This window comes from Rhipicephalus microplus, chromosome 3 (genome assembly GCF_043290135.1).
Source record: "Rhipicephalus microplus isolate Deutch F79 chromosome 3, USDA_Rmic, whole genome shotgun sequence".
NCBI lineage: Eukaryota > Metazoa > Arthropoda > Arachnida > Ixodida > Ixodidae > Rhipicephalus > Rhipicephalus microplus.
In genome coordinates this window covers 148,665,369-148,737,457 of record NC_134702.1, presented here as the reverse complement: position 1 = coordinate 148,737,457, position 72,089 = coordinate 148,665,369, and the positions used below count along the sequence as shown (strand labels likewise).

The 72,089-nt window shown below is 44.2% G+C and overlaps 1 protein-coding gene across 1 annotated transcript; it reads left to right on the top strand.

Annotated features, from left to right (window-relative positions):
- Nucleotides 1-32,498: 32,498 nt before the first annotated feature.
- On the top strand, nt 32,499-71,808 carry LOC119170606 (uncharacterized). Its single transcript, XM_037421825.2, has 2 exons — nt 32,499-33,080; nt 65,077-71,808. Exons 1-2 carry the CDS (start codon nt 33,063-33,065, stop codon nt 66,214-66,216), a joined length of 1,158 nt encoding a protein of 385 aa, XP_037277722.2. The 5' UTR covers nt 32,499-33,062; the 3' UTR covers nt 66,217-71,808.
- Nucleotides 71,809-72,089: the final 281 nt, after the last annotated feature.

Below are 72,089 nucleotides of genomic sequence, written 5' to 3'. Positions count from 1 at the left end.
AGGGTGCTAGCTCGTATGACATGACGATTTTGTAGCACGAGATCAGAACAACGAAAAAGCGACAAGACGAAGAAAAGCATTATCTTCTTCTGGTCCCTTTGTCTTCGTTTTTACCTCACGCTATAATAATCAGCACTATAGCGCTCAGGTTTCAGAGAACACGAGACATGACAAAACTCTGCACATTCTGGCTGTTTGGCATAGCTGAAATGTATTCGGATTTCCGACCTGCTTTAAAGAGCGATCACAACATGTACTGAGCAGTTTGACAAATAGCTGGGACATGATAGATTTATTTATTTATTTATTTATTTATTTATTTATTGAGATCTGGTGCTCTGCAAACTTTTCAAGCCGACTTTACATAGGTCCCGCTCTACGACTCAAGCGAAATCGCTGTGTACAATTCAATAGGAATATAACCACTCTTCACTTGCTCCTGCCACACCTGTTAATTCAGCTTCAGTGTGAAAATGTACGGGCTTCAGGCTACATTTGTATAGCTTTCAATCAAATATTTTGGTGTAGAATTCGTTAGTTTGTATGGGTGAGATAGCGGCTGTGTAACAAAGTACAATTTAAGAAAATGAGAGGATCCTTTGAGTGAGTTTGGTTTCATGAATTGCCACATATGCAACTGTTCTCCTAGAGACTGCTGAAGTCCTTGGTGAATAGCTATGATCATTTCGCACGTCTTTACAAAAAGGAGCTTGCGAGAGCTTCTGTCTGGCTGAACTGCGCAATGCCACAATATTATTGAGCCAACTAGTCCAACTACCATGTCTTGAGACCTCCCTGTCCATCCGTTTATTTCTTTTCTCCTTGAGAGGTTTATATATCTGGCACATGTAGACAAAAAAAAAACTGTCAAATAGAATGTTTGTTTTCATGCTGTAGTTTATCTATTTTGTTTTGTTTTCAATAGACAATCTTTTCGTTTTTTTTTCACAGTTGCCTTTTCACAGTTATGGGTGCCTGTTTTAAAAACAACTACCCGGCGATTTTGCCATCACAACAACCTTTTACTTACGATATTATGTAATTCGAACATGAACAAACGTGGCAGAAGTATCAAGGAATTTCTAGAGTACACTAATGTAGAGGCATGCACAATGTGTGAGGCGCCTAGCGTTACCTGCTAAGTTTCCGTCAAGCGACCATCTGTGCTTGCAGTAACCCCACTAGCAAGCAAATAATTTGCAGTTATTGCTTCCCATAATACAAACATCTACCGCGGTCCCAGCTACTAGTAATTGTCGAGGCTGCAAGGCGTATATTTCAACGACAAGGTGCACTGACAATGTAGAGCCGATGGTTGAGCTTACAGTTCCAAATAAATGTCGATGACCTCGCTTGTGCCTTACACGAATGCAGGAATGTGTACGTACTCGTATCAACACTACGCACGATCTCTGTATAGCCCCAGGCTGTCGAAAAAGCGGCCGCCGCGGTTAACCCGCGAAATCGGTATCATCGCTTGGCGACACGCTTTTTCGAACTCATTATAATGGCAGCTTAGCGTCCCTCGGAACGGCACACATGGCTTGTTCCGCACAAGCAGGAACGCCACGCCGCTAATTATGGGAGAGATGTCTTCTTCTTCGTCGCCCTATTACGCCTCTAGTCTACTTAAAGAAGGAGGGGTCCCAGTCTATGTGGGTTTGAGCGCTGCCACGCTTCCCTGTCATCAAGAGTGACTTAAATGGCCGAATAATTAAGACGCAACGAGGATTTGTTGGCTGCAGGCTATTGTTTTTTCGCATTTTCACTCAGCGTGGAACTAATGGCACGTACCACTCAAGAGTTCGTAGCGTACCCGTAGGTAGGGAGCCCAGGTGCCGTGCGAGAGCCAATTGGGGCCACACCGTTTCATCGTAGCCGCCTTTCTCTCTCAGACCACTGTTCTTAGTTTTTACGAAAGCCCTCAAGCGGCACAACGAACCTGCAGATTTCTGGAGTTGGCGAAGAGTTTCGGGAAGGATCGGCGACTTGGCAGCGCTCTGCGCTTTGTACGGAGGCTGCTCCTTTGTACGTGTCTGCAAGGCGTGTACACTGCGTTGTACGGCTGAAAGCACGAGGGGCGCATGTGTACGTGTGTGTGTGTAGTTTTGGCGCAGCCTCGTGACACGTGGTGGTGCCTTGTTAGCAGGGACCGTCCAGCCCAGCCTGCTTCCTCTCACATAATCGTGCCTTACCCAGAACAAAGGAAACGCCACGCTGTCGCCGTTTAACCGGACGACCTTCGTGGCTCCTGTTTCGACTTAGTTTTTTTCTTACTGTTCCGCTTCGCCTCGTTTTTGTTGTTTCCGAAGCAGCACCGTTGCTGGAGGGTTTTCTTTTTCCTGCTTTCCACTTAAACAGACCACGGAGCCAGGCACAGAGTGTGTGGTGTCGATGGTAGCTGGGCGGTTACACGTTATACGCCACGTTGCCATGAAAACAATGTAGTTGTGACACAAATGGCTTGCTCCCTGCTTTGATTCATTGGCATGATATTGACACAATTTCTAAGTGTAAACGAGTGCGTCATATTTGTCAAGATTTTCGTGCATGGTGCAAAGAAGTCTGTACATCTGGGTAAGCGTAATGCGTATTGTGTCCCTGCTAAACCTTGGAACTATCACTTGAGCAGAGGTTCATTATCGTGAAGCTCGTTGAATATTCTCTTCCATAAGAATTATCCGATAGGTTAGCACAAATATAATCCCCGGTTTCCTACTACACACACAAGGATGGGTAACAAATTGCGTAATGCAATCGCTGTTGCCCGTCACCATCACAAAAAGTAAAAAAAGATGGTGATAGATTACGCAAATGCATTCCTAAAACAATATCGCAGTGATCTCTCGTCTCTCTAACCTAATATTTTGTGCATTGCGCTAAACGTACTGAAACTCATCAAAATAGTGCTCCTGGCTTCCCTCAACGGGACAGTTTTCACAGAAAACTTGACGCATATTTGTTGAACTCAATCAGTTCGTAATCGCTCTTGCTCATCCACACAAGCAGTCACTACTGCTTCAACAGCGCAAAAAAAAATCAAGTTTAGACAAACGTTGCCTTTAATTATGACTACTTTCATGTCTTAATAAAGAAATTTTTATAGTCGCAGACAAATACGGATAAATATAAGGAAGAACTGGGTGGGGACGTCTTCAAAAGACCCGGAGCTTAACTACGTGCACGGTTGAAGAAGCGCTGAGAAAAAAATGGCATATAACAGGGAGCACTAGACGCCCGACTATTTTCTTTTTTTATAAATTTTATTGCGAATAGAATGAAACAAATGGCTGAATAAAACGGGTGGCTTAGATGATTCAGAAGAGCACTACCAAGGTGGTCTAGTTGTTATGGCACTGAAATGCGTATACCGGAAGGTCGCCGGATCAGATCCCGGCCTAGGCGGCTGCACTTTAGGTGCAGGAGAGTGCTTACGGCATCTGTGCTTAAATTTAGGTACACGTTCGACAACCCCAGGGCGTCTTAATTTCCAGAGCCCTACCCTAACAACGTCTTTCATATTCATATCGTTGTTTTCGGATGTTAAACCTTGGCTAACACATTCTTTATTTTGAGGTAAGAAAGAAAAAACTCTCGGCCCTCACTATAAACGGATCGCAGGTAACGCCAATTAGAAAAGAAAAAAAACAGAACAGGAGCCAAGTGAAATTACGAGGGGGAAGGATGTGCAGGAAAAGCGGACCCCCCCCCCCCCCTCCAGCTGAACCGGACTAAAAAAAAGGAAAAAAAAAGCTGTCAGTTTGGTGTACAATGTTGATCTTGCTTCGAACATGTTTGACCGAGTTAAGCTTCAGTGAAGAGTCTTGTGATGCGAAGATTAATGGGGCGTTCTTGGAGATCTTGTTTCCTGTCAGTTGATCGATTAGAAGTTCCCAGCTGATTTAAACTTCTCTTCCTACATGACTGCTCTCTAAAACTAAAAAAAAACTCTTCTTTACTGCCTCACCTCCTCCACCCCTATAGTGTTTAGTTGGTTTGCATATTGATTTCATTATATTTTTCTTGTAGAAGATACAGAGTAGGTAAGTGAGTTGGAACTATTGTTGGCCTTTTGTTTCATTTTTTATAGATATAGTGATATTTAGTGGATTTCAAATGCGACAGAATCCGCTAAACCACAGGTTATTCACAAACGATGCGCAGGTTTCCTTCTACTAATTGCTGCTGAACTTGGATGGATTTCTGTGCCGATGAGCGGAGGCCCGGCTCTCAAGATCTTTTTTATTATTATTTTCTGAATGGTCTATTGTTGAAGTTACTTCAATGCGTATTGGAAAGCCCAGCGTTCTTTGTCAGATTACTGACACTTTAGCACTGCTTACAGTCAAACTGAACAGCGCTGCTGCTGTTCCATCTAGCCTTTCCAGGATCAGGTTTTTGGTTGCATTAAACTTTTTGATGTGTTTGAACCCACCGTTAACCCTGTTGCAATTTTGCTTAAACTATGCTTCTACTAAGCCGCCATGACTGACATTAGGAACGTTCGTAGCTTACAATTCTACATGCTCAGTCTATATCTCGGCAAAGCCGGGTTGCCTGGATGCCGCGAAAGCCACACCGAAGTCTGGGTAATCATGTTGCCACCGTGCACACGGCCATATGTGATTCGCGGCGCATCGCACCGATTCGATCTGCGCTATGTCGCCGGCTGCCTTTATCGCCACAATCAAGTGAGGATTGTGCCTGGGCGTGCTGGAACGCGGAAGGATTTCTGTCGTCCTCTTCGTTTTTCTTCTTCGAAGAATCCTTGCGCAAAGACGTCTTCCTCCCCGACGCTATCGACGTGCGTCTTTTTTGAAGCCGACCACGGAGTACGTACCGGATAAAACAACGGGACGCCGCTTAGAGGCTAAAGCGAATGCGAGAAAAAAAAAGAATGTATTGCCGAAGTAAGAAGAAAGAGAGATCCACAGATTAAGTGTGTAGGCGGTGCTCGCACCACTTTCATGCTCCGCTTCTTCCCGATGCTGTCCGGGCACGAGAGCAGCCAGGTGGGGTGAGAAAAAAAAAGTGAAAATTGTAAAAGCAAGTCAGTACGTATGAATGCAGAAAGTGTGGCTACATCTACAGCTTCCCCGTCCAGAAGCTTCACGGAGGTCCGTGCCACGGCCGTCGTCGTGAGGTCCAGCTTCGTTTCTTTTCGTAGAAGTTCACTTTCTTTGGCACCCGCTTTCTTTAACGAAACCTTGGCACGCAACCACAACGCGTCCGTATTGAGGAATGCTGCTCCCAGCTATACGGAAGTAGCTACTACATAAAATGCTGACTACGTTGGCTTTAAATTTTTCGTCCATGCACTCGAGCTCGAGCGCCTCCCACGTGCTCCTAAAACAAAGTATCAACACGATGCCAAAGGCTATATGTTGCTTTGTGCCAAGCTTCCGGTCCACCTATGTGCTCCTAACTATACTTCCCAGAACAATCGATGGAGTAGGTGCACAGAACAAAAGCAGCAAAAAAGTGAAAACATCGTATATTACGGATAGATTTTCAGGTAACCAATCACGTGTTCATGTAAATGAATGCGCGTCGTCAAGCGGCTAAACTTTCTCCTTCCTCGAATCTTCGTTTAAGTAGAGAATTAGTACAAGACCTACAATTCTCCCACGCAGCTCTTGATGTATCGGTCTGCATAAAATACGTAAAGATGTGAATCCTCATGGCAAGCCCTCACGCAAGTCGACGCCGTTAATTTTTTTTCTTGGTGCCCTCATTCAATCCCGTTGTATCAGTTGCCGGCAATGTGTCATGTTTTCATATAAATTTAAAAAAACCAGTGTGCATAAAAGCTCTTTTTTTATGTTACTAACACTTGGCGACATTGCAATCCTTACGTAGCCCCTCAGGGTCACTGCCAAGCGGGTGTTGGTAAAAAATTGCAAAGCACCTGGTATTAAATAGCTTCGTTAGTTTCGTACACAATAAAACTTGTATGGAAAGGTATGAAAGTATAACTGACATTACTGTCAGTTCTTGGCATCAGTAACTTAAAACGCTTGTCAGTTACGTCGTGAGTAGCTTCCATAAAAGCACATATGGCTCCTAAACGAATTGAATTCACGAGTATGAGCTACGCGTAGCCAGAAAGAAAGAAATAGAATAAGAAAGAATTCGGTAAGCAAAGAAAAAAAGAACAAACAAGATAAAGTAAATACAGGAAAAAATTGTTTGTTACTGATACCCGCTTGGCATTGCAGGTGTAATTCAGAGTAATTAATGAAATGCATTAGGTGCTAGCGCAATTAGGAACAATCGAGCCAGACAAAACGGTTCTTCATGTTTTTTTTTAATGTTCAAGGGCTCAATGTGTCCTTCATTTTGGCGGGTATGAATGGCATGCTGTACTTGCCACACTAAACAAGGTGACTTAGCGCGACCACAAAAAGACTGGTTCACCGCAAACATGGATTGTGGACTACATAGTGAGCGAAAGATTACGTGAGTTGCACGGGTGTGAAAGCCCAAGGTTATGGAGAATCTGACAACAAAGCGCCACCGCCTGGTGAACATACGTTGCGTTCTTTTTTTAGCTTTCTTTATAATTATCTTCTGTCTCTTTACATGAAAAGTGTTTTTCGCTCCCACAACACTTCAGTGACGTATTTCCGTCGTAAGAATTACGTCAAAAATAAACATGAATGAAGGACAAAAAAGGTTCTGTCAACGGCAGCCAAACCCACGACCTATCGGTCGGTGACAACAGGTGCCGAGCACTCCATCCACTGCACTATAGCATCTGTTTTTTTTTTACTATTGTGCTGCGGTCACACACATTTTAGTCGCTGAATAAACTCCTTCTATACCTAAACAGTCATCTCGTTACATTCTTGGTAAAATGCAGTCATGCGTGACGATCGTTACATCAGCAGTAAATTCCTTCAACACGTCATTTTAAGCGTCCGTCCAACTCGGCGCGTTTCCTATAGTGGAAGTGCTATTTTCTCAACATTCCAAGGTGGCAACCTTAAGCCATGCGTCGGCGTTGCTCACAGCGTCCAGAGACACTAAGAGTCGCTCTGCGACACCCGCCGTTTTCACCTGCCTGTAACTTCACGTTCCTCTTTTACACTCGCCAAGCGAAAAATTGCTACCGGCCAACAAAGAATAGGAAAGGTCCTCGTCAGGAGAGGGACATCCCGTTGAGTGCTGAACAGAGAGGCATAGAGTGACCCGATACTGTGACATCACGAACTTTTATAAAACAATTTAAGTGTATTTATCCACCATCAAGCTCCAAACTCGAGCGACCCGAAGTGGTAGATTGGGAATAATTTCAAACCCATAATTTGCCCAACCCGGTTAAATTTGGTTGGATAAACCCAGACTCCTATCTAGACGATACTTGCGAATTGTGCGGCTAGAGTCAAGTGTCCCTTGGGCACATTTTCTGGGAATGTGAAAATTAGCAGAAATAAATGCAGTCTGCCCATATGAGGCTCAGGCAAGGTGGACGGTGGCACTGCGCAGCTCCAACCTCCGAGATCAACTTTGGGCTGTCCAGCGAATCCATGAGGCGGAGAGAAGACACTGCCTCCGGTCATTTTCAGGGGTGGCATAGGCCGAGGCTGCCAATTTGCCAGAATTATCAATAAAGTTGTTACCACCACTAACAGAAAAACACGATAAGCGTTGCGTTTCCCTGTGGTAGTGAAGTGGTGATAATTAACTCCAACATGCTTCAAGCACTTGGTCGCGAGTGGGCGACCATAGCCAAAGTTCGGCGTCCAATCAGTCACGCTCCTCTGGTTGTGACATCGAACTCTCTGGTTCTACTCTCATCATTAACTACTACAGCTACCACAAGAATGTATGACCACAAGCGTTTACTTAATCACTATTCTTTAATGTAGTCATCGGGATGTAGCTGTATCACTCAGCGTCAACGTGGATATATCCACGTTAAACGTTGCCAGAGCTCTCAAACATCAGGAGACATAGCGCAAGGTCTCTTATATTAGTTTACAGTAGGAATTACACTAGTTCTGTAAGTATACGTTTCATTTGTATGTTACACCGACTCCTATGACAGAATGATCAACTATGTTATTCATTTTTTCCCAATCTTTTCCGTTTCTTCTTTGTATCAACTTTATCTTTTCCTTTTTTCAATGTATTCTTTTCTGCTTTCTCTCCTTTTAAGCGTTACATCAATCCAGATGACTGTCACTTCTATTTCCCATCGTTTGATATTTCATACTTTGCAAGACCATGCACGTATGTGCATGAAAGACGTAAGATGGTTTACTATTTCACCACGTCCTATTATTCTTCCTTACTCTTAGATCATTCCTCACCCACACTTCCTTTTCGCGCACTCTTGCTATACTATACTATACGGAAGCAAATCATCGCAGAATTATTCAAGCAGTTCCGAAACACCAAAACCTAGAAATAATACAGCGACCAAACCCAGAAACCGAAGCCCAGGAGCCTTGCTGTACGGTTGGCCACCGGGAGATAAAACCAGCTGTACAATAGGCTGCACTAAACCAAGCTATTGAAACACATGAATATTTCTATTTTCAGGAAATTTGCTTCACTCGCCACTGCTTTCATTCTCACAACATGAAAACTGATTTTACCTGGCTTGTAACACTTATTGAATAGTTTATTTATTTATTTATTTATTTATTTATTTATTTATTTATTTATTTATTTATTTATTTATTTATTTATTTATTTCACAATACTGTAAGCCCTGTCGGGCTGTTACAGAGTGGGAACTACATCATACAATGACAATTCTAATTTACCAACAAAAGATTCAACTGTGTCTACATTCTCAAAGAAATCGGCGGCAAGACAGTTCCAGTCGACAATCGTTTTGACAAGAAAAGTGTTTTTAAATGTGTCGATTCTCGGTGTGTAGGGCATAATTACGTGTGGGTGATTGGTTCTTGATGAGACTCTTCCTGGGGGACGCAAATAGAGAGAAGGGTTTAAATTGAGCTTATTGTTGTAAAGCTGATATAAAAACTTTATTTGAGTGATTTTTCGGCGAATGGCAAGTTGAGGAAGTTTAACCTCAGTGAGCAGAGTTGTTATTGACTGCCTCCTCTCATAAACGGAGAATGGCGCCAACTACTGGCGTTTTGTAAGGAAAAAAGCCGCGCTCAAATCAACCTTGTAAACGCAAGGCAAGTAATCGATAGCTATTAGTTGTCTGTTTTTTCTTTAGTATATTTACTTTATTTTGCATACTTTGTCTATGTGTCGGTTCTTCACACTTCCCACAACACCATTCCATGCATTCTGGTGATCGCGCCAGATGATCTTGTTTGTTTTCACCCTTTCGTGTAATTTCCCCTTCACGCTTTTAAGGTATGTGAACCGTGTGTCACTTTCACCCCCCTTTTCTGTTTCAAGCGGTTTCACCTTCTTGTGGAGGCAATTTTATATCCACGGCATGCCCGCCTCGCTTTTACTTCTGCCTGATGAAACGTGGTTGTATTCATGCGCATCTGATATGTGAACTCGTTTTTTGGAAGCTACTGTGCATGTACCGTGCAGAAAATCATCAGCAAGTCCACGTGACTCAAGCGTGTAGCTAAGCGACCACACACGCAGCCGCCAAGCGAGGAACAATGGCCTAAAACAGCGTTGTTCGTGACAGGCATGTGGCACTCGTTTCAAGCACAACAGATTCAACTGCTCTGCATCACTCCGCAGTGCATTGGAGCGGTAGCAGTGATTTCTAGGCACACGCTAAACCTGCAGCCCGTCCTCACAGGTATTTATTATTTCGAAAGGACACGTTTCCCTCGGTTGAATGACCGAGAATTGAAATATGCATTGCAATGTGTAAGCCAAATGAAGATTTTAGCCTAAACGGTAGCTCGGGAGAGTTGGTTCTTCACGAAGAAAAAAAAAGTAGCGCAAAAGAAGACAAAACAGGAGTAAAATGCGTACATACACCTGCACCGATACATCTCTATCCACTCGTGCTGTTTTCATCATGTTTTCGGCTATTATCTGCCTTATGATTTCTGGAGTAACACACATTCATTATAGCATCATCACAATGTCCCTCCATATCTTTATATTAATTCTTTCGTCATACTTCACCACTTTTTCTATGCTAATGGATAATATCGTGGACCGTTTTTCTCTATCTGATATCGATACTTCCTATGCAACACACTCGTTGACATTCCAATGGTGTGTTCAGTTGCCCTACCGCTGGTCTGGAGAGCAATGGAATGTGGGATAAACAGGTGGGGTCACATAGCATATAGTCCGTATACCCACTCCGTTTTTCTTCGTTGCCTCTCCACCTCCCATGCTTCCATTTCCATCGGGGCTGGCTATACGCGTCGGCTTTCCAGAGACACCGACCAGACCGTCTCACCGTACACAACGAAGAAGGCGCGCGCGTGAGAAGTCGTGCTCGCGGTCTTGGAAGAGAAGTCGCGCACGCGTACCGTATACGTTTCCCGCTTCCTCGTGCAGGGCGGATGAACAAAAGGCGCGCTGGCCGCCGCAGTGGCCCTGGGAACAACAACAAGGGGACGACGACTTCGGCGACGACCGCGAACTCTCCGCTTCTCAACTTGCGCGTGCGCGTGACGCCTGAGCGTTAGACGCGCCCGCATTGGAAGCTGAGCCAATTGAAAATTGCCGCCGCCGCCACCGCCTTCAATTTGAAGGCGCGATAACGAGGCCAGCTGTCGGACGCCGGTTTTTTTCTCCGCCTAAAGACACGTTGGTTCTGTATCGATGTGCACCCGGTGTACATTATGTCTGACCGGGAACACCAGTTAAAGAGAGAAGGCTTGGACAAGTAAATTGTCCTTTTACTTTCGCCGTCATTTCCATTCGTGAACGCTTTGTCGGTGTCCCCTTTTTAGCACCATTGTACAGGAAGCAGTATTCTTTAGGAGATACCCATTTGGTGCGACAGAAAGCCTGAGGCCAGAATGTATTTAAGTGTAAAGCGATTCGCAGCTCCTTTCCTTCTTTCTTTTTTTTCTTTCTGATCAGAGCTTAATGGGAATGAGGCGCGTAAAAAAAAGATGCGCTAGATTACCTCTCTCATGCTGTCACAATATAGCATGTAGATCGAGATATCAGTTATCTGATGCAGCCGAAAATTCTGTCTTTGTGTGTCACGTCATCCAAGGCTGAACAAAATAGTCCTTGGTGGCACGGTAACAAGAAACCGAAATTGGTAGGTGGGAAATCATGCCACAGATCACAAGGTAAGAGGACTTAGTGAGTCTATATTCGGAATTTTGTCAGTAATAAGAAAAGCGGCGTCGAAGGAAGGATTTAAATACCGGAAGAGATAAGATATATAGATCATTGGTCTAGTTTTGCGTCTTGCGACTCTTTTCGATCCGTTTGCAGTTGGCTTGAGTAAATTGGTTTGATATGACGGTATTATTAGACCCCATTGGCCAGATAAATGGAGAAACTTTGCATTAAAAGCGATGAATGGACCAATATCCTTGCATCAACTTGACTTTTTCAAACTCTCTCATTCACATATTCTCAAACTGGCTTATTGAAGGGCGCAAAAATTCAGCGTAATCCAAGAAGTGTAGCCAAAAGGCTAAGAATTCCACATCGGTTCATTGCTAAATGTTTCGGAGAGGAGAAGCATCCGATGATGCTCGGTGGCTTGCATTTCGCTTGATCCCCAAAACGAATCCTGCAGGCTTCAAAAGACGCAGGACTGCAGGTGCCTCTTACAAGTCTTCGTCTTTTAAATAGTGAGGCTTCCTAATGAGAAGTGCACAGCACAGTGCTTTTGTTATTACTTCAGTTTTTTATTCTTTTTGGGAATTAATACTGAATAGTTAGACCAACTATTGCTAAAGGTCACAATGTAAAGACACGAAGCAGCGAGTTCTAACGCTTACACTGGCAGCGACGTTGACGCTGGCGCTGATCGCGTTGTTGAGCAGGTGAAAAACCAAGGGAGGCGCGAAACACGCAGTAATGGGCGGTGTTTTCTACGAGAACATGCCAATTGCTGCTAATGGCCAATGAGAGACAGAAGACTCAGTTTGGGCACAGAGACTCATAGTCCACTTTCAGTTGACATGCACGCTGCGAATATTAATTATTCAACGACGTACAGGAGATATCTCCCACTAGCGCTAACTTGAAGTTCAAGATCTAGTTCTTATACGGGGCGACCAGTGAATGGCTGTGCCGTGCAAGCAGCCACTTTTTTCAATTAGAAAACTAGCTAGCAGACACTGCCTGCGTCAGTGTTGCGTGGCGAGAGAGGGAGTTAGAAGGGAGAAAGGAGAGAGGCGCTGCGCATGCGCAATGAGCGTGGTCACGCCACACACCGGCTTGAGCTTAATCCTAAGCTTCGCATTTAATAAAGTAAAACCAAAGTACGCCCGTGCAGAGGGATTCGAAGTTAGCAGAAGCAGCATAGACTTTCTTACGGGTGAAACGTAGTTGTTTCTTCTTGAAGCACAATTTGAAGTGTAGGAATGATACAAAGTGCATTTAAACCATGTTCATTCACAGTACGTAGTTCAGAGAGGTTGTGCTTACAAAAGAAACATTTCATTGATTTATTTGGTTTTCTCTAAGATGCAGCAACATCTTGTAGGAGGCATGAAAGTAGGTTTATTCATTATTCATGAATGATATTTCAGGTGAAGCTAATCAGGCATACTTCGTCGCATGTATTGCGTTTGACGCGTATTACCGTAATATGTTTCTAACTCCCGAGGCAGAATGTCTGGGCGCAAATTTCAGCTACAACACAGCTTTAGAGAGCTGTGTCATTCATGCTCTCAAAAAGACTAGAAATAACGCTAAATTTTCATGTTACACAAGTTGTCACCCCTGTTTTGTCTTGTGCTCTATTGAATTGTCGCGCTTCGATTCTCTTTGTTTTGCGACACTGTGATGCCGTAATACAGACACAGCAACATGAAACTCGAAATAAACTGAAGTGTAGTAAATAAAACAAGAGATTCCGTAACGCTGGCTGGAATCACTTCTATCGAAACAAAACCACTTATAAAGAACGAGAACTTGGTGTGTTGGTGGATCGCTATAAGCGACAACTGTGAACTGAGGAATAAAGAAAGTGATAATTTGTCGTATACTTGTTGCACATCGAGGGACCGGTTCAGGTGATAGCGGGCTTAGCACTTTCCAAGTTATCTACATGGCTGTACTCGCCCCGTGGCGGTGGTCGGGTGGTTGAGGTACTCGGCTGCTGACCCGCAGGTCGCGGGACCGAATCCCGGCTGCGGCCGCTGCAGTTCCGATGGAAGCGGAAATGCTGTAGGGCCGTGTTCTCAGATTTGGGTGGACGTTAAAGAACCCCAGGTGGTCGAAACTTCCGGAGCCCTCCACTACGGCATCTCTCATGATCATATGGTGGTTTTTGGACGTTAAACCCTACATATCAATGAAATCATGGCTGTACTGCTACGCCGAAGCAAATTTCCTATTATACATTGGAACGACTTTTATTGCTTTGGCATTTGTGGCATGAAATCTTATTATTCTTGCAATTTCAACGGCTACTTAACTGAAGCTACTCACTAGTCAGTAGAGATATTAGGAAGTGTTACGTTTGAAAAACGAGAAGACAAGTGGTGGCCCAATTTATGCGGCTTTTTTACAGCTAGCAAGAAGGTGCCAATGTCCTAGGGGCATAGCAACATGATATGTTGAGTGTAACGTCCCAAAATCACCATATTATTATGAGAGAGGCCGTAATAGAGAGCTCCGGAAGGGTCGTAGCAGCAAGCATGCATAACAGCGCGTTCATTTTTACATCTCAGTTACTAATAGCTGATTCGTGTGCTCTATGTGTCGACAAAGTTTTGGTAACGCTGTAATGTCGATTCAATTTTGCTGCCTCATATCTTAAGTGTAGTGCTTTCAAGCTCTGTACACCTTGCCTGTAGCGGATAACACAGGTTAAATCAGAGCCCTTGTAAAGCGGATTCCCAGGTTGCATACCCAAGCTTTCACAATGCCACCGACTCTGTGTCTTGCTTCGCCTGAGTAAGTGCCGTAATACAGCTGTTTGCTTTTGCGTGATTTGGCGCTTTTATGAGTTCACTATCTGCATTTTCTGGCTCTAACGAAGTTCCGTCTCCATTAACGCGGCACTCTAACGCTTTTTACAACCCCATTTTTTTAAATATTTCTCTAGCTTGTCACGTACACTCAAGGCTTAAGCGATATGTGCCGCAAGAATGGCTTCGATAGGGGCACGCGGTGCAAATTTATTCAGCGTGGAAATTTCAAAATTAAATGGAATGAATGCTTACTCTCAACTCGATTTTTGCGAACTCAGCTAGATTATGTTTCCCTCATCCACTGACGTCGGAATGCTTCCCAATGAAAAGAACTGAAAGTCATACCGTACAGGAAGCTTGCATGCCATATTACCCGCTATGTTAACTGTATTGACGATGCCATTGCGATGGTAACAAATAATGTAGTACTTGAATATGGAATGACCCGTGCGAAACGAGGCTGCTCTCGAAAGATTTATAATGTTTTGTAGCTTTACTTATCTTTCTTTTTGCGATAGCGTGCAAATATCAACGCTCTTACATTATTTCCGTTTAGTTTCCTCAAACAACGGTGCGTGGATCGTCCCCGGCTTGTTTCTTCCAGCACCATGGCGTTCGACGCATTCTTTGATCGGTTTTTCAGTTTCCAAGCTAAAGAAACTTAGAGAGCTTCATTCTCTTCCGCGCTCAGTGAACAACCAAAGAAAAAACAAAATCCACTAGTAATTCCTATTTTGGTGCAATTCCGTGATAACATTTAACGTTACGTTTCTCCACTCACAGGTGTGTGCCTTTCATTGCCATTTCCGTTCGAAATAATTCCTCTAGGAGTTATGCAGTCAGCACCAATATTTTGAAGCGCTAGAGAGCCCCTTTAAAGCATTATGTTTCTTTACATAAATACGGTGGAATAAAGTAGATACTCTGAAAGCGTTTCTTTATTGTGTATTTTTGATAAGCGCGTTCTTAGTGACTTGCTGTAGCCCATAATACGGTGTAATGTTACATATGATAAGTAAAAAAAAAACACTCCATTCATCATTTTCTAGATTACGACGCTGTGTCTGTTCTCAAGCCTCCTTCCAATGCCAGTCAATGACCTCAATTTTGCTTTGCGCCTGTTCGGTTTTCTTTGATATTGAGATTCCAACAGAGGTGGCGAAGGTTATATAAAAAGAGAATATAAAAAAAACAAGAAACAGGACCAACTTCTATGGAGCGTTCATTGTCGCCACAACGTTCTCGCAGATACCTTTTTTCACGGGAGGTCCAATCGGTCCCGTTTGGGCGTACACGGACATTTTCAACGCTCCCATTGTTTTAAATCGAGGAACGACAGAGACAGCATATCTATTGTTTTGCGAAGGAGAGAGATAAATATAATAGTACAAGCTTTTTTGTATTTTTTGACGGTCGTCGTTTTGGACGGTGCCTCTTGTAAAGCGTGGGCCGTGCCGTTCGGCGATCTACCATTGTATCGAAATATAGGCGGCTATAGAGTGGCGTTCCGTACGCCCATCTGGGTGTGCGTGTTCGTTTTTTTTTAGATCAGACATTCCGTACGAAACTTGGAGAGGTCTCGAAATAGAAGCGCTCGATACCACGCCATCGCAGCTACCTCGACAGCAACAGCTATGGCTCAGAAACTATACTGTTATTATCATGCGCCCGTTTTGTGTTTTCATGTAACCGTACCAAACTACGGCCGTCTTCCACGCGGCGCAATAGAATGGAAAAACTTCCCACTTATTTTGTATTATCCTGAATAGCTTGATCGTGCACTTTGATAAGATTGAGCTCCAATTGTGAAGTTCAGTCGGGAACTAACCTCAACAGAAATTATAAGGCTGGAATGTTCCATTGCATGGATATATATATGTCAACGTGTTTATGCAGATTACCTAAGTGAGACCAACCTGACTCGCACTATATTGTTATGACTGATATGTGACATTTAGCATCCCAAAACCACCATATGATCATGAGAGACACCGTAGTGTAGGGCTGCAGAAATTTCGACCACCTGGGTTGTGTTTTTTTTCTAGTGTGCACCCAAATTTGAGCACACGGGCCTACAGCATTTTCGCCACCATCAAAAATACAGCCGCTGAAGTTGAGACTCAACCCCGCAACTTGCGGGTCAGTATCTGAGTACGTTACTCATTAGAGCACCGCGGCGGGGTGCGCTATTGCTATTCAGCGTGTGTTGCTTGTATTGTCAGTTTTCGTTTGCTTGGTACAAGTTATAGCACAGCAAAGAGTTTATTATTTGAAGACATCGTGATCATGAAAACTAGATGTGTTTTTAGAAATATTTTCACATATAAATATCAAAAGACTACAACATAACGTGTGTCTGAAAGAAACGTAGCCGTTTTAGCGTATTTCAGACATTCTACTACGAAAGCAGTAAGCCGTCCCCGACAATCTGTTGAACACTCGACAAAGACGATGAGATGTGTGCCTACAAGTGCTTACTCATTTGAAGTACTCTGTACTCAACTATGGAAGAGCAGTAGCCCGTCTGGATGTGCAGTGACTAAAATTGTGTTTAGAAAAGGGGGTTAATAGTTTAGAGCACTTGGCACTCTACTATGTGAGAGCTGAAAGCCGTTCCCAGGGATGAGGCTGCATCGACAAAATTTACACATGGGCTGGGCTCACAACGGTAAACGGAGCGTTTCCCTCGCACACCCAACGAGTAGAAAAAGTAAAACTGGTTGTCAAAAAAATGACAGAACTTTACACAAACTGAAAGCGTTCACACAAACGGCTGCTTCAATCACTCTTTCGTGCATGTTCTCATGTTTATGCCCTACAAATATTCCTATTGTTTTGTCACTTCCTTTATAAAAATGACAAAATTTATGGGATGAAATTCGCATTCGCTGTTGTAAGCTTGCTGATTTGCAAGCTCTATGTGGTGATTTTATGAAGGTCTTACATTTAGGAACCCGTTACAGCACAGCGCTACAAACCAAACCACAGTGAAATATACACAATGGTAGGTGATTGTTTGCTTATAACAGGAGTCTGACATTTATTGAGACGGGGGGTCTTGTTGTAGGCAGGTGACGCAGGGAAGCGGTGCACGGCAAATAACAGAGAAAAGGCAGCTTTCAAGCAAAAAGAAAAAATTGAGCGAATGGAAAATACGGATCCACAAAACTGGAATAAAAATCCTGTTTAAATTCAGCATCCATGGGTGTCGCCGGGCTGCAATATGTCATCCTATATAAGGAACCAAGATTGTTTTTTCAATGTGAGTTTTGGTGCTCAATATCGTTATTCATCTAATCGAATAGCTAATTAGGCGGGTGGGAGGCTGGAGTCTTACATTATTATGGAGGCTACATAATACGGAAATGCGAGGTGCAGGTTGCTGACTTCTGACGTTGCGAAAGAAAGGCGGAGCAAGTGACCATAAAGGGTTTTAAGTATGTGATAACCACTGGATTTCAGCGCTGTAATCAAGCGACCTTCTGGTCACTTCAATCATCAGTCTCTAGCGCCCCAGTGGAAAGCAAATGGTTATGCTGTTTCAGCGTAAGGATAGTCTGTTTTTACGTTTTCTCAAAAGAGCAGGGCGCTTAGAATTCGTGAATACCTCTGATATTGTTGGGTAGAGCTTGGGAAATTATTTGTATAAATTTTTTGTGAATAATAGGGACCAAGACGTCAAAAAGCAATGAAGTACTGAGGAAGGCCTATGTTCCCTGTTAATGTTAGAAGGCAATTTCAGTAGACGAAACCGACAGACGTGGAGAGCATATGGGTAGCAAATTTGTTAGTAGACAGCATTCTGCTCTCCCGTCGTAGAGTACTAAGTACTCCAAGCGATTAAGCACTTTTTTCTCAACACACATCATGTGTGAAGTGTGTTAGATGATTGCTGTGAAAACAGCGCACTGCAACCACAAAAACGACGTTGTCTTTCTTAGAATAGTATTTTTGGTATTATAGCCAAGCTGCCTAAAAATTGTGTCAAGCGAGCGAGTTCAGTGTACAGAGAGTACACTTCAACTGATGAGCTTTTTTCTAAAATATAAAGAAGGAAAGCGGAGTTGAAAAATATTTTCTAGTTGGTGTGCATTCCGTGAACCTATAGATTCTTCTCGACCAGCATTAAATAGCAACGTTTGTCTGAAAGACAGCAGCATTTTTGGTCGAAAAAATACATTTGTTTTTCTTTGTAACTTCACGTAAAATATTCATAATGTTTAATTCTCTTTCTTTCATCTCTTTCAAAAAAATGAAGCTCGCAAAATCTTGCCAATTCTCTTATGTGACCAGGCCGCTGTGCCTGGTCATATAAAAGGAGGGAGGGGGGTGCTAGGTCAGCCCCTATAGATTGACTAATAAGGAAGGGACAGTGCACGTATGGCATGAGGGAGGGACGCAAAGCCAGCCTGATAAATTAATTTCACCCTCCCTCCTCCCACTGAAGGGAACTCTGCACATGCATGCTTACGCTTAAGGCACAAAGCTGCAACAGCTTCGCTGAACTATTCTCTTACCGAAGTGCATGGACTGTAGATTTTCTTTCTTTTGTTCTGGGCGTGCTTTGTCACTGAGTGATCCTAAAATGACCAGAAACGACTAATGAGAACGAAGTACAGGTTGAAGTACAGGATGCTTCCGCAGGTTTTATGAATGGCTGACTTATAATCCCCTAAAAACGCAGTGTAACTGCTTTTTGCTTGCGTCAATGGGTTTGCTTTCTGTATGAGATGTCAAATTATAACATTAACAGCAAAGCGCCTGCCAGCCCATGCTTGATTATATCAACAGCCGAGGTAGTGCACTGGAGGTTCCCTATCAATCTAAGTAAATGGAAGAGCCTATAAAATAGCAATAACTGCACGCAAAAAAGCCCACAAATGAAAAACAAGGTATTCGGTCAACTGTTAGCACAAAATGAAATTCAAACAGTTGATGGGTTACTTTAGTGAGCTTTTTATCAGTATTTTTGCTCAGCTCAATATTAACAGTTTACATGGAGCTTGTGTTGTACAACAACCCACAAAACTATGATGCTGATATGTGGGGTTTAACGTCCCAAAACCAACCCACAAAACTAAGGTGTGAGAGCAGCAACTTTTCAGAGTTTCATGCAAAAATGCATAACAGTTGTCACCATGTTAGTTATATAGGCCAGACCATTAGGCATTAAAAAAAAGCCTGTTTTAGGCACCAAAAATAGGCAGATAAAACAATGTTTTAGATCTCTATCATCGAAGATAGGCACTTTTGTACATAAATTCAAATACCATGAAGCGAAGACGTGCACTAGAGGTATGTACGACTGGAACGCAAAAAATCATATTTGTGATGACACAAAGACACCAACAGTTAGCTTGCAACTGCTCCATGAGGCTACTGGGCTAATGAATTCCAATCAATTGACATGCAACAAGCACACTGCTCACAATCATCTTCAACCACCTCTGTCACTTAACTGAGTGTAGTAAATAGAGTGTAAAAGGCTTCCGAAAGAATATATGAAGCTGGGAATAACTCATTAAAAAGCGCTAATTTATGCATAACTACACCAAATAAATTAACACACCTAAAACAGTCATGTAAAAAATTCAGAAAATATAAATGTTTACTATCGAAAAAAAAGAATTATTACCAGAGGAATATTATATGTTAAGTGCGATTGTGGAAATCATCTCCATACACAGTGATATCGAAAGACAAGACGTTGAAACCAAACTGAACACACTTACCCTCGTTTGAAGTGCAACAGTTGGAAGCAATCTCTTCGGAGAGCATGCGAGACGTGTTTTAAAAATCGTTGTGATAGTCATGGAAACAATAGCAAACAGAGAGATAAACAGAAAGAGAAACGACTTTATTGAAAGGCACGATGAGATCGTTGACTTCAGCGTGCCGGTGGTGCGGAGGGTGGTGGCCAGTAGCTCGCCTTAACTGTTTCTGCCCACGTAACTGCTTCTGCCTGAACACGGTAACAGTCGAAGACCTGAGTGTCTCCCATCTCTCTTGAGCGAGGAAGCTGGAAGTAGTGTTTTTGGTGGAAGATTCCCACACATATCTGCAGTATATGTTGAGTTGCACTTCACCTATACATCAGTGTTTTTTTTTTCAAATAAATTTTCTTTTTAGTCAGCACCTGTCTGTGCTGTTTTTCTTCGTTTTCGCCTCAAGTTCGCTGTAATCAACCAAGATGTCCGATTTTCACCTACAAGTTCCATCTCCAGATTCAAAACTGTAACTCTCGTCACTGTGAAATGAGCTCGTACGGGATGAAGGAATGATCTACAGCTGTTTGTGGAGGGTAGTTGTACTCGGCAACGCTTTAAATATTACCCGCCTCTCGGATATAACAGTACTCACGAGCGAATAGTCTTAAATTTCTTTTAGTGACAGAAAATCTCTCGGTCTTGTGCAAGGACGATGGTAACTTTTCACGTGCCTTTCCTGTTACTGCTTCTTACGCAACGAAGGCGACTTTTTGCTGTACATGGAAAAGCAGTAATATTTTTGCTATTACAGTTCCTCCCGAACATTCAATTTACCTGACAATGCTCGCGAGGATTGTCATGTTGACGCACAAATAGGTGAGGTCTCCTTGCAGGCTACCTATAGAGAGGACTACTTTAGCGTTTGCAACTTAGCGTCCTCTTTACTGAGAAATTCCCTAGTCACGATCTCCATATTTCAAAAGTACTAGTTGCTATACTGAACAGCTTCTAACCATGTTTGCCAAGGCTCTGGCACATTGGGTACGTACGGCATCTTCTTGCACATGCGCTCGCGAGAGGTTGCATTGAGAAACACGGTGCCTTAGCTTTTGTCTTCTGAGATTTGGTTGAACAACAAAAGTAGGTTGAACTCTTTTACCATTCCGAACAGTCAATATTACCCGGTAACATGAAGAATTGACTCAAGCCGCATAAGAAAGTTGAACTTGAGGTTAAATAGCTTTAATGTAAGAGCCTAATTTTATATGTGCATTTAGAGGCATATACGTGCCTTTAGGCGCAAACTCCGAGAACAGCCGTTTGTAGCCACTATATTAACACCGTAAAAGCCCTCCTTTAGCTTGGTTGACACAGCGCACGTGGGACGACGATGAAGAAAAAGAACGCAGTCTTTATTTTTGTTGCTTGCAGCATGTGCGAATGCTTCCCAGTTTGTTTGTTTTTTGTATTTTAAGCTGAGTTGCTCTTCACCTCAACTTCAGTGGTTTTTTCCGAGATAAATTTTGTTGTGAGTCAGCACCTGTTTGTGTTCTTTTTCTTCGTCTTCGTCTCGTGTACGCTGTATCGACCAAGATGTCCCATTTTCAGCCAACCAAAAGATTCATAGACCATTTAGGATTAGTTGTTGCATGCACATCTCACGTCTTATGGCGCATAAAAAGAAGAACACCCCCACACTGCGACTACTGCAATCATGTCGATGTGTCAGAGGAGCATATCCTTACAGGATATCCGCAATGTGAAGAACAACGCACCGTACTGAATGACCCCTTGAACCGACTCGACAAACGACCATTCACTATTGGAATGGTACTTGTACCGTGGCCATATTTCCATAATTAAAGGCGCGCAGCGAGCACCCTCCATGAATTTTGAAAGGACACAAATCGAATTAGCTACCTTTAGTTCATATTATACCTTGCCGTCATGTGTACGCACTCTATCCGCAGGTTATTCCGGCATATTAACTAAACTATGCCCATACATAGTGTGCTCATTTATGCATTATAAGCCCGATAGGGTATATATTAGGTATATAGTTTTTCTTATCTTATTCCTAATTAGGTACCTATTTACTGTTTCGATGTTTAGATAGCCGGCTCTAATTTAGCCTACCTTCCCATATTATTTCAAATAGAAATAAAAAATACGCAAACGAATTCGCTCAAGCTTACTTCCTATGCTCTCCTTTACCTCTAGCTTATGCTCATGTATCAAAGTGGCGCTGAAGGAACCTCAGTAAAAAAGTAGGCACTTGCCTGAATTTCGGTCTCTAGTTTTTACCTGTTTGTGTGCAGCCTTATGCAGATGATAGAAACGATAACGTTTTGGATACCTGGGTTCAACGCTGTCAGGTTACAGCGAATGTAGTATTTGTAAACTGTTATGCATGTTTTTTAGGGTATAATCATTATTTCTTTTTCGTATTTATTTTTTGAGTGGTATAGCCTGTGTCAATTTTATTTGCGATTAGTTTTTTTTTTGTACCCTGTCTTCTCAGTTGCGCAGTCGTGATGGTGTGCCATAAGACTAGGACTTCTGAACATATGTGTGTATTCCTTCTTTATTTGTGAGTTCAGCACCTTGTCGTCTCTTCCTCCATTTTTTGTTTGTATATTAGCGCTGTTTTTACATTTAAGCATGAACCACCAACTAGCCCAGCTTTCACTTCTAGAAACTATATTGTTGCATCCAGTGGATAAAATACTCGTAGATTCCGAGTGTCTAGAGGACTAGAACAATACAATAAAGATGAACGAAACGCAAAACTTCCTTTATCCAAACAAAGAACAATTTCAAAGCAGAAACTTGAAAAAAAAGCCTCTTGTGGCTGCCAACTTTCACTTTTTGTAGCTAGTGAGCCGCAGGTCGTGGGATAGAATGCCCGCTGTGGCAGCTGCATTCTTGATGGAGGTGAAGATGCTGTAGGCCCGTATGCCCACATTCATGTGCACGTCAAAAAATCCCAGGTGGTTGAAATTTCCGGAGCCCTCCCCTACAGCATCTTTCATATACAGCTGATAGTTTTGGGAAGTTAAACCCCACATATCAATCATTTCTCTTTTCGTACGGCTGACTACCATTGTGAACATGCTGTCGGCCATTACACATTTATTTTCCCCCTCTCACACTAAGCCATGGGAAGAAGGGAAGGAATGTGTTAGTGTATGTTTAGTGCACCTCCCTTTTTAACGGATTCCATTGCGGAGCGGTTGAGAGCCAACAGTGCCAAAGGCAAGGACTGCCACTGCCAAGAAGCAGTGTTTCTTCGATTAAGCATGCAGAAAACGTACAGCCTTGAACGCCGTCTGCTCAGGCTTCTGCGTCAAGAGCTGCTGTAGAGGTGTTTTGTATATCGATTCTAGTACTTCGAATGTACTGCAGGACTCTTGTGCTGGAGTTCATCGCTGCGCTTTCAGGGAACTATACCTCATGACCCCACGGTTTTTCAACGTATAAGGTACGCAAAACATGATTAGAAAAAATTTATTGCCACAAACGTCAATAACACTCAACAGAACATTTCCGTCTTAGACATACTCTAACGATGATGACAAGACAGACGTCATTTACATGAACATGGATATGAGATGACGTTGAAAAAACATGTACATTCGATGGTTCACACAAACACAACCACAAAATACTTCAAAGTAAACAAGAGACAAATAAAACATAAATATGTACATTTTGCATATTTACATGTTGGCATGCCATTTCTGTCGGCACATCGACAGATCAGCTTACCAATACCAGGCCGGCCGAAAGACAAGTTTCACTCGTCCGTCATAGACCGACACAAAAGGGCAAGACCAGTGCCGAAGAAATTCCTCTTCACCGAGGAAGAAGAGCTCCTCCGACAAAACAGACAGCAGCTCCGAGTACAATCGTTCTAGGATCGGGTAGAGCGCGCGGCGGCGGCGGCCCGCTGCAACCGCCTCGCAGCGGTTGCGCCAGAGGCAGAAAGCGCCGGCAACAATGAGAAGACAAGCGAAGCGGCCTCGCGAACAACGCCCAGAAGAAACGAAGCGATTTACTCTGAGGCAGTGAAATCCAGCATGTACGGCTCTCCAAAAAACGCGAGCAATGATACAATGCCTCAGAAAATGCTGATTTGTTTCCCGAAGGGAGCAGTTCGGACAAGTTGCTGACTGGACTATTCTCCACCTTTCGAGGCGGTCGAGAGTGGGAAGTACACCCCATCCCAGGCGCCACATGAAGTCCCGAAGGTGTCCAGGCAGAAAAGAAGCCGTTAAGGAGCTCCAAGACACCCGTCTAGAGCGAGCACGGCGGGCTGGCGGGACCAACGGAAGCAACAAAGCAGCAGTTGTCTCAACTATGTGGTTGTTCAAAACATCTATGCCAGGACAGCTCGACTTGACATGGCGAAAAAATGCAACAGTTGTTGCATAAAAAGCAGGAAGTGTTATTGACTGTGGCCCCCTGTTAAGTTGCACATTAGGCATCAAATGGCGAAGGTGAGTACCCAGAAAGTAATATGCAAGCGTTCGTGCGGGAGATTCCTCCCCTTGCACTAGGCGCAAAAGGAAACGCAGTGCCAGCAGCCGACAGCGTATGGACACTGAAGGGAAAGCAAAGCCTCCTTGAGCACGCTGCTGTCCCAGTGCCGCGCGAGAGACCAACTCAGTGCCGCCTGACCAAAAAAAGGAACACAAAGCAGACTGCAGTGATCGCACGATACGTAAAGATGGTTGCACGACGTGAGAAAGGTACCAAATGCGACCGCAAAATACAGTCTGCGCAAGGTACCTCCGCTCAAGAAGCGGGAAGTGGAAATCCCGGGCATCCTGAATTTTCAGTCTTACTTCCTCGAGAGCGTTTAACCAAACAGATTCGCAAATGCCGTAGTGGTTGTATGAAATACCTAAAATACGAAGGGACGCGGCCGGCTGAATGGGAACACTGGCGCTAAGCCTGGAGTTTGGAGAGCCAATGAAGAAATACCGGGATTTGGAGATGTTCAACGCTGCACCTGAAATGTCGCCATACTGGGAAAATACATGCAGGCTGCGTGAAAGGCTATCTTCATCTGAAAGGTACAAGGTTATATCATCAGCGAAAGCTGTGACTTTCACGACACCGCTACCAGGAAGCGGAAGACCCCGGACACGTGAATCCGCATCAAGAGCACGCAAGTATGGCTCAAGGCTGAGGACAAATAGCACAGGAGACAATGGACATCCCTGACGGACCCCACGTGTTATAGAAAAGGCAGCACTTTCCCAACCATCCAGAACTAGTGTGCTTTTCAGACCAGTGTACGTATTTTTAATCATTTCCACAAACGAATGAGAAAAGCCGAAGGCTGTGAGCACATTAAAGATATACGTGTGCTCTAGTCGGTCAAACGCTTTTTCCTGGTCCAAAGACACAAGGATACCACGCGCAGATCGCGACAAAGTATAAGCTATGATATCCCGTGTGGTATATGACAAGCTGTGTATTTCTCGTCCAAGCACTGATGAAGTCTGGTGATAACCTATTAGGGTGTTCAACAGACCCCTCAAACGTTGAACGGCTACCGCCGCGAATATCTTATATAGTCAACGTTGAGGAGCGTGATAGGTCTCCAATCTTCAGGATTAACAGAGGAAGCATCACCCTTTGGAATAAGCACAATGCGTCCATCTCGAAAACTTGATGGAAAGACACCGTCCTCGTAGCATCGCCGGATTACCGCGGTAAATGTAGCACCAATCTCATCCCAAAATGTCAAGTAAAACTCAACAGGTAAACCGTCTGGCCCTGGGGCCGTTCCACGTTTCATAGATTTCAGTGCCGCCTTTACCTCATCAGCCGACGGAGGGATGTGCAGGCAATCTGCAGCTTCTTGAGGAATACGGGGCAAACTTTTCAACATTGGCGGTGTTTCATCACAGTTAGTCCTCATGGCCGAACACGACATTGCTTCAAAATGCGCCAAGAAAACAGATCGATCACGCGTAGGAAGCCGCTGCGCAGGTGGTATTTGTGCTGTCATAGAGACAGGTGGCTCTGATTGCCCAAAAAAGGAATGTCTCGCGTAGCGCAGCACCTCGGGATGTGCACATGGGTTGTGTCTACAGCGCCATGCTGCTGCCGCCAGAGACGAAGCAGCAGTCAAGCGCTGAAAGCGTTCACGCAGTTCACGCTGCCACGCTCGCATCAGAGGACAAGGCGTCTCGGCGCGCAAAGCAATGCGCAACTTCATCGCGGTATCAGCAAGCTCTTCAGAAACGCGTCGACGAAGCGAACGCCCCTCTACTGCGCAGCGCAGGCGCCACTGTGTTTTAAGCGCATCCCAATCTTCAGGACCAGACGCCGTGAGCGACACACGTATTGCGTGTGACAAATCTGATCTTGAGCGCGCGTCCTGCAGGACGCGAACATCAAGACGCCATGGCTTTTCTGAGAAAGAAAATGGAACTTCGAGCTTCAAGACAATAGGCCGATGATCAGATACGTACACAGGAGAATGTGGGAAGGACGGAACGCATAAATCAGAGACAAACGCCTCTAACGCTCGTGGGATATAAGCCCGGTCGAGCCTGCTGGAGGATCGTCCACGTCGCCATGTCCAAACAAAGGTATTTCCGTGCACTACATTGTGCGCGTCTAGTAATGAAAAGTGGTGGACAAGGCGGCGAAGCTCGCGTGAATTCCAAGCAGACCGGCCCCAGCCAGGACCTTGTACATCGGTTCGCGTATTTAGAACGCAGTTGAAGTCGCCAATCAAAATGACATCACGACCGTCAAGAAAAAACACATCCAGGTCTCTAAAAAAGTCATTAGACTGTCCAGCTTGCGCTGGCCCATACACACACAGTATCCTTAATCTGAAAGAAAAGTAGCTACAGTCTAAAGCCAAAACCCTGCCCACGCCATCGTAAAAAGCATGATGATCCCTTAATAGAGCTCGGTTAAAAATAATAATACCTACTCCTGTAAAACGAGATGTAGCAAAAGAGAAATAACAATCTAGGTTGAACCTTCGTTTAAAAGCAAGCACGTCGGATAGCGAGAAAAAATTTGTTTCCTGGAGGCACAAAACATCACAATTTGCAGCGCGGGCGACACTAATCACTTCAGCCTGCTTTGCCGGACTGCGAAAACCCTGAACGTTCAATGAAATAATATGCAGTGTAGTAGCCATAATAAAAAGTAAAGACTAACCTGGACGCATAGTTCTAGACGGTGTCCTGGAAAGTGTCCAGGGGACACTTGCTCGACCAAATTACAACGCACTGTTCGACCCTCCAGAAGAGGGTCGAGGTTTTTTGGACCGTTGGGATTTACCACGGCCATCACTGCGTTCATCGGAGCAAGAGCTGGAAGTGTGCCCTCGCTTTGTTTCACGTGGAGCTCCCATTTCAACGTCAAAATCGGCAAGGCTAGACAGTCCGATGCTACTATCCAGTCCCAGGCTGAAGCCGTCTTCTGAAGACGTGTCCTGAGGAGGTAGGGACTGAGCCGCCGGCAAGCTTGGATCCACATTCTTGATGCTGGCAGCACTGTCCGCGTCTCGGCAGTCCGGTGTAGGCACCCTTTGTGAGGGCGATTTTTTACGTGTACGACGCGAGGTTGAAATGGTCGGAGCGGCCGCAACAGAAGAGGCTGTGGTGTTTTCGCCACTGTTTTCCAAAATAACAGGGGTCGTAGGGTCAACTCCAACAGCAGCAGCCTGATAACTGGGGTCATTTGTGCACTGAACATCAAGTGGCGTCAAAGAAGAGACGCCGACGCCGTTTTCAGGGCAGTGCGTTGCGTCTTTCGAAGCGCACGGTTCCTGCACCAGCGGGGAGGCCGACGCGCCAAGCGTCGCATCGACAATCGCGCTTTCGTTGTGCGCTTCGTTTGAAGGAACTTGTAGGGGTGAGGCCAGCACAGCGTCGGTGACCTCCTCTGCGTCCCCCGAGTCGGTAGTTGGTTCCGTTGCCGGTGTCAGTGGTGGAAAGGCACCAGCGGCAGCGTCTGAGTAAGAGCGGCGGACAGGGCAAACCACAGTTGGGTGGCCGTCCCCGCAGCGTCGACATGGGCGGTCACATCCTTCACTAACGTGACCGTGCACACCACAGCGACCACAATACGGTGTTGTGCACTGGGCTCGTAGATGGTCCCCTGAGCCGCATCTTCGACATACACGCTGGAGACCACGGTAGTCAAACGTAGCACGGGGACCGGAGATGCGCAGGTAGTTCGGCACAGGATTAGCGGCGTTCATCTCCATTCGAACATACCGCGTTCCAGTGAGTACGCCGCGTCGCCCGCTCATCAAACCACTGGTGACAGTGAGCACCTTGCCATATGGGGATAACGCTTGGACGAGAGCTTCGTTTGAGACGAACGATGGCAGGAACAGGCAGGCGACGTTGGTCACTTGTGGGCCAACGGGAACGACTTGAACACGCTCGCCGCCAATCACCAGGCAGCCAGCATTGACGATTAGAGACATGGAGGCCATGCTCTTAACGGTGACTTGGAAGTTTCGAGCTCCCTGATGCTGCACGCAGTATACCTCTTAGAGGCCGACTATTGAGGCCGTCGCATCAACGACGGTCTCGGCACTAGTCCCCGTAGGGACAACAACGTCGAAGACAAGCGCCTTCGAAGGCGTCCAAGACGCGACGGGCACCATGACTCGTACTGACGGACGCCCCTGACGTAGAACGATCAGGGACGTCCTTACACAGGCTTGGTTCAGAGTTGAACTTGAGGTTAAATAGCTTTAATGTAAGAGCCTAATTTTATATGTGCATTTAGAGGCATATACGTGCCTTTAGGCGCAAACTCCGAGAACAGCCGTTTGTAGCCACTATATTAACACCGTAAAAGCCCTCCTTTAGCTTGGTTGACACAGCGCACGTGGGACGACGATGAAGAAAAAGAACGCAGTCTTTATTTTTCTTGCTTGCAGCATGTGCGAATGCTTCCCAGTTTGTTTGTTTTTTGTATTTTAAGCTGAGTTGCTCTTCACCTCAACTTCAGTGGCTTTTTCCGAGATAAATTTTGTTGTGAGTCAGCACCTGTTTGTGTTCTTTTTCTTCGTCTTCGTCTCGTGTACGCTGTATCGACCAAGATGTCCCATTTTCAGCCAACCAAAAGATTCATAGACCATTTAGGATTAGTTGTTGCATGCACATCTCACTTCTTATGGCGCATAAAAAGAAGAACACCCCCACACTGCGACTACTGCAATCATGTCGATGTGTCAGAGGAGCATATCCTTACAGGATATCCGCAATGTGAAGAACAACGCACCGTACTGAATGACCCCTTGAACCGACTCGACAAACGACCATTCACTATTGGAATGGTACTTGTACCGTGGCCATATTTCCATAATTAAAGGCGCGCAGCGAGCACCCTCCATGAATTTTGAAAGGACACAAATCGAATTAGCTACCTTTAGTTCATATTATACCTTGCCGTCATGTGTACGCACTCTATCCGCAGGTTATTCCGGCATATTAACTAAACTATGCCCATACATAGTGTGCTCATTTATGCATTATAAGCCCGATAGGGTATATATTAGGTATATAGTTTTTCTTATCTTATTCCTAATTAGGTACCTATTTACTGTTTCGATGTTTAGATAGCCGGCTCTAATTTAGCCTACCTTCCCATATTATTTCAAATAGAAATAAAAAATACGCAAACGAATTCGCTCAAGCTTACTTCCTATGCTCTCCTTTACCTCTAGCTTATGCTCATGTATCAAAGTGGCGCTGAAGGAACCTCAGTAAAAAAGTAGGCACTTGCCTGAATTTCGGTCTCTAGTTTTTACCTGTTTGTGTGCAGCCTTATGCAGATGATAGAAACGATAACGTTTTGGATACCTGGGTTCAACGCTGTCAGGTTACAGCGAATGTAGTATTTGTAAACTGTTATGCATGTTTTTTAGGGTATAATCATTATTTCTTTTTCGTATTTATTTTTTGAGTGGTATAGCCTGTGTCAATTTTCTTTGCGATTAGTTTTTTTTGTACCCTGTCTTCTCAGTTGCGCAGTCGTGATGGTGTGCCATAGGACTAGGACTTCTGAACATATGTGTGTATTCCTTCTTTATTTGTGAGTTCAGCACCTTGTCGTCTCTTCCTCCATTTTTTGTTTGTATATTAGCGCTGTTTTTACATCTAAGCATGAACCACCAACTAGCCCAGCTTTCACTTCTAGAAACTATATTGTTGCATCCAGTGGATAAAATACTCGTAGATTCCGAGTGTCTAGAGGACTAGAACAATACAATAAAGATGAACGAAACGCAAAACTTCCTTTATCCAAACAAAGAACAATTTCAAAGCAGAAACTTGAAAAAAAAAGCCTCTTGTGGCTGCCAACTTTCACTTTTTGTAGCTAGTGAGCCGCAGGTCGTGGGATAGAATGCCCGCTGTGGCAGCTGCATTCTTGATGGAGGTGAAGATGCTGTAGGCCCGTATGCCCACATTCATGTGCACGTCAAAAAATCCCAGGTGGTTGAAATTTCCGGAGCCCTCCCCTACAGCATCTTTCATATACAGCTGATAGTTTTGGGAAGTTAAACCCCACATATCAATCATTTCTCTTTTCGTACGGCTGACTACCATTGTGAACATGCTGTCGGCCATTACACATTTATTTTCCCCCTCTCACACTAAGCCATGGGAAGAAGGGAAGGAATGTGTTAGTGTATGTTTAGTGCACCTCCCTTTTTAACGGATTCCATTACGGAGCGGTTGAGAGCCAACAGTGCCAAAGGCAAGGACTGCCACTGCCAAGAAGCAGTGTTTCTTCGATTAAGCATGCAGAAAACGTACAGCCTTGAACGCCGTCTGCTCAGGCTTCTGCGTCAAGAGCTGCTGTAGAGGTGTTTTGTATATCGATTCTAGTACTTCGAATGTACTGCAGGACTCTTGTGCTGGAGTTCATCGCTGCGCTTTCAGGGAACTATACCTCATGACCCCACGGTTTTTCAACGTATAAGGTACGCAAAACATTACCGGGAAAGAATGTTCTGGCATATTCTGCGAATGTATAAAATTCGGATATCCCATAGTGTTCCCAAGTTCATGCGATATTATTTATTGTCTGTAGTATTTACATAATAACAAAGAGGATTTAGTTAGTTCCTGACATTTATATGAACAATATTAGTAGTTAAATTCGTTCCCGAAATTTCTCGCCAACTTATATCACTGAACATAGCCATAAGTAACTAATGAGTCATTTTACGCCGTTATCTGTAGTTTTCATTGCGCCAATGGTTGATAGTCTGCCCACTTAGTAGTCCACAGAAAAACTCACAACATGGAATGCTGGCGGCAGTACAGCAATGTTGCTTTTTTTAATGTGGTCATGTATTGCATGGTTTTTCAAGTCATGGAGGGACTGAGATCCCACAACCATCGAGACTGGTACAGGGACGAGAGGGTTCGCGCTGCCGTATGAGACAAAATGATTGAGGAAGAAAACCGCGAAGCATTCACGATGTGACGAATGCAGACTGTTTCACGATCGCCTATGCGGAAAGTTTCTACGCGCGTATGCTGATCCCCCCGGTCACCACGACGAACAAACGACAATGGGTTTTCAACGCCATCGTGCTGCATGAACCGTAGCCACGTGTCGACGTGCACCTACGCTTACCGTAGGCCATCGCGTGACCTAGACCATAACGGTGCGAGTGGCAATGCCCTCCGTACGACGAATATGCGACACTCGACGGTCATGGCGATTCGACACTCGCGTCGCTTACAGGGGGACTGAAAACGAGCCTCTCAACGACTACACCGGCACAAATGTCGCCTCGCAATGGGTGAAGTCACGATGGCCGAAAGGCTCACCAACTGTGCCATGAAACATCGAGGCATGGAGGCATTTATGTCCAAGAACTACGGGCTGTTGTAGAGAGACCTGTGAAAGTGGCGGCAGGCAAGGAGCAAAAAATAAGGCGGAAGCGATAGGCACGTCAGAGAGTCAACCACCTGTACACGACTGCCGGTCTCCTCGAACAGATGCGTGCATCGGTTAATAAGCAAAGCACGACGTGGGACACAGAGGCGTACAAACAGGCCGGAAGAATGAGCCCAGCAGCGGAAGACGAAGCGAGAGTGCACGCGCACGCAGGGTGGGTGACTACCGCGGCCCTTCCGACTCGGACACGCAGCGGACGAATTTCACCGTTATTCGGTGACGCGGACACGCAGCGGTTAGAAGCGGGCAAGGAGGACGGCCCAGTGGCGGCGAGCGTGAGGTCTTTCTCGCGGTCACCCTCGCCCGCGGTGTCCCAACCCGTCCCGGCTGCTCGGAAGCACGCGCGGCACTCGTAAAGCCGTGGAAGGCTGCGAGCGCGAGACAGATCCGACTCTCGGAGGTGGCGCTGGGTGGAATCTATCGCTGGCCCACATCGCGCGAGCGCTCGTACGTTGCCGACGGTAACGGTCCTCTCCGATGCCGGCGTACTGATCATCACTGCCGAGTCGGCCGTGTAAATCCCCCTCTTCTGGTATACGAATCGGGAGAGAGAGAGAGGAGTTAGCAAGAAGAAGGCGAACAAGAGAACTGGTTCTTTTTCAGCGATATTTCTTTCTTGATCTCGCTGTTCCCCTTGCCCACTCTCGCGGCACGCTGATTTCGTGCGCTCACTGGGTGCGCGGAACGGTTTCGGAGAAGAGTGAAAGGGTAAGGATTTGGCAGCGTCTGTGGTGGTGTGTGTTTCTGTCTCACCGCTGAGGACCTCTCGTTCCACCGAGTCTGGAGCGCACAAGAAAAGCGACCGAGAGAGAAGACCCGGCGAGAAGAGAAGGCCGGGCGAGCGTGCCGCGCATGTCGAAGAAGACGTGCTTTCCCCGGAACGTCCCAGCTTTCGAAAGCCCCGAAGGCAAGGCGCCAGTACCGGTAATTGGCGCAGGACCGTTCGAAAGCAGCAGCATCTGGTGTGACTCCTGTTGTCGCCCGCCGCACAGAAACGTGGTTGTCTCGGCAGCGTCACTACCGCCCTGTGTGCGCGGTCGTCGTCTCTAGTGTGGTCGCAGCGTTGCCCGTTCCAACGCTGCTGTGATACGTCGCCGTGCTGTGGTTTCATCCTCACGGTCTATGGTTCGTTGCTGTCCTGAAGCCAGTGAACGCCCGGGAGTGGCGTGAGCCTGGGCTGTCCGCGCGGAAGTGGACGACGAAGACGTCTGACAGACGCGGCCCGCTCGCGACAAGATGCGTGCGGTGCCAAGCTTACACTCACTAGGACACAGGCGACTCTGGAAGTCTTTGGTGATGACGTCGCGCTGCTGCGACGCTCCTGCAGTGTGGCACTGACTACAGTTGGTCTGCGATGATTTTGTTATTTGCGGTGAGTCCCATAACTTGCTCATTTATTACGGTAAACCCCACATATCAATCAATCAATTGCTTATTTATTAAGCTACCCTGTCATTGAATTTGACGCAACGTAAGCAATTTGCTGACTTCAATCAGTTTGCGTGCGCTATAGTGTCTTCCTAGAGGACCGGAATGGCAATCGTATATCTGGCTGTTTTGTTTTAAACGAATTTGTTTAAACATATATAATGGCACTGCAAATACGTTGAAAAAATGGGGATGTACATGTTAATTTTTCAAGTACTGGCACAAAAACACGAAAATGAACATGAATTCATACCAATTTGTCTAGCTATCGCCTTTACTCTAGTTTTGATGATAGATCCGAGTATGTACCTTTTTGCTCTCTGTATGCTCCAATTGGTACTTCAAACGTCATTAAAACTGTTGTCAGTGAGCAGCCCTATTATGGAAGCAGTTACTTTACCTTCGGAAAAGCCTGCTTGAAATATTTGCTGCCCTATAATTAGGCAAAAATATGTTTAACTTATTCTGCCTTTTTGGCAAAAATCCGAATGGAGAATAATAAAAAAATGAAAAGTAGCCTTGGAAAGTTGCCGCAGACAATATAACTTGAAGAAGAAGTGGTCGCGCAGACAGAAAGTGCAATTTGTATATATGTAACCACATCCTGCTTTTAACCTCACCGATATAAATAAATAGCTGAGAAGGAGCCCGTATTCGATTTTCGGGATCGTCGCGTGTAAATGGCGGCGTTTCGACACTTTCTACAGGGCGGCTGACAAACCAACTAAAGAACTTTGATTGATTCATATGGGTGGTTTAATGTTCCAAAAGCCTCATATGAGTATGAGAGACGACGTAGTGGAGGGCTCCGGATTATTCGACCACCTGGGGTTCTTTAACGTGCACACAAATCTGACCACACGAGCCTACAGCCTTTTTGCCTCCATCGGAAATGCAGCCGCCGCTGCCGGGATTTAATCCCGCGACTTGCGGGTCAGCAGTCGAGTACCTTAGCTACTTGACCACCTTGGCGGGGCTACCACCTCAAGAAAGCACCATAGATATCAATTGTGTTCTCTTAGACGCGTCTGCCTGAATTAGCGATTCAATTGACTGAGTGACTTGCTCTTTCGTTATTCATATTTTAGCTTTTTCATTGTAATAACATAGGAGGTCCCGCCTGCGGTTTACTACCTTGGGACCTCCTCCTGCATACTTACTCACAATGTACACTTTTTTTTTCAATCAATGAAACTTTATTTTCATGAATAGATATATGAAATTACAGGGAATATTTGGACCGATAGCCTAAAGTGGCTAGTGGACGGTCCAATACAATGTGCAAACATAAAAAAGTGTACAGGTCAGCTCTGAGGTAACAACATAAAAAAAACAAAAAAACAATCCTATGTGACAGATAACACAGTATTACAATTTTTCCTGCAGATATGCATACTTATTAGCTTGCAGCTAGTTTCTATACATAGGCACTTATTAAAGAAATACAATGAAAATCGAATCAAACACACACATGCTTACATGTCTTGACTCCACAGAAAAAATGATTTACATGCCATGCTGAAATTACGAGCCGTTTTAATCTCTAGGGGGACCGTGTTCCATATTTTTGTTCCATTAAACTGTATCAGTCTTTCTCCGTAAACATTAAAACATTTGGGCAGATTGAAATTGCCATTCGAAGCATGTCGCGTATTGCGTTTAGGAATTGAAAAAAGATCAGCAGGCAAAGGTGTATTTCTATTAATTATGTTATTTACTGAAACGGCAATTTTGTAGTCACGCAACATCGGAACCGAGAGAATGCGTTGTGATTGGAATATATTACTTACTGATTCACCTTGGCTTATGATTTTCAGTGTACGCTTTTGAAGTCGTTCAAGAGTTTTTAGATAACTGTTGTACGTCACACCCCACGATTCCAGACAGTAACCTATGTGACAATGACACAATGAAAAGTAGAGTGTGCGAAGTATAGCTTGTGGAAAATATTGGCGAGCTTTTATTAGAGAATAGCAGCCATAGGCTACCTTTGCGCACACACTCTGTACTTGCTCATGCCAGTGTAAATGTTCATCAAAAGTGACGCCTAAATATTTAAAACAAGGAACTTGTTGAATAGGAGCGTTGTTTATTGTTAGGTTAAGAGATTCAGCGTCAATATGTTTTCTACGAGAGTGAAACACCATGTACTTTGTTTTAGTACAGTTAACAGTCAGCTAATTCCTGGCAAATCATTCCGAAATGTTCAATAAATCGGTCATCGCGTCATTTTGTAAATCTGCTAAGGAGTGTCCTGTGAAAACTAAAACAGTGTCGTCCGCGTACATTAGTGCCCTTGACCTCTGTAGGGATCGCGGGACATCATTAATATAAAGAGAGAACAATATAGGGCCCAAAACTGAAACCTGTGGCACCCCGCATTTAATATAACCGTAAGATGACTTGATGTCACCAATGACTACCTTTTGTTTGCGTGCCGATAAATAACTAGAAAAAAATCAAGCGAGTTACCTTTTATCCCATAGGAATGCATTTTTTCCAGTAAAATGGATTGACTAATAGCATCAAATGCCTTTCGTATGTCTAAAAATACTGCTATTGTTATGTTGTTTTCATGTAGCGCGGAATTAATATATTGCGTAAGCATCGAAACAGCAGTTGAAGTGGACCTGTTTGCAACAAAGCCGTGTTGCTGGGGACAAAGTACATTCTGTTCACCCAGGAAGCGCCTTAACTGCGACGAAATTAGTTTTTCAAGCGTAGTGTTAATACTACGCAGGACAGATATTGGTCTGTAGCTGTCCCGAAGATTCCGATCACCAGATTTGTACACTGGTATTACTTTGGCGGTCTTAAGTATACTAGGATAAGTTTTAGAGGAAGGAGGAGGAAGCAACAAAAAGGGAGAAGGCAGGGAGGTTAACCAGAAAGACATCCGGTTGGCTACCCTACACTGGGGGATAAAGGAAGGGGACAAGAAAGACGAGAAAGAGGGAAGAGAGGGAAAAAAGGGGGTGGGGGAGAGACTGACAGTAATTTCACTGCAGCGTCTAGAACTCTACCGCATGTCAGAGGCGTTCACACAAGCCTGTCTTTCTCAGGAAACGCAGCAGGGCTTTCACTGCCTTGTGGGCTGTCGAGGCATGTGTACGTTGCTGTAATAGCACCTGCACAGAAAGAGGCCGATCATCCAGTCGCCGCATTGCGTTGGCAAGTACTTGTCTCTCTGAGGCAAATCGAGGACAATGACACAGCAGGTGTTCGATATTTTCGTCGGTTCCGCAAACATCGCACGCCGCACTGTCAGTAATTCTGATTAACGTGGTATAAGCTTTCGTGAAAGCAACTTTCAGCCAAAGGCGATAGAGAAGCGAAGCTTCACGTCGATGTATTTTAGAGAAAAATGCATGATTAAATATATGGCATAAGGGACCACACAAAACATCAATATTCTCCTTTAAGATCCTTCATGATATGGCGTCATGGCCAGCTGCCTTGTTCCCTGGTAACTTATTAATTACTTGTCGGATGTCATTCTAGGTTACAACACATAGATCGAAATCATTGGTAACAGTACAGGGTGCATTTAAATTCGGCATATGAGCAGGGAACTTCCTCGCAAGGCTGAGACCAATATTAGTAAAGTAATCGTTAAAGTTATCGGCCACTTCTCGAGTTGGATTATCAGGTATAATGCGTTCTTTGCTACCCATGCCAGTGACGTCTTTAACAATCTGCCATATCTTCTTCGTGTTACCATCAATTTCTTTCACTAGGTTGGTATAGTAGCACTTCTTGGATGATTTTCTTATCATTGCTACTGACTTATTTCTGTAAAGCTTAAAATTTTGATGGTAGTATTCATTGCTCCTGTTATTTTTCCATTTGTCGTAGTAAAGATCTTTCAGCTTCAAAACCTGAAGTATATTTCTATTCATCCATGGACATATGGCATGGTCATAATTTCGGCGCGAACAGCTACGCGTTGATCGTTCAATGACATCCACAATGCATTTTACACTGTTATCACACTCGACGTCCACGTCTTCATCATAGAGGGCATCAAAATTCGTACCTTGTAGTAGTTTTTGCACGGAATTATAGTCGACACGTGTTGTTCGTTTAATGGCAGGTATGTCAGGAGCACAAATGTGTTTCTGGGGTAAAAATAGAAAGGTGGGATTGTGATCCGCAATAGCAACAGCGTATACGCCTGCCGATACATCCAGGTCAGCGTTACACAACACGTGATCAATAATCGATTCCGAGTGGTCTGTTATGCGAGTGGGTGATGAAATAACATTTCTCAGATTAACTGATTGTAGCAAAAACACGTAATCATCACACGTATCTCCAGACACGTCTATGTTAATATCACCGCAGACAATAAAAGGTGCTTTAGAGGCCACAATGGGCATCATGGTACTTTCCATCACAGTAATGAAGTCAGCCACACTGGAATTTGGTGGACGATATATTACACCGATGACAACACCATTTTGAAGATGAATAAAAAGAGTCTCTGCCGATGCCGACACTTCTGATGCTAATAAAGAAACAATGATTGATTGATTGATTGAATTCCTTAAAATTTTGGCGTTTTATTAAGTAGGAGTGTTACGGTTTTTGTGCTTCATTAAATGACGCGTTAACTTAGAAGTCACCTATAATAAATAGCTGTGCCTTACGACATTTGTGCTAATTAATATACAGGATGTTCAAAATTAAGCTTTATGAATATTTCAAAATTCAGAGCTTGAAGGCCCGTAAAATAACCATTGCAGATAAAATAGTTTATACAGGGGGTGGGGGCGGGAAGGTTTGAAATCGCTCTCCACCGCCGATTATAACTAAGATTGAGAATGGACTGTCTGTGATCACAGGAAGCGGGCATGTTTGTATTGAAAAGTTAGAATCAGTCATGTTTCTACACAATTGAACTTTAGGCTGAATCATAGCAGCACGCCTGTACTGCTAGATATTTTGCTCCAAAGTTTATTCGAGATTCGTAGAATGCAAGACAGTGGGCACTGGCACAAAGCTCTTCCCTGATGTGTCGTGTTGGTGGCCTGCGCAGTTTGATCTAACAACTGGTCGAAGGCATAGGCAATCATGAAAACGATTAGCCTTTTTCTTACAGCTGGCCATAGCAAGCAATGACTGTTCGTCACATCAAGCAGAGAGGGACGCTGTGCCGATCATATCTGCATTGAATGAGTAATCGCGCAAGCCACAATTGACTTTTCAGCGGGATATCTCAGTGCGCAGACATGCTAAAAGATTTCTTCTCAGTAGCTGTTTAGAAACCCAACTGCGTCCAGTGTTTCAATACAAACAAGTCAGCTTTATGCAGTCACTGAAGCTTAACGATAGGATTTTAGTTAATTGTGGGTCCAACAGTGCTAATTATAATCTTACAGTGTCCTTAGAAGCGTAATTTATTTTTGAAGCAGGTATTCACCTTATGACCATATTTAACTTTTAAGAAAACCATAACGCTTAACTTTCAACACCCGGTGTTTTTATAGGCCATCCCTTATAAATCTCGTACTAAATTTTGTGAGAACGTGAAATGATTTTTACCAACGAAATGGGTGTATTCGAGAGCTACATGAACGGAAAACAAATTTGTTCATGTTTTCATCTAAAAAGCTTTCTGGCAAAAAATTATGAATGCATTGAGGGCTATCATCACGCAAAAACTGTTGAGCGGGTTTAGTATGCTCTCAAATAAATACAGCAATGTTATATTTAATCATATCTAACATTATTGTCCACAACAGCGTGGCATAGACTTTCTCCGTGCAAACCTTCATCTTAAAGACGAAACATGTTAAATGAGTTTTTATTCACCAGGAGTTCTTTGAATTGAGCAATAAGAACGGTGAAACACCACGTATGATACTTCACATCAATATTCCAAAAAATGACATTCGCATGAAGTTTCGCCTAAAGTTCTCACACACGCACGTCAACATCGATGGGTTCTTTGCTTGGCATTCAGTAAAGACAAATGCCGTAACATTGTCCGATGCTCGGTTATAAAACACCCCTCTCACGATCATGACCTTATAGAGGACCGAGGATAGGAGTTACGGTGAAGCCTTGCCAAACTATGCGTTCATCGCGGAAGGAGTACAACGAATATTGAGAAGGGGGCGGGGGGCTTTCAAAACTACAGGCTCTCTTGATCCGAAAAACGTCGTCGACGTGTGTGCTTTTGTGCACTCCATAAAGGCAGCCCCGGTGGCCACGGCAGACAAAACAGCGGCGCGGTTTCGATAATTGATCGCCTCACTTTCTGTGACACGAAAAATGGTACGCCGAATACTCGGCCTTGAAGTGACCTGTAGGCCAAACGTCAGCACGTTTATCGTAAAAAAAAACAAAACGAAAAAGAGTAGCCTTCCATTTTGTTTTTCTTTTGGCTGCTCTATCTATCATTGCCAGGTATACAAAGAGAATTCTTACCGTGTCAGAGGTGAAGCGAAACAAATTACGGCAGCCTTTCGACAGCCCTTCAACCGTGAATAGCGTTACCTGGTGAAATAAGGACACGGGGTGTTTTTCTCTCGCTCACATAGCAGCTCACAGCTTTAAGCTTCGCACGTACTCGCCGTCTCATGTGGAAATGTAACGGGTGTTTTTGTTGCTTTTTGGTTTTATGAAAATGTCTATTACCTTTTAATTATGTATATTATATAAGAATGACCTAATGTAAATAGAATGGTTCCATATTTTAGTTACAAAGCTCTTAGAAAAAGACGTTACTCAAACAAAACATTTTATTTAATAGTACACTAACTGACTAAATTTCTGTAGGATATTATAACTGATTTATTTTTTTGTGTAGTGCCCATGTTTGTGTACGTGACATATTCCGTCAAAAGTTATAACTATATATTACATTGCCCACTTTATCAATGTAATGATAATATGTCGGAATGATAATATAGATATAACCTCCTTGAAATATCTTTACTACACTAAAATATATTGTTAATGTGCATTTATTAGGTTATGCTATAACCCCCTGTTTTATTCGATATAAATCGAACACAGCTTCAAGATTTCGAAGAAAATGCTGGTAATAAAACAATATTGTTATTGGAGTGTTTCGTAGTAAAAACAAAATTATCTTGACTGCGGGTGTCTTCTTGCGCGCAAATTTGATCAAACGTCAGCGGTACTACGCGCTGACATGGCATAAACGTCTGCAATGCAATTGCGCTCAGCCGAGAAGAAGTATTTGATTTCAAGTATTTTTCTTCAAAATGTGATCAGTTCCAGTAGGAAAGCTACATCAAAAGGTAGTTGAACAACAAAATGTTCTGTTCGTTTGCTACTGAAGTGCACGGATTTGCTACTTAAGTGCACATGAAAATCATATCTAGCAGTTACGCCCCGCACTTTGCAATCAAATATTCTTTACACAAAAGCCCGCCATGGCGGTGTGGTGGTTATGGTACTCCAATTGCTGGCCCGAAGGACGCGGGATCGACTCCTATAGCCGGGAGGAGGCGTTTTGATGCAGGCGAAAATGCCGAGGTTCGTGTAGTTTAAATTAGGTGCACGTTGACGATCACTAGTAATGCTAAACATTTCTGGAGCTGTTCTCTACAGCGTCGCGCATATACGTTAAAACACAACAATTTTTGTATTGCATATTGAAAGCAATGTTTTAATTATTGTTAACATTGAGCGCTTACATTGACTTGATTAATGGTCAAGATCATAGCTGAAACCTGGGTGCATGTGCTAAGAACTGCTCTACTTCGAAAAGGCTCCGAAGACGACTGCAGGAGGTGGACTACTTGGCGCTAATATTACGCCACTATGAAGGAAAAAGTAGATCATTGCGCCACTTAACTGATGTAATTGCAAAACATTGCACGTGGCGTGAAATGAACTCAACGCTTTTCTACGACTCAGTCATGCCTTGGCAGTGAATCTCAAGGTTATTACACCTGCGCTTTCGTGGACCTCAGTTCAAATAATAAAAAAAGCTGTCATACAACAGAAACCTGTATGTTTACCCCGGGACCCTGCGCAGCGCATTGGCACCGCGGCATGCACTGTTCGCGCTCCGCATATAAATTTAGCGCTTCTGCTTTCACTGATATGACGGTGATAGCGCGTGCGGTCAGTGAAACTTATGGCATGTGAAATTTGTACCACAAGAAAAAAAAGAGAAACAATGAACTTCATTGCATAAAGCGACAAGCAAGATCCTTGCAGAGCTATATATTTTCCTCTGATAGCAAAGCGACTGAAAGTCACATTTGCAAGAGGAATGACAGTATGCGGGTATTACTAGCTTAAGGGCCACGCTTGGTGAAAGAGCGCCTGTATGAAAGACGAATGTCTCGCGGTGGTGGTAGGTTTTAAAAACGTTCGTTTGACACATAGAGCTCTTCGACGCATAAAGCGTTCATTTGACGCATAGGCAGATACTGAGTGTTATGAAAACGTGCCAAACGTTGCCCCGCCATAGTAGATATATAAGGCCCTCAGCAGCTGACCCGCAGGTTGCGGGACCGAATCCCGGCTGCAACGGCTGCATTTTTGATGAAAATAAAAAAAAAGCTGTATGCCCTTGTGCTCAGATTTGTGTGTACGTTAAAGGACCCAAGGTGGTCGAAATTTTCAGGGACCTTCACTATGGCGTTTGTCATGTTCATATGGCTATTCTGAGACGTTAAACCCTAGATATTGTTGTTGCCAAACGTTACTATGGGATTTTTTGTTTCTCACGGTAATTTGAGAGAGTGAAAAATGAAAGAAAGGCTTTAATCGCATGCTAGATATGTAAACCCGGTCATTCGCTGGAGCTGCATACTCAGAGATTCAAGCTCACTGCGTTCTATACAATTGAACGAAGTGGTACCTCTTAACTCCATCACGTGTATTCACCAATAACTGCTCATCAAATATTAGATCTTTGAAGTGTAAAATGAGTGTCTGGATGTAAGGAAAACTTCTTTCGGTTGCATTTGAAAGCTAAATGACAATGTATATACCTAATAAGTCCGTCAAGCGATGTTTCACTGTACATTTATTGATTCAGGATGAAATAACATAAATGAGTAAAATATTTTTATGAAAATATTTTTTGAAACAAAACATAATATTACTCTTACCGGATGAGCGTTTCGAAAACGAGGCTTATACAATGTGTTCTAATTATAAAATTTTTTTTCAATTCAAAAAGTTTTCTTTTAAATAAACAACGCAGCAGTGGTAGTTGAGTGAGAAAAACCACACGTATTATGCACTGCGAATGCGCTAATTCAATTGCATATACAATTGTTTTGTTTCACTCTGACCATTTCTGTCTCCTGCATCAGTCGCTATTCGTGACAGTGGCGCAGATAGAGGGTGCCACACTCAGCCCGTCCCCCCTCCTCCCACCGAGAAACAAATTTCTGACGACGCATATCATTCAACCGCAGCTTGACAGCCATGTTTCTAAAGTACAAAAATAGAGTCATATTTTACAGCTCCCACGAGAAAAGTCGAATGTGTTTTCAAATGTATGGGCTATGGAAATCTGGTCGTTCATAATTGACACGCAGTCCATACGTGGCAATAAGGAAACGGCTTCTATAGGAACTAGGCATTTAAATTCTTACAGCGTTGCTGTCCAAAATAAAAGGACGCTCAAATCCACGAGGAAAACCGCCTTTCTTGCGCGCGGGGGACATTTATAGAAGTTGGTTGTGATCTCGTTCTGTGGTCTTTCCTGGCTTCGTCGTCGCTATCTAAGTGTGTGTGTCGGATATCGAAGCCTCGTTTGTCCTGGAAGCACGCTTTTAACGCCGGGTATCACCGTCAGCTGAAACAAACCTTGCTTGCTTACTTCTGTACAAGAATAAGGTTTTCTGCAAGTGAAGACAATTTGTTGGGCTTGCTCCTAAAATCCAATTACGCTTTTTACGTTACCTTTATAGTAACGTCAGAAGCATAATATATACAAAACTCTTCCCTCCCCCGCCCTTTCTTTTTGGTGTGTGCCTTATAAAGCCTTTCCTCTTAGTCATACTGCGTGTAAGAATTTATTTCATTAACCCTTTCGGTCCTGGCCGTGCCAATTGACACCACCGCACATTTCTCCTAGTATCTCGGAAATGTAACCAATACTCATTCTTGGGGGCAAAGTTCTTCAGTGATCCCCACTGCATTTGACACCAATATTGTGGCACGTTTGTGGAGGTAGCAGCCACAAACAGAAGAAGCACGACCGAGGTATTCCATGAAGCCGAGGAGTGTAAGTTGAGGTGGGTAAGTGCCATTTTCGGGACGGCGTACCGAAGCTGTTTCAGTGAGTATTAGGCTGAAAAGTATGACGTTGGTTGTCATTTCGTGCACACCAGTGATTGGCAGGAAAAAAGAAGCCATTTTTTTCATTTTTCAATCACTAAGTCCTAATCTCCTAATTTGATGCCACGTTAATTAATCCAAAAATGCTTGTAGCAGTGGCTCAATTTTTGTTTGTGGTCTTCAGAGGTCCTAACTACGAGAAAAACGCGCACAAAAAGTGTATCCAAACAAAATAAAAAATCTCGGGCTGACAGGGTTAATTTTCAGAATATTGGCTCAACAAGTTTCACCACAAGTACTTCGCACACCCTGCCCGAAGCAATTCCAAACAACTCACATTAAAGATACAATGTTGCATGCCTGAAAGCGCCATAAGATAAAAAAAAATACCGGGAAAACATGCCGCGAGCATGAGCCATGTTAATTATGCTTTGCTAGCAATATGTATTTATCGAGAACTGTTCATAGAAGTAGAGTTAAGTTTGTCAGTCGCTGAGTACTAGGATCTCTGTGCTTTTAATGCAGTGTTGAGTGCGTACCGCTGATGATTATGCATATAACGTCTATGTTGTTTTTTTTTGTCAGTGCGCGTATTTCAAGTTAGCGTTATTTCAGAATCAAGGGCTCCAGCATTTTGGGACCTGGGCTTTCTTTTCGAAATGACGTGGCATGGTATTATGAAGTGCGATTTATGTAAACTCGTGGTGAAGTTATAACTTCATTCTCACGATCATTTTACTGTTCCTCATTCTTCGTGTTCTCAGGCAGTTGTCAGGCAGTGTTCCGTGGTAGGTTCTCCGGTAGATCGATAGCTTCGGTCAATCGAGATTCAACGCATGTGGAGTAATGTCCACCTTGTACATTTTTAAAACAATAACCTCACTACACTACTAAGTTTTACTTCATTGTTCAGGCGTGACCAGAAAACGAGACCAAACGTTCCCGTTTCCTGGATATTACCAGCATATTACTCATAATCTGATTGGAACGTAAGCGCCAATACTTTGAGAATGATAATGCGGCTTGTACCAATAGACGGCATAAATTTGCTGCACAACAAAGTGAGCAAGACGAAACAAATGCCATGATACTGCATTCCACGCAACCACCCGCGGAGTATCGTATATCAATGTCGGTGACCCTCGGGAGTAATGGCATTCCTAAGGACACCGCCCGTGACACACGCAGAAAACTAGCTTTCCACGGGGCGTGCACAACTCATATGCGCACACCATTCTCGTTCGGCATGCCAGGCGCACAACAAACCGATAATGTGACGGGATACCAGTTAGACGGACGGCACGCGATTTGCCTGCCAATTAGGACCGCACCTTCGTAACAGCGAGTCCTTGCACCAACGAATGCAATTGACTTCACGATGGGGAACACAAAAGTGAGAAATAAACGCACAAAAGGCTGAGAAGGCCATGTCAACTATGTTCTGTCCCACTGTCAGTAGGTTTCTTTTTTTTTTGCAAAGTTATGTTTCCGACTATATACTATACTGTTATCCTAACTATAAACACGAGGAATTGATTTCGTTTATTAGCCTCTTCATATCGTAAAACATTTAGGGCTTTTCAGGCTATTGATATATATACATGTGGTGGAGGAGACGCATTTCGTAAGCGAAATTTAAATTGGCACGCGCCGTAGGTGCGAGCGCACGTGTGCCTAGGCGATATGCGGCGTGAACCAGAAGGCGCACGTGGTCTTATGAGATGTAAATTACCAGGTTTGGAAGGGCGGAGTTGGCCGCGTGGCAGCGTTTGTGCCACCGTAATAAGTGACGGCGGCATACACCGCACCTCCGGCACATTCGCGGAGCGACTGAAGTTGCCGGTGTGCCCCCTTAACTTCTGTTTGAGATAGACTATCTTAACGACCCCATGAACGATGTAGCCCTGGTGACATATGATGGCTCCGTATGATTGTGTATGTGTTTTTATTGACCGCTATACACGATAGTCGAATACTGTTGTGTACAATTACTGCGACGCTGGATCTTTCACAATACTTGCAGCCTCATTGGCGTCTGTCGCGTTATTGGCTGAAATCCTAGTCCCTATCACTTTACAGTCAAATATAAGGGATCGTTATCAGTCCTCATCTCATAATATAAACCTAAATACAATATGAAAACGGTGTTTTTAGTAATTCTGAAATATGGGCTTTTTATAAAACCTTTATTTTATTATCTAGATTTACACAATTTTCGCTTAGTTTATAAGCTCAGAGTTTTAGCATAATACCAGTAAAGGGGACGTCGCCGCCTAAGACTTCCTGCAACTCATCTATTTTGTTTATGCCAGCTCGCAAGTATGAACAATTCGGCAACATTTAAGGAATGTTTGCACAGCCTGTATTCTCATAGTACGGTATTACAGAAGGGGCAGAACTCTCTGAGGAACGCTGTCAGCAGACACGGAGCTGTTACTAAGGACAAAATAAAAACAGTATACCCCTCTCCCCCCTCCTTAACTTTAGAGCAAATGTTCCCGCGGTAAAATACAGTTTGTAATGATAGCGCGGGCATAATGAGGCTGGTATCACATGCGCAGCTGTAAAAACACTCAGGATTGAATGCATCTATACTTCTAGTGCCATTACAAAAATCAAGCAGAAGAAATTACATACTATAATGTACATACTGCGTAAGGGTAAATCGACCTATTGCATATATACTATATGGATATATATATATTACAAATTTGTCTTGAAGATGCATGCACGTTCTCTTTGAGAGCGAAATTCCCGAGAGCCGTCACTAGATAGCTTCAATTAAACTGCATCGGTACTGCGTCATGACAACAGACGTGAATGTATACAGGTATTAGAAAAAAAATTATATCACCACTTGGCACTCGAAAAAAAATTTGCTGCAGATGAGGTTAAAATGCAAGTAATAGATAAAAACTTCACTCACTCAATCGCGAGGAAGCTAGCAATTCAAATACCGAGATCAGCGCATTTCGTGAAGAAAGAAACAGTATACACAGAATACAAGCTTGCCACGTTTTTATTCAATGCAGCGTTAATATGTCGGTGCATCGTTGGTAATATCGTGGCAATCTACCACTAAGGTAATATATTAGTTTTTATTTTGTACAGGTTTACTCAGAAACAATAATTGCTATAACTGTGAGCAATATGATGGGCTACTCGCAAAGAGTGCATAACCAGTAATTATGCGGGCCATTGGTATGTAAGGCCGTTCGGGACAAGCCACGGGAGCGTGCCTTGATAGAGGCCGTCGAAGGCTTTAAGGGTGGGGCATTATTGGCTTCGTACGTATGTGTAGTTCTCCTTTATTTGTGTTATTCCCGGCAGAATAGCTGTTACGATAAGACATCTATAGCGCCCGGGTATGACTGCCTCCAGCTACAGTAATCAAACAACGCAACAGAAAAAAATAAACATAAACATTTCCTTTCGTGGAGGGTGGTTAAACACAACAATTCTTGAGCGAATTTGCTAACAAGCCTCGCTGAACGTGTGTGAAGTCAACGAATTAACGCTGATGACATGTACATTCGGATCCGAATGCGTAGCCGATGTTTCTATTGCCAGGGCTACGAATGTATGTTTAAGCTATAGAAATATACTACCTTAGTTGCCGGTTGATGTTAATAACGATGCGTTAATACGCTGAATTACGGGAGAACACTGACTAGAGACCACTATTTATTTGCTTATTCACAGCCCGCACCCTTTGCCCCAAGGGCTTCGTTCTTGTAGTAAGGTAATATATTGTCACGAGGTCGTGACGTGGACAAAGGGAGCAAACTGCAGGCCCCGTATTAAACTGTTTTTCTTGGGTCGAACTTGTGGCACGAAAAAGAAAATCAAATTACGTTAAGACACTGGCACTGAAAGCGGCGAGCAGAGCATGGGTAGTTGATCAACTGACAAGCGGCGAAGCGTGTCGGCATTTATACACTTTTCAACGAATATTCTAGCGTTATCGCTAGCGGCGACGTAAGTTCCAGAATAATCTGTAATCTTCACGAAGTGGGTGTTATCCTAAGAAAATTATCTACAGCGGTCGTGAAGCTTCTCGAACACTGTAGGCGTGGTTTTTGCGCTGAGACTGACAATGAAACGAGGCGATAACAAAACTTGAGAAAGGAATGTGGCAATATACATTGTCGGGCATAAATGTTGCCCTTTCTGAAACATTTACCTTCTTACCTTACACCTAAAACTAATTTTCTCAGATTTCTGAGAGAAACGGTTTTTATAAAATGAACTAGCCGGAAGCACGTTATTTCAATTCTTTCGTTTTGGTGACAATATAATTGTGTAGGGTGCGAGATCATAATGAAGTGACAGTCGCAGGCCATACCGCCTAATCAAGAGAGTGCCACCCCCGTAGTTCGTATTATACCGAGGACAACTAAAAAAGAGCTTATTCCGACAACAATCAATACTTTTTTTTAAGTTTCGACGAGCTCATAAGGAAGTCCTACGTGATGTACATTGTGATGCATACTCTCAATAATGAACACGTGATCTTTTTTCCAACAGGTGGTACGTATAAGGCTGCTGTAGTATTCCCATGCATGTGTGGGCACCAGAATAGAAAGTGCGTACTTGAAGCAGACCGTGTACAGCCGTACAACTTACATTTTATAGCACACCTGAAGAGGTCACCTCGAAAGCCCATTGTGACGCACCCGAAAGATCCTCTCTTTGAGAGAGAGAAAGAGATTGTTTAATAACACACCGTGTCCAGCAACCGCTAGCTCATGAGAAAAAAAATAAAGAAGTGACTGGACAGGGCGGCGTGGTTGTGCGGAACCATAGCGCCGTAAATTAAAGGTCACCGGCCCAGTCCTTCGAGCACAAGCGTAATAAGGATGCTCCCGCGTTGTTCACTTCGCCGATTCGTTGTGTACCACAATGTGTGCATTACTCTCTCACTCGTGCATACTGTCGCCGGCAATGCGTGAAGCAAGTGTTTTGTCGGCTCCTCTGTTCTCGCGGCGGGAGGCAGCCACGCTCATGGAGCGCGCAGCCAGCGCGTCCGATTAAGGCGACGCCACCTTCGTTCGTCCGAGAAATGCGGCCACTGCAGTGAGCGCGCTTCAGAAGAATGGCGTTATAAAATCGAGGACAAGCACAAACAAAATCGGGAGGCAGCCTACGTCCTTGTCACCGTCGGCTGAGTGTGCATTGTTCGCCGCGGGCTACAAACTGCACCAAAAAGAAATGAGACGAGAAAAGAAAAGAAGAAGAACAAATGCGAAGTGAAATGGCGCCGAATAGTAGCGTTTCACACTTCACGGAACGCGATCGCATCGTTTGAAATATAGGCGAACATCGAACGTAAGTTTGGCACGAACAAGATGACGGTGGGAGTCGTGGAGCAGTCATTGGTCTTTCCCACGCGTACTGCTCTGATTGCTGATCAATTTCAGTTGTACAAGCGTGCACTGCACCTTTGCAAATCCATTAGGGCCACTTTTCTTTTGGTTACATATAGTGATAGACAAGGCCGTGAAACGATAGGCGGGTAAAAGTGACTTATAGGGCGTATACACCGGCAACCACCGTATGCATTCGCTACTCGCTTTCGTGTTCGGATGACGTTCATGTGACACCGAAAGCAAGAGACGATAGCAGTGTGCTGCGCTAGCAGTCGTTCCTACCTTCCTTAGATCAGGTTTTTCATTAAGTGTAATCGTGGAAGGATGGAGTAGCCTGGCACATCCATTCAGGCCACAGGTCCGTAGCTTAAAATTCGATTTCACGGTACGCCTACACGCTGAAGAATTTTTCCGAGGGTCGGGAATACATCAAGTGCATTACGCATCCAGCAGCTGGCGAGAACGTTTAATGTTGGAACTTTTCTTAGCCAATAAGCGTAGCCAGCTGCGCAACGCATTTGAGCCTTTACAAACAATGATCCTATCGACTCTCGAGGCAATCGTATGAGGAGCAGAAGTGTTTTTTTTTTGAAAACTAAACGGAAAGATACGGTTTCACGTTGCTGTGCCATTCAGGGAATATATAAGGCCGCACTTAGAATAAACGCAAATGAATCTGATAGCCGAAATCAGCAACCTAACTCATTCGAAGTGTTTATGATTAGCAAAATATCAGCGAAAGCATTTCATCATCCATATAGATTTGATGGGCATGGTCAAAAAATATTTTCCTCTAACAATGCCTCTTTAACATCGTGCGCTAACCTTCCCTAATGATATGTCGAGCATTGAGAAATGGCTAAAACTTTTCATGCATAGGAGCGATTGTAGAGCAACATTTTTTCCGAATATCTTATGAGTTAAACTATATATAGTTAGTTGAACTATCATTATTGGTTTAACTATTTGAACTAAATTTATCTCGAACAATCCGTTACTCTGTTAATTATTACACAGTAAAAAAAGATATCAAATGACATACGCTATCGACGACTGATTCATATAGTCGTACAGTATAGTGGGGTATATCTTGCGAGTTCTAGTGCGGGAGCGAGCAGAATTCATTTATGGACTACCATCTAAAAGAACGAATGAAGACCGTACTTCAGATACATGAAGTGTAACAGCGAGTGTCATTATGAAAAAAAAACTAGATTGACTAAAGAGGAGTATGCAAAGTATTGACCTAAACTACTGTAATCATGCATATTGCATCATATGCCGCGCTAATGGCAGATAATGCCATGGAATGCATACAATAACCCTAAATATATGCACCTATAATATTTAACCGAGCGAGTTCGTAGGGATACTTTTTTTCTTCTACTTCTGGCAAGGTCATGCCGTAAGGCTGTAACCTACTAACCTCTACAGAGTCTGGTATCAATATTCAAACGAGGAAAAGAAAGGAGATAATGCGGGGCTTGTTCTCAAAATCTCCTTTTTTTGCGTCTTCCTTGCGACCTAGTTGAGTTCTAACAGCGTTCGTGTGTAAGGAGCCCCATATGACATCAGTACACTTGCCTCCCGGTGCATCCATTGTGCCTAGACGATATGGCGTAGTCACGTACATAGAGTTAAGCACGTAACAGTGGGTTGTTATGCTGGAAGTTTCGTGAGTGGAATGCCCAAAGGGTTCGACACCGATCGCTGCCCCCAAGCAAAGCGCGGTAGGTGTACGAATTCTATGCGGTGCTCGTATCGGCTGCCACACAGAAATTGCGGCCGCATTCTTGACTATGCCCTTACGTGGCAAGCTTCAATATTGCTCCTATCACCACGATCACAGGTAGCTATCGACGAAAAAAATCTTCCTGGCGAGTCAGGGTCAAGTGCACGCAAATATTGAAACAAACTAGGTCTCGCGTAACGGAGGGCACGACGGTAACAATCCTGCAGACACGCTCGAGAACGAGAGCAAAGTTAGATACTGAATACAATATCACAGTTTCGATGCCCGCGCACGAATTGGGATGATTATGGTGTCGCAGGCTGCAGGCCGGGGCACAAACGAGGCCTCGTATGGTGGACAGAGTCCGGTCGTTGACCTCCTGTTTCTTCAAATGTTTTCCTTGCTTCTCTCACCATCTGTCTGCCTCATTGAAGGTTTTACAAGGAACAGCCCTTACTGAATAATATATTTCTGCAGTAGTGACAAGTCGGCACGTTTATTAGGTGCTTCGTAACGAAATCTAGCGAAAGACAAGCAGTCGGAAAAGTACAATCAAGGTGACTCCAAAGGACAGTAAGTAAATTTATGCAAATATATCATCCTCAATTCATTTGTGTGTATTGACATGACAAACTGAAATACCGAGCACCTAGATGTCGCTGTGACCTCCCCTAACATGTTCGTCCTATTGCTTCACCCCTAAGTGCAGATGCACAAATGCACTATGCTTAGCTTGCAAAAATGTTACATAGGAAATAATTACATAAAACATATGTCATGTGTAGGCGTTAAAGTAAGGGGGTTTCATTGGCTATTGTTGAAAAACGACAATGCGTAGATGGGATACTTGGCATTTTCGTCAATGATGGTAAACCCTTTTGGAAGCAAAATTTCGTGATTACGGATATGCATCTGGGATGTGGCCTGTTTGATTGGCATTAATCCTTTCACTCACGGCACCCACATTTCAGGACGCGAAGTTCAAAGGGGCGTCACACGCCACCTGATTGATCAAATGGGTTTTAACTCGGTTCGAGCATTCCTGAAGGTGTCCAAAGTGGACAACTATCCACCATTTATTTGATTGGGATCCGCATTTCTCCAGAGGATCACTCTGCTGGAAACATTACAATATTTCACAATTATTCGACGTGGCGCGGTTCAGGACCAAGGTGAAAAGTATTTTTCCCCGCTCGCACAGAATAAAACCGCAAAACACACTGTGCATGCATTTCGGGTTAAACCGTTATTTCGTTTTTACGCAAGAAAAAAAGCTGCTTGGTAGCAGAATAAGTAGTATATTAGTTGCACACTCAATAACACTTATTAGTGAAACTCACACAAAAAAAACACATTCAGTCAATTTATTTCTTGGAATTTATTACTGAGTACCTCCGAATAATGCCACACGAATATCACGCGTTTATGGCAATAAACACACATTTTAATGAGTAACGGTAGCTTTCGCTAAGGCACACTTTTGTCTGGGGTGTGTGTCGGGTTAATATTTTTTTGTTTTCGAGAGCCTACTTAATGCATCATCTTAAAACGCTTGAACAGAGTCTTCATAGAAAGTGTTATTTGACTTTGAGCCTATGCTATTGTCAGCGTTCTTTTGGTTACTCGACAGTTTGACGCTAAACTAATGAACGAGCACCTAATGGCTGCGTTTTATAGCAAAAAAATAAAAACAGCTCTATGTGTCTGCTCGTCTTCCCATGTGTATTGAGCCAACTACCAATGTACAGGAAACTATGGTCTATGCGTTCAATGTACATTACGAAATTAATGTTTCTTTTCTTCAACAAAACATTACATGGAAGTCAGCAGGGTAGTTCCCCTAGGAAGAGACAAAAAATAGAACAGAGTGATTTCTTTAATATAGAGCCATCAACTATCAATGCGAAGTGGCCGGTCATAGTATAACAGTAAGATTTATTAGGTTCACAAAATGCTCACCACGAACACACACACACGTATTACTACACTCGCAAGCATACATACACACACGCACTCATTCACATGATGTTTTTGGCACGTTAAACCCCACATATAACTCACTCACTCACCCACTCACACACACACACACACACGTATTACTACACTCGCACACACACACACACACACACACACACACACACACACACACACACACACACACACGTATTACTACACTCGCACGCATACGTACACACACGCACTCATTCACATGGTGTTTTTGAGACGTTAAACCCCACATATAACTCACTCACTCACCCACTCTTCACTAACAAACACACGCACACACAAACACACACACACACACACACACGTGCGAGCGTGCGTGCACATTTAAACACACACGCAAACAATTACTCACACAAACATACACACATAAACAGACACACTCACGCACGCATCGTGACAATGGTGAACTGAATCTCACAATAACGGTGTATTAAAGCAGTCGAAGTCATGTACCAAAGAATAAGCACGAGTAATATTAATTATTTACTCATAGTAGTAGACACAATATTAACACAAATCTACAACGTAGCTAATTTGTTCAGCATGTTGTGTGAGCGAATATTTGTGCTCAAACACATCATGTCGTCAAGTTACAGACCACACGACTAGCTACCCAAACATTGCTCACTTCACTGCAGATAGCAGAACTAGTACCTTACCCAGTCGACTTGTGTTGATCGTGAACGCACCCAGTGATGACGAGCAAACTGTCATTGGGTGATAGCAGCGTTCTCATTATCTTCCGTCAGCATGCGAGTTGTTACTGGAAGGAAATTTTCAATTATTGGGGTTCGTTGATCTGACACTGTTACGCAATACCACTCTAATCACGATGCCAGCTCCCCAGGCCTCAGGAGAAACATAATAATTGTCGCTTCTATCTAGGTTTTTTCCTTTCTTTTTGTCCATTCATCAGCACCGCCACTGCAGGGCGTGTCCTAGTTCTTTCATGGCCCCCTGTCTGCGGAGCGGTTGTTTGTTTCGCTGTGTTATGGTGATTGCGGATATTTCGTGAGCACAGTCTATTAGTGCCTCTTTTTTTATGTATTCTTAAGGCACTGCAAAAAGAGGGCCACAGGCACTCATCGTCCTCTATAGTAACGTTAAACTGTTTGTTTACGAAACAACGCGAGCTACCGATAGGGTGGCAGTACCATAGCTGTTGTAATTGTCGTATCATACTGCAGCAAGTTCCTCTTCTTCATCTAAGATGACATTTACATGCGTCTGTTTTCTGAAACATTGTGCTGTTTTCTTAGCCATTAACGTTAAAGAAAACATTTTCCATTTCATGGCTTGTTGCACTATTATGCCTTTACCTTGAACTTTTTTCGTAAGCTTTGAGGCTTCTGCTGTGTAGGTATGCCCCAGTAATGTGACGACGTTTAATACTCTGATCTGTTAATAGTGACGCCGTTAAACTGCCGTTCATCACCTCACTATATGTGACCAATGCTCTGCACTCCACACTCATTTGTTTACTTAGGCCCGTATTCACATACCAATCTCAACCTTACCTCGAGATTTCCTTATCGGTTTAAAGCTTTTATTGCATTTGATCGACCTAATAGGCCAGTACGCATGAACCCATCCCGTTTTCTTTACCCTGATACCATTTCTTTGACCTTATAATGTACGTAGAGACTACTAGAGCTTGAGGAAAATGTGAGGTAAGGCCAAGGTTGGTTTGTGAATACGGGCGTTAGCACTCCTGTATGATGGTTTGAAGTCTCGATCAATACCTGCCCTCGGTAGATGTATTCCGTTACCTCTTCTAGTTCCTCACTATACCTATCGTGAACTGCTGTTTTCTGCCAAATTCCTCAACTCTAGTTTATTGCATTTGAGTTTCAGACCTACCATTCAAATGAGTATATGCGGGCGTGAGCAAGACAAGTGGTGGAAAGTCTACGTAATGACTTGTCATTAAGTGTAAGAGTCTGTAGCTGTGCTCTCATTTTTATACAGCACGTATACAGGCCACACAGACAGCTTAGAAGACAGCACCGAGCCCATGCTGTCCGAAAAATGAAAAATGTAATGACAACTTCTACGCGACAAAGTGCCGCCTCGCGTCCAGAAGAGAAAGCTAAAATAAACAAACGTAACTATTGTACTTTCTGACTAATTTTGCGTTGAAATCTTTCAAAAAATTAAACGTTACTTACAAGGAGTGGCCGGACAAGCATCTGCTTGTGTGCAGACAACCATTCCGGCGAGATTCGATCTATCTGAGCAATTCGCTGAGCCGCAATCTTCTTTGGACAGCAAAGTGGCCTGCATCGTATTTGTATACGATGCGCTCTTCCCGGACCTACCTATTTCTGCCGACTACGTGAGAATTCTAATGGGATTTAGGATGGCCGTTGTCCAATTAGCTGTCTATTTAGCTATCTACGAAGAGCATTGGAACACACCCTGTATTACAAGATTCCGGATGAAGGCAAGGTCACCAGTAGAGGGGAGAAGCAGGAATATAGATCGTGATTTGATATAAAGAAGTTTCAAGCGTTAACCTCACCGTAGAAACTACGAAAACAAGTTATATGGGCAGACGTCGCAAAAGTCCTTATGCTCTAGTAGGCTTCGTGAGGCTGGCTATGATGACAGTTACAGGCAACGTATATGCTGCAATTATGCATTCGCACAACTTTTTGCTAGTAAAATGTGCCATACGGTAACAATCGTTATGCTTATGGGCATTCAAACCACATCCAGTTACATGTGATTTGTTTGCAAAATTATTTACTGGTTGTGAGTGAGTTTACACTTTTTTCGACCTTTTGTTAGGAACGTGTCTTTAAAACGTTTAGTTTCTATTACAAGTTCCACGATACAGTTTACTACGCATATAAATTATCAAGTATACATCTACAATAAGGAGTTTACGCAGAAATCATTTTCGGGAACGGTAAAGGAGCATCCCCTTGTAATGGTCGCTTTTCGCTGAGTAAGCCATGGCAAAGAACACTTTCAGGGTCTGGGACCGGGCTCGTGTGCCACCTCTTGCAACGCCACTGTTCTACATTGTAGCTTGCACGCTATGCAGCAATAAAAGAAACCATCTAAGCGGCTAGCCCACTTTGTTCAAGCCAAACCAGTTCTTGGATTCTAATTCAGAGGTTCAATAAAAGGGTGTGTTTTCAATTGCAGTGGACACTCGTGATTGCCGTATAGACTAATACTACGCTGCCACTGATGATGTGCCCTATAAACAAGTGACCTAAACTTCCCATGTTCGCAGAACAGTACAGTTCAAAATTAAAGGCAGGAAGTTTGCATGAACGAAAGCTAATTAGCCAAGTGCTAGAATTTGCTAGGTTAGCTTGCATCGTGAAAGTTTTGCTTCAATAGTCGCTCTTTTTGGTGATGAACATTACTATTTATTACTATTAACTAGACTTATCGTCAGTCGAAACATGCTTGTTTCTTTGTTGTGCACATGTTCAAAATACAGGGCTTTCTGGCAAAGTTTTCTGAGCCATCGATAATTAGATTTGTTGGTAGTAGGGGTGAACAAATGACAGGTAATACAGATGGACACACTGGTGGCCGGCGATATCATTAGGAATCGCTTCTAGCTGCCATCTCTTACGTTAAAGCCGGTACGTTGTCTCTGGTTGCGGTGTCTTCAAATGGTATAAACATGCACCCGCTGTTCTTTCGCATAAAATTGTTCGAAAGTCCACTCTGTGCATGCCTTTTCTATGCACGTCTGCGTAAGACTTGGTTCAATGAGGCTAAATGCAAGCTTTGAAAGATGAAGTGTTGCGCTAACGCACATCTCTCGTTAATGTGCGCGTATAACTTTATGAAATCAACTGCTTAGTTTCTCCATCATTATTAGCACTGGCTAAATATTTTCCTGGGACGCATCTTGCCCTAATACCAATCATTTCGCGAGTCAGAATAAAGTATTTGCTTTGAGTGAGGTGCGCCATTATTTGCATATATGCTTGTGTTTCATTACTCGTAGAGCCTGTGCCCACGCGCCAACTTTTCACGATTTATTTCGGTCAATCAACGTGCAACTCGCACTGCCTATGTAGTCGAAGTCAATTCTTATCTGGGACACGATTTAGAGCGTACTTAACGCGCTCCCGTTAGTATAGGCGCTCTTGCTCTTCGGGGGGTGACAGCGCATACATAATAAATTTCACGGCGATGGTAGCGGGCAACGCACGTGCACCTGTTCACTGCGTTGCGATGGTGTGCGCGACGTTTTGCTGCTTTCCTCCACGTCTAGCTGTGAGCGCAGCTTTGAGAATGGGATGACGGCAATAGAGGACGAGGAGTGGACATTTTGTGCTGCCGTCGCGCAAGTAAATGGGGCTAATCTGCATCTACACGAGAGAACGAAGTAGAGAAAAAGAATGGAGGCGATCTGATCAAGCCAGCGGTGCCTGACGTCTGCTGCCGGTTCGTTTTCGTTTCCTGACACCCCAGTTATATTACCCAGTGTTTTTGTTGTTTTGTAAGCGGCACGCTACCTGCATAGCCGTCTTCCTTCTTATATCGGCACTTACCTGTAGCGGTGGAGAGTTTGCGCGCAAAAGGAGCTTATGAGTACCTTTGTTTGCCTCTACTTCGTATGGCTTGAGTGCCGCATGTCTGTCACTTCCTGTCTGGGACGTGAAAAACGTGGCTCAATCGCCGTTCCGTTACGAGGACGTTGACACAAAAGATAACTGATATTTCGAATTCATCGTAGGGGGGGGGGGAGTAGCTAGTTTATGTTTGCGAGTATTTAAAGAAAATTGCGAGATACCGTGGCGTTCTCCGTATATTTATTATTAAAGTGCTGCAATTTCATCAAAGTGTAAACAAAAACGAAAGACCTTCAAAAGGAATTCGGCGTTCATGAAACATTTGTTGTATGTCAGTTTACTGATGTTTAAGTATTTTAACTGAACTAGGCAGAGCAAGATAATGCCTTGAGTTATCAATAGTGGCTCTAATGAAATATGGAGTGTTCACAACTCATCATATTAATCCTGCGTGTATATCAACCTGTATTGTATCTATAGTATGATGCCTGCTGCACACATATTCTCAAGCAAGCTACCTGGCTGCCAATAACTTCCTGTGAACACTTTCCTTTCTCGTAAGACAGTGAATGGATATCATATATGTATTAATGATACCTGTAGAGTGGCCACACAAGACTGAGACACAGAGGAAAATGGAACACAAGCGCTCAAACAACGCCCAGAGCATTCCTGTTGTGTGTTTTCCTGTGTCTCTGTCTTTAGTGCGCTCTCTCCAGTAGTGATGAAACTGCACCGACTTGCCAGTCAGCCTGTTTGTCTTCTGCCTTAGAGCCACAGTGGGCAGTTCTCGTAAGGGCTAAGATGCGAGGTACTACTGCGTCACAACGCACAGAATTCAGCGCACGTAATGGGGGCACAAGCATATACACATACCAGCAAACAGGGACGCAATTTTTTTTTCTTGAGCAATGCCTAACAAAGGCTGCAGGCCACAAAGGAGCACATCCCCTTCGGCCAAGGACGTCTGTCCCTTCAAGGTGTAAACTAAGGCGCATGCCGAGGGCTTGTCTGTAGCACACAACACACTGTGACTTATAGACAAAACAATAGGATTTGTAATTGGCACAATTTACTCATAATGAGTGAAACAACTGACAGCACGGTATGCAGATGGGCACATAGGACGTTCCCATTCTGTTTTTTTTTTTTTTTTGCAGTTCTAAGCTCTAAAATTGTGTGGTATTAGATTGCTTTCTTCGAAGACAAACTGGCACATTTACGTACAATTGCGACCTTTGCGACCAAGCAACTATGCCTGCTTCAATCTTGCCTCACATGGCACTGCAGTAAGAAAAGCCTGCGGCTTAGTAGGCTTGGTTCCACTAACCGGACGTATTTTACAACTAACACAGGTTCAGTGCACGAAGTCTGTGGTTCGTTGTTACAGCTATATAATTAGAGGGATAGCAAAACGGGATAGTGCATTGCTTGAGCTCTGAAGGCGACACAATTAGGCAAATAACAATTAGGCTGTTGCTGCACGAAACGCAGAATGTGTTCGGCAGTGTTGTTTGGCTCCCTCCTTTCCTCTTCCTGTCACGCAGCGTATACTGATTGGTCGATAGCTGTCCCTTTATGACTCTAAATACGAATACTACGGTGCCGCAAACGAGCGCGCTGGGTTCACTGGTTATGTCGCCTTGTGCCGCGAGGAGCCATTTCCAGAAACAGGGTAATTTTGTACGTTTACTGAGTTCCGTCGAACACAGATGCGAATCATGACTCAGTCGCTGCAGCTGATTCGAAAACAGGAAATGGAACGTCAGCAGTAGTTTGTTCTCGACGTCAGCTATTAAAAAAACAAGGACTATAATTTTCGCCGCTCCAATTCTACGACTGGAGTGAGTGCTGTGCGATAGCCGATTTCATACCTTCCTTTTTTTTAGAAGAGTAGAAGTTTGTTTACGCGAATTCCTAACCGCCTTGGGTGCAGCCGACTCTCCTTGCAGATATCCAGTTTCACTGACAGCGTAGATATTGACCAACGAGCCATTAAACCCAAAAAGCCAAACACAGATCAGTCGCACAGCACAGCCATGACGCATATTCTAATGCATTCTAAATTAAAAAATAAAAGATAAGATAGAAAGAAAGGAAAACGGCTCGGAGTTTTGCCAAGCTAGGTTGGCTACTGTGCGTATGTCATGAGGTAAATAGAGATTGATAGATAAGGCAAAGAAAAAAGAAGTATGGAAAAAATCAAAAGAAAATAAAATAAAAATATTGATAACAAGAGAAGTGTCGTTTACGTTAGCAGCTCACATATCAGATAACGTTAGTTTGTGCATTTTATTTATCGTGAAGCAATGAATACTGACGCAGCCAAATCTCAATGGAAGTAGTTTTTTACAGAATAGTAGCTTTAACGAGCCGATAAATAGAGCGGCACGTACTACCTGAAAGCATCGAATGTGGCGGATTCTGTACACCTTTGCTATGAGTGAGTGAGAAGAAAAAATGATCAAGGACCTGTTCGTTTGTTAGGCCTGACCAAATAAACAAGCAGAAAGAAAAGTTGGTTTATGATGAAACAAGCGCTAAAAAGGAAAGTTGGGGAAGCGATGATAGGTGGTGTACCGTAGTGAGTAAGCGAAACGACTTTAAACGATGCACAATAGATGCAAGTAAACACAGCGTCACCTAGCGCGGTTCGCTCTGTGACGGTCAGATTCAACCACACCGTTCTCAAGCAGGCCCTTCTCTGGACGCCCAGAATTTTAAAGGTCAGATCCTTGGCGATTTCCTTTTGGTGGAAACAGGAACCGGCACACAGGGTGCCCCACAAGACATGCCCGTAGTCCGCACAACCGCCACCCATAGGACAGTCCGAGCTTGGGAAGTCTGTTCGTAGTATATTGTGTGCAATGCTGCTGGGCTCGGGTAGCTGCTTGTTAGGACCAGCCTGAGAGTAACAGCGGGGAGTGTGGCAGAAGCAGCACTCTTCTAAAACGATAATCATAGCGTGTAGTAGTGGATATGAGTTAGTCAGCTGGCAGCTCCAAAGAAAGTTCACGTGCTCCGTGACGCCAGCTGGCACAAAAAAGTCTAACATTAGTCGTTGTGAATATGAGTAGCACTAAATAACACTCGCAGGTCTACGTGAAGTAAAATAATCAACAAAAAGTGAAGTAGAGAGCACCATTTGTCTTAGCTCAACGGTTAAGACACGGGACGCGCAATTTGAAGGCTGTGAGTTTGGGTCCCTGCCTGCGCAAAGTTCTCTTTTAATCCGCAATTATATCAACATATTGACATCATAATTAACAAAACAAGTATAAACTACTACAAGTTACGTTCACTTTACCTTCTTCAACTCCGTCTTCTGATCATTTCTATAGATGGGCAGATGGCACTTTTACCCTTTAACGAAACTGCCCGCATTAGACGAATAGTTGCTGGAAGAATTAGTGTGCCATAAACAGACAAGCACAAAGGGAAGCTTTCGTCAGTGTCTCTTACAGTATTATATTCAACTGGTTGATTTCATTAACATGTGGGGTTTAACATCCTAAAACCACCAAATGAGTATTAGGAATGCCATAGTAGAGAACTCCGAAAAATTCAACCACCCGGACTTCTTTACCCTGCACCCACATCTGTGCACACGGGCCTACAGCATTTTCGCCTCCATCGAAAAAGCAGTCGCCGCCACCGGCATTGCATCCCGCGACTTACGGGTCAGAAGCCGAGTAGCTTAGCCACTAGACCTCCGGGACGTTGCTATTCTACGGGTTATATGTACAATTTATTTAGAAATGTGAAACCAGTATCCTAATACCTATTGGTTGCGGCAGATGTAACACCAAAGTTTCATTCTAGAACATTAATTATTTTGTCCCGTTGCATACCGATTAAACTTTTCGAAAATAAAAGACACGTTTCGAGCCTTTTTAACTATTAAATATAGAGCGCCCTGACAGCTTTCTTCAAAATACTACAGCCCTGTGTGTCCCAATCTGTGGAAGGCAAACACGTATTTTAAATGAGTGAGTAAACAGTCATAGTATAACAAGCTTTTCACTCTGTGCAGCACGCAGGGGCCGACATCGAACAGATACAATATGATAAACGCAACTAATAATATATTCTAGTTGCTGTAAGGAAACGCTTGAGCAATAGCTGACCCCTTTCACTAGATGTGGAGGATACTTCTGCAAGGCATCTAGCGACAACGCGTATTTGAAACGATGCCCTAACATCGAAGGTTGAACTATTGCAAAATAAGAGTACTTGTCGATGGAATACTCGGCCTGTCCAGAACTATGTGTTTGCTGACCAACACGGACGCAAGAGTGCTCATATACTCCGCTGCATGACTCGTATGTGTGCTCTTTGTAGTGATCAAGCTAACAGGACTTTGATGTTATTATCTTGAGGCATCACCATTCCTAACGCACAGTTTATTTAAAGTTCAAAACCCTGATACGACGACAGATGGTGAAAGTAAATGTGACCATTTTGACACTTTAAGATGTCCCCAACATTCAAATTTACCCGCCCTTCATCATCGATTGGTTGCAGTAGCGAGACGTTTAAAATAATTATTAAACGTGCGTGCCTAAGAGAAGAAGCACCGAAAATTATATATCATGTCAGGCCAGCCCTTCAAGTTTTACATCGATTGTTACAGCTCGTAGAGTATGTCACTGCGAAAACTGATCTAGGAAAATAGTCCTGTGCTCAAAGCCTGTTATTGATGTGATAAAGTGCTGTTATGGATGAATAGAAGGAGCACGTTTGTCATCGAATTAAAAAGACAGTATTGTAGCCCATATTGATCTTTCACAAATAATTCCGTATGCTTGAAAATTTGGTGGAGTGCGGTGCTTTTGTTTCGCTACTAAATAATGAGTATGATTCACGTCGCAGCTTTAGGGGTGGTGTCATCAAACTTTGAGGCCTCTCATGGGTTTCCTCTATAAGCTAGGAAACTTCATACGAATGGTCAGACACAGCTAAAATTTGGAATATATTCTAATTCTCCACCAAGAATGTACCTAAATGCTCACTTTGCCCACCTAAGCCCATCGCAAGCGCCTCTAGAACTGTTTTAGCTCTGTTGAAAGGTCAACGAAGATTGCAAAGACATCACACCAGATCTGTAGCGAGCGTAAGCGTGCACTGTTTATCATTTCAGGAAAAACAAAGGTTTGTCGTAGCGTGGCCCCTCCGTATTATAATAATGGCTGCCTGCGTGCCCCCTCCGTAAAACGCAGCGCCCCCTCGCTATTATGTCAATGTGTCGGGCTGCGTTTGCGCAGCCTCCCTCGTAGATGCCTATGCGAGTGGCCACCTCCTTAGCCCCCTCCCATGCGCACGCCTATTTTAGTTAGGTGAGTGACCTAGGAGACCTCCGCCACGTACGTACCGGCAAAACCACAGCAAAGCTAGACACTTCTAGTTGGAAGTACGGAGAAGTTGCCTACGCTGTTAAAATTACGTTGCGTACGCTGCAAGCGAAGCGTGTGACAACACATTATTTCAACGTACCTTGATGTGTTTCACTCAATGAGATAAGTTGTATGCGAGATTGAAGAATTTGAAATTATCGGCGCCACCGACGTTCAAAGTGGGCTATATTCTAGTACCATGGCCCCAGTAATAACGTGGCCTCTCTGATCTGCACGAAAAACATCCTGACTTCGAGCGTAAGAGCCACCAGTGTACACGTCAGGCCGTGGCGGTCGCTTTGTAGATTTTTAGAATTGTTCCTTGGTGCGCACGTTCACTGAATGCGCACGTTCACCTTTGGTGTTTTCAACTCGGCTGCACAATGCAAGAACGGCATCTGATGAACATGGCCGCACTGGATCCACGCCAGGGTTCTTTCTAGCGCTGCTGCGGATGAGGCTGAGCACACCCTACAGCAAGAGGTCGCGTTACAGGTATTCATGAACTTACGATGTACCACTGGCACAATCAAGAAGTGAAAACTCGCAGAACTTCCAAGGCGTGTTATGTTGCAACACGTATAAAAATGCGTACCAAGATGCCGTATTATTTGCGGGTTCATTCGCCGAGAGGCCTGTCAGAAAAAGACGCCTTCCCCCACGTAACCTATCGAAGGCGATTCTTGAGGATTTTGATGAGACGCGAGGCATTTTATTCTGAATCATCAGGATACCAGAACGCACCACTTGAATTTACCGTGTCTGGCATGAAAACATCGTCTTTTATTGCGAAGTCCACATTCCTTGCATCAGGTCCACCATTTCTGTCTTCGTCAAACGCCATTGCTGCCGCCATATACTCTCGTTCTGATTTCTTCTAGGTCTCGCAAAAACGTATTGTAGTAAGCGTTGTGTTACGTACGCAGCATCTTGTTTGGGGCCTGCGCACGCATCTCTGGAATCAATACGTTACGTACTGTGCACACACGCAATTATCTCCCTTGGCAGTGCTGCGTACGTGGGCTCGTTATGTACGCCCAACCTAAAGCGCCACCTAGAGGGGAGTGGCACGCGCACGCACTTGCCGCTCCCCTTGAAGGAGCCCTGCAACACTTTTTTAGCATGGTCAGAAAACGCTGCGGATCGATAGTAGAGGCCCCCGATAACAGGCGAGCCAAATATTATAGCGCAGCGCGTGGCCTGGAGTTCACAACAAATTAACAAAATCAGCTAAAATAAGCTTTTTGTTCTCTCGACAAATAACGGAAGATGCTCAAAAATCACTCGTTAAGAGCCCATTTATCAACCATTCGCTGATTTTAACATGGCGCGCTCTGTCGTTACAAATATCGCTGCGGGAAGCCACGACTTGTCCACGCGTGCGCGCGCAAACACACCGAAAAAAAAAACGTACATTCGAAGAAAAAAAAACTGTTTAATGTAACGATGCGTGCGTGACGGTTTTTTTTTTGCCCCTGCCATTCCTCTTAGCTAAGCTTTGAGCGCTTCCGTCGGGACGAGAGAAGTGAGAATGCAATCGCAGCATGTGACAAATCTTTGTTATTCCACTCGCACTGAACGAATTCTTAAAGGTTTTGCGGCGTTGAATCTGTGAGGCAATTGGCTCTTCCAGTGAATTCATTCTATGGTTGCTTGAACGAGTGTTTCAGGGCCCTTTCAAACGCGGCGGTGGCAAAGCGACGCGGCTGCTACGTGTGTTTGCACGGAACTTGTGTGCGAGAAAGCCAGCGAGAGCAGACAAACAAAACGGCGTGCGTCACAGCTTCGAGTGGCCACGTGACTAAGCCACCTACTGCACGTCATAGCCCAATCGGTGCCCAGAAACCAAAACATGAAATCGTCCACATGAAAACAGCTATATTATCTGTTAAACTAAAATAAATATTCTTTATGCGTGTGTCATGCTTCTTGGAGCTGTAAGAAATGCTCGTGGAAATTAATGCTCAAACTACAAATATGGTGACACTGCCTGTTTATGGTGAATTGCGAATTGCATTAAACTACAATGCAATGAAGTTAGGCCACAAAGAACACGCTCTTCTCAGGGTACTAGAAACAACTTCTCACGGAGGCTTGACAAACCATCAAAAACTCTTCCCGCAAATACGTTATGACTGCTAACTTGACAAGAAAATATCTTACACGACGGAAACAAACTGTGTCTCTACGGAAACTGCGTGAGCGCAACGTAACCTTTTAGCACCAGTGCCTTCAATCGCATAGCATGAAACGCAATAAGGGTCGTCCCACCATGAGAACTTATGACAAAAGGTGCTCCTGATAACAGTTCACGAGATTGAATTCCGGCAACGGAGGCTGCATTTTCGATGGAGGCGAAAATGATGTAGGCCCATGGGCTCAGACTTGGGGGCGCGTTAAAGACCCTAGTGGGTCGAAATTTTGGGGGCGCTTTACTACGGCGTCTTTCATAATCATATGGAGGTTTTGGGACGTTAAACCCACATATCAATCTATCAAGCGATAATGGTCATGATTCTAAAAGGCAATATATACCGTATATTTGTTGACGTTGTACCGAATATCTTTATCCGTTGCATGTTGTTGACACATAGTTTTTTTTTATCTGCAGGCGCTGCTCTTCGCGGTGCCGCCGCCCATTGGCCTGGCGCCTACGGGCTCCAAGCCACCTGGCGTGCTCTGGTACGGCTACAGTGTTCGTACTGGTGCTGCTGACATACAAGTAGACGACGTGGCCCAAGTGGCGCCTCCGAACAGCAGGACCACGCGCTACACTAGTGCCATCGCTCATGGCGGTGCCCTTTCTCGGGTGGACGTCGCACTGGGAACTCCTCACGGTAGCGTTGTCTACTACAACGACAACCCTCCCGCCGATGTGGCGGCGAGATTATTCAGCCCGAACTATTCCGGTGGTGTACCACAACTTGTGCCATTTCCACAAGGCTACGTGCAGTCGTTCGGCCCGGACGGTCCACCGGTGCCGACGCAACGTTTCATCGGTCAAGTAGACCACTCTGAGCGGCCACTCTCAATCTCTAGTCTCGGACCCCGGATTGGTGCTCGTGCCCTGGCCTCAGTCCCACTCGTTGCGCAGGGTGCAGAGGATAGACCGCCGCATCAGCCACCATTCTCAGCCATTGTGAGATCGCGACCCGTGCTGTCCCAACCATTGGGACCAATTGTTCAGTCGGGCTCCCCGCTGCATTCACCACACCAAAATCAGCCTCTGTTCACCACAAATAAAGCTGCTGTCATCACGTTAGTCGTTACACCTGGCTCCTCACCTGCACTTGGGACAACTCAGGGAGTGGAAGCGGCTGAGGTGATCAACGCACGCCCGACACAACCTCAGTTGCATGCGCCTTTCCCGACTGCTGAGCAGGAAATCCCAAGTTCTGTCTCATCAGACGAACGTGAGCTAAAATCCAGTGGCAAATTACCGGAAAGCGACGTCCAGGATTCTAGAGTAAACTACGAAGAAGAACAAAACGTTAAGCATCTCAGTGGAAATCACGACCAATTGTCATCCACTGTTGCGTCCGTTGGCTTACAGACATCTCAGAGTCAAGACACGTCTTCCGTGGTAAAGAATCAAATCAAGACCCCCGTCGTTCTGAACAACGGCAGGGGTCAGTATGATTTTCGTGGCTACGAACAGTTCAAAGGTCAACCCGGCGCCGAGGAGACCCCAGAGGCGCCGGAAGATTCGCGTACGAGTAAAAAATACCGACACAACTTCCGAGTATCCTAGCGGCGAGTCTGCGGACGAACAAACGCAGCCGCAAAGAAGTGGGGCGCGTCGTGGATCGCGACGACCGTCGCTTACAAAGAGAATCACTTTGTCGAGAACGCGCCGGCCTGCCCGAGGCGGAGTGCCTACTGACAAGGGCTACGAAGTTGACAGGGACCAGTATTCTCGAGAACCAGCTACGACGAGCGCGCCATCCGACGTTCAGCCGCCGGGGCAATCAGTAAATTCGAAGGCCTACATAGGTCCAGCATTTAAGGAACTGAACGGAACAGTCGTGTCGAGTGAACAAAATGAAGCCAGTAAAAAGCAGGTTCGTTTGCCGCCCATTGATTCGTTCGATGAGGAGTACGACCACGATTACGAGCATGCAGCTGGTCAGCGAGCATCAAATATATCGCTTACGCAGCACACGAATGATAGGTCACTACTTCGCTCCTTCATTCCGAAAATGGAAGCTAAATTGCCCTTTTCCACTAGGCCAAATTACCAAAAGCCTAGTGAAAAGGACTCAATCACTGCGGCTCCCAGTAGCTCTAAAGAGAAAAACGATTGGAGCAAGAAGGCTGACAATAGCTCTGAAATAAAAATCGGCTATTCGGGAACGGATGGGAACGTAAAACAAGAGGTGGACATTGAAGCTGAAGCAGATAAGCAGAAATCTAGGGTTCTCAGCATTGCCTTAGGTGAGCCAGCAACTGTTGTAGGTGTCAATCACGAACAAAAAATTCCAAGGACCTCCTTGATTTCTGAGAAAAACGGAACGGTCACGTCATCAGGTCCCGATAAACCAGCGCGAGTGTTGAACATATACTTGAATTCTGTAGTGAAGCCAAGCGTACAGCTGCGCGACACGAACGATGCTCCAACCACAACAATAGCGCCAGGTAATGTGCGAGATGATAATTTGTTAAATAAAGAAAGTCTTCTTGGTCCATCTGATTTGGTTTTGCGGCCACAGTTCAATTCTTCTGTTGAAAAAGCTAAAAATTTGCTTGCCACAATTACGAGGAGCCAGAAAGAACAAAACAAAGTTAATCAAACATCCCGAAACCTAGTTTACTCTGGCTCAACGCCAGGCACTAAAACACCTGCGGTGAGAAGTGTGAAAAGGGATCAGTCAGAAAACAAACAAGGTCAAGCTACTCAAAAGGAAACGGTTTTGTTGCCATCTGTGACTCGAGTGCCATCTAAAACACTGCGATTGATTACGGTCAAAAAAATGCCCGTCATAAAGACAGAAACCATTTCTTCATCAGTGGCAGCGTCTCCAGTATTGGCATCTGCTTGTTGCTCATCTCTGAAGGCAAGTTTTTCTGTGACAGGCTTCACAACGCACAATATTGAAGCGCTTTCACCAACGCAATCACCAAAACAAGAAGTGCCTCCGGTCGAGTTGACCGCGCTCACTATGAAGGCACCTTCAACATCACAAAGTTTCAATATATTATCCTCTTTTAGTAGTGCTCCTAGCCGAGATTCTACTTGGTCGGTCGTCGATGGCATCGATAAATCAAAGTCGGGATCTGAAGCATCGTCTCTATACACCTCATTTAAACCAACTCCAACACTAAAGCCAGCGCAAACGTTTACGACCCGCAATTTCGACAATGACGAGTTTCCGACTTGCCAAAATACCTGCTTTTGGAGTCTCGTGCAGCACAGCAAATTGATGTCTTCCATTGGAAACATCGTCATGACGTCGCCAAGAGGCACAGATGTCAGCTCAACTCCTGTCGTACGCATATCAAGCAGCACAATTATCACAGGTGACTTGCTGAGTCCTACGCTCGCAAATCAAGCTAGTGCACGTGCACCCAAAGGCAAACGAGAGAAAACTGGAAGCGAAGGTCGTCGATCGGCTGGTAGCCGGACTCAGAATGGCTCTTCTTCTGTTTCCCCCAACTCTGCAAACAAAACCGCAACACTGCAGCAATCTTTGGAAAGTCTAGGGAAATCTGACCAATCATCTGACCTAGGTACCGAGGAGTCCAGGAACATCTCCAGCACTGCTTCACTACCACGCTCCCGTACGAGACCTCGTGACGGCAAGAAGCGCCATTCGAAGGAATCCACCAATCTCAGCAGTGAGCGTCTATCATCGGATGTAAGGCAAATTCTAGGCACTGACTTCTCGCTTTTTGGTCTACCAACTCCTTCACTTTCACCTTCGTTGAGCTCTATGAGTGTTATGAAAGGTACTCCTTTACGCGAACCAGTAGATACTGACATGGTTTCACCAACACCATCCCTTCCTGCTTTCGTATCTGCGCCCGAGTTGTTAACGTCTAGGTCCGGGAAAAAACCTAATGTTACGCGTAGAGGAAGCCTCCTCGTGTTGTCGAAGTCAAAACGCACTTCTACGGTAAGCAGCGCAACGAATTGGACAAGGGCTGGCAATAAACAAAGCACTCTGCACAAAAATTCCCCGACGACCGCAGTCTTGCCGTCGCTCTCACTCTCCCGAATTGAGACTTCTCATGCCTCCAAAAGCCGCCGAATTATTCAAAACGGATACACCTCAGAATGGAGGACCGTCAAGAGGGTTCCCTCGAAAAAGAACCACGCTAATAACGGCACGAGTACTTCGACCACCAAAACTTCCGTTACGTCGGTGTACGCTACGCAGCTTTACGAACTCAAAGAAACACCACGTTTACCAGATAATACGGCTCTGTCTGACTCAAGCGAAAGACAAAGGGCGTCGATGGAGACAAAAAGCATTGCCAACGCAACATCAAGCAGTAAGACCTCACGCACGTCATCCGCAAAAACTTCGTCACGTTTAGGTAGAACAAAGACATCCTCGAAGTCTTCCTCTTCTTCTCTTTCAACAACGCTAAGTACAAGGTACGTGACATCTACTGTGCAACTATCGAAACCTAACCGTGCCGTGCTGTCAACGAACACTGTTAGCGTCTCTACCTCTGCCACCTCTCTGTCACCATCCCCGAGGCCTTTGCTAGGAGCCGACAGAGTCCCTAAAGACAAAGTCCCCGCCACTCCCACAAGAGCACTTCCTACACAGAAATACAACGATAAGTCACGCAAGCTTCAGCCTCTTTCTGTCACTGATTCTTTCATGACCCCCAGGTCACCATCACCGTCGCACACGCAGCTCATCTCTCCCGGCCACCCCTCTGACGTTCGGTTGCGGCTGGCACCGACTGCAACGACGACACTGCCAAGATCCGTCTCGGCGACAAGACAGGCAACACTAGAAAAATCATTTTCCGGCAACAATGATCACGCATATGCCGAAGATGAAGACGCTTACCTCCTCGATGGTGATCATACACCGCTACGCCCGCGTAATGAGAGCTCTTCACAAAGTGACGTCATTGGAAATTATTTGCCCGAGCGAGCCGAGGACTCTGCAACGACCATTCGAAAAAACCCCACGAAAAGCCTTGATGACGAAGACCCGGGCTCACGTGATCAGCACGTGTCCCTGCCAGCGGCGGCCATTCCCATAGGTGCGACAGGAAACTCTAGCTACAATTCCGACGTGTCTGACGACGAGCTTTCTGTGGAAGGACCCACAGCGCCTGACCCAACCAACGAGGCAACAGGACCCGAATTCTCGCGTCCCATGCCTCTGTGGCCTTTCCTGGCACCGCTGTTGCTTTTGCTATTCCTGCCACCTGCTGTATGGTGCTTGTTACGGCCTGAGAAACTACCGCCGCCACCAATGCCACCACCACCGCCACCCCCAATGCCACCTACATTCCACAGCTGGGGACATCCATCATATTAATAATAATCTCTTCCTCTGTCCTTGTCTATATTTTTCCGCTGTTTTTACTGCCCAAGTCCCAACCGTCATAATAAATAGCTTGTGAAGAAAGGAGTGTAAATGATCCAAAAGCAGCTTGTTTCAATTCTTTGAATACAAGATTATATCAATTGCTCACTTCAGCATGAGTCGATGGGTATCCAGTGTGAGGAAGTTTTCATGAACTGTCATCACACCCAACGTATGCACTGTTTACTGTGCTTTCGACGAAGAAGTACGGGAAAAACAATAAATGGCACAAATGTTGCTAAAGCAGTAAACCGTAGTGAAGAGAGTGCGTAAAATATTCATACTTTTACATCGGTAGGGCTTACTTTAGAAACAGCATTCGAGCAGCGGAATCCTCAAGAGTAAATACCGCGAGAAGTGGACTTAAAACAAAAAAGTGCTGACGATTACATGTCTTATTGTGTAGAGGTTTTCTCATGAGGCATCTTTCGATCAGGTTATGATGGTTACCTAAACTCGCGATGTCCTTCTGTACCCTTGCCTAGCTTGATCTTTTTCTGCTCAACAGTCAATGTTTAATGACTGGTTGTCCTCTTTCCTTTGTGCCAACAAAATAAATATCTTGTACAATACAAGTGCTGCAAAGAGTTTGTCGTTATGTCAAAACATCATATCTGACAGTGTACAGTTCATTTCGACATTCCTATTCGTTCAGATGACCAAATGTCAGTATCAAGCTGTTCAAACGTTTGTGTATTTACCTAGATGCCTTGTTTACAGCACAGTGGCTATAGTCGCGAAAATTTAGTACTCAGATTTCCAACAAGGAAAAAAACTTCGTTTATGTTTTTTTTTATTTTGATGAATCTTGCATCGCTCACTATCTATTACGAGTTTGTGCTCAGAAGCTTGATAAGATATTTTAAATCAAGATGACTAAAACATCTGACAATACCAAAAGTATGCAAAAACATTGCATAGACACTTGCAAAAAACATCTGCTTTGAAGTTTAGAACCATAGCAAGAAGCTTCAAAAATTTTGCACAATATTTTCTTTTTGGAGATGTCGTCACGTTCTTTTGAAGAAAAGCTGTAAAAGTAGGAAGTTTTCTGTAGCTTCAGTAGTCGTAACCGTGCAGGAAACTGAATGACATTCCATCAGTACATAATGTTCTCATTATCACAATCATATTTACTGCATCTGTTACCATCGCTGCATTGTTTCTGTGAGCTTGTTTTTTTTTCTGACAGCTTATACGATCAATAACAGTTCTAACAACGTGTTGCCTGCTCGTTGTACAGCCATACTCTATGCCAATTTGTCTTCTCTGGTCATGTATCATGTGTTTATTTTACTTCACATTTCATAAGTCATCACCTTGTGATTTAAAATAAGACATGCGCCATTGTTCGCGCACGTGGGTTCATGTGTTAGAAATAGTTGGTGCATACGCTCTTTCTTGTGTAGACTGCTCACGGACTATTGTAAGCGTTGCCTTCTCTTATTGAATACAAGCTACCCGTATTCTTCGTACTGTATCTTTTATGCGTCTCGAGCGGGAAGTTTGTCACACTTTACACTTTGTACTACTTACGTTATTGCTAGGCTCTACGCGTGTACTTTTGCTTTTTGAGTAACCCAAATTCTTCACACTTCAGGTATTCATTGCAAGTGTCTCTATTTTGACGATATTAACGGTTGAGAGGTTTCATTGACATTGATTCATCACCTTTTACCTGCGGGGCTCTTTGTAAGAGCGTTGTTCAAATGATTTTTGTGTGTTGTACATACAGACAACGTAGGCTTTTGTGTTGCGCATATATTGTGTAATAAATCTGGTGAAACAAATGTTGTGACGCTGTCTCTTTGTAGGTGAGAATTCGACGAGTTCTAGTTCTAGCAGTGCTTCCTGGGAGAAGAGATCAGCGTTCCTGTTGTGGATCATTTGTAAACCATACAATCTAAGAAAGAAAAACAATATATGTCTGACTCCTTTACGGTGGTCCTGACTTATCAAGTATATAACTCTATTTAAAGATGTATAGTAAGGTTCCTGGGGCTCAAAATATGCTGAAAAAAAGTATAAGGCACCCTCCTCCCACTGAAAAATTCACGTTTCTTTGATGAAA